The sequence below is a fragment of the Camelus bactrianus genome, chromosome 11 (genome assembly GCF_048773025.1).
Source record: "Camelus bactrianus isolate YW-2024 breed Bactrian camel chromosome 11, ASM4877302v1, whole genome shotgun sequence".
NCBI classification, from domain to species: Eukaryota; Metazoa; Chordata; class Mammalia; order Artiodactyla; family Camelidae; genus Camelus; species Camelus bactrianus.
In genome coordinates this window covers 18,109,147-18,179,633 of record NC_133549.1, presented here as the reverse complement: position 1 = coordinate 18,179,633, position 70,487 = coordinate 18,109,147, and the positions used below count along the sequence as shown (strand labels likewise).

General features: G+C 53.4%; 1 long non-coding RNA gene across 1 annotated transcript; it reads right to left on the bottom strand.

The window, feature by feature from the left end:
* Nucleotides 1-34,321: 34,321 nt before the first annotated feature.
* LOC123616342 (uncharacterized) lies at nucleotides 34,322-55,387 on the bottom strand. The gene is made up of 4 exons (XR_006724316.2): nucleotides 55,039-55,387; nucleotides 45,256-45,375; nucleotides 38,301-38,371; nucleotides 34,322-34,919 (listed from the first exon to the last, which is right to left on the bottom strand). It is a non-coding gene; the product is annotated as an uncharacterized LOC123616342 (long non-coding RNA).
* Between the last annotated feature and the right edge of the window lie 15,100 nt (nucleotides 55,388-70,487).

Sequence of the window (70,487 nt, the reverse complement as noted above, 5' to 3'; positions counted from 1 at the left end):
AAAAAACAAAATCCCCGCTGAGATTTTGCCTGCATTCGGTGTTGATGGACTTGACTGGGTGGCCTGCGCTGCTGTTGGCACCCCGCCGCCCACGCTTGCCTCTTACGGGACGTGAGCCTCGGCCCCTCTGCACCTTGGGTTCTTCACGTATAGTGGGGGAAATAGCAGGCCCTGTCTCGCGGGTTTTGTTGTGAGTGTGATTAATTAGTGTCCTTTCTAAGGAACCTTAGAGCACAATGAGATGGCAAAGACGTTCTCCTCGGCTCCTTTCTAGAAGTTTTACAATGTGAGCTTTTATTTTTAGGTCTGTGAGAACGTTCAGGCTAACTGTGGTGTATCAAGTGACTTTTTTTTTTTTTCCCATATTGACATCCAGTTGTTCCAGCATCATTTGTCGAAAATATGTTCCGTTCCCCACTGAGCTGCCTTGGCACCTTTGTCAAAAATCAATCGAAGATACGTGCAGGGGTCTGTCTCTGGGCTCTGTTTTCTCTTCCACTGAGCTGCACACCTTTCTGCCAATACCACACAGCTATGTAGCTTAATAGTAAGTCTTGAAATCAGATAGCGTAGGTGTGGCAGCCATAGTGAAGTGAGGTCACCGAGGGCCCCAGCGCCGGGCTCTGAAATGCACCCATGCCGAGTGCAGCAGGACACAGGCAGATCCTGGGAGGCACGGGCTTGTCCCACAGCCGCTCTGACTCAAGGACCCCCCCCCCCCGCCCCAACCTTGCAGAACCTCCTTAGAACTCACAGCAGCCTGGGTGTTCCCCCAGCCCTCCTCCCCTCTCCTCCCCCTGGGGTGCTGGTGCCTCACAGGCCAGCCTCCCTGCCCGTCTGCTCCAGGCCCCCTTTCCTCTGTCTGTGTGAGAACACGGGCTCCCCCTAAAAGGAGCCTGCATTTGCTCCTCAGAGGGCTTGGACAAGCAGTAAATCGTCAAATTATTTTCCTTCTTTATACAAGTTATTTTGGTCCCGTGCATTTTCGTTTACATTTTTGAATCATCTTGCCGATTTCTACAATAAAAATTTGCTGGGGTGCTGATGAGGGCTGTGCGGAACAGAAAAGCCGTGAGGAGAGCCAGCGTCGCTCCTCTAGTGAGCCAGTCAGCCCCCAGGTCACACCCCCCCGCCGCCTCACCTGCCTTTGTGTTGAGGGGTGTTCTGTGGTTTTCAGCGCATGGGTCTTCTGCGTATTTTGTTTAGTTCATCCCTAGTGTTTCATAACTGTGTTGCTAGTGTAAGCTAAACGTTTAACTTCATTTCCAACTGTTTGTTGCCCGTATATAGAGATGCAGTTGATTTTCTGTATTGACCCTGCCTCCAGGAACATTTTTGGCTAAATTCACTTGTTCCAGGAGCTCTCAGGTACCTTCCTTAATATTTTCCACTTACGTGACCAAGTCACCTGTGAAAATTCTTCTTTTCCAACCTGCATTCTTTATTAAAAAAATTCAGTAACTGTACCTTCCAGGTGTAGAATTTCCATCTTTGCACTTTCTTTCCGCGGCTGAGATTTCCTGTCCAATCTCTACTTGCTGAACCCAACACCTGGGCCATTTTCAGCCCGTTTCTACTGACTGCCTTTATTCCTGAGTACTGATTGCACTTCCCTTTTTATTTGCCTGTCTAGTAACTTGGGTTTAAACACTAGACACCGTAGATGGTGTGGTACAGCAACCGGGGGCTCCCCTGAGCTCTCAGGGTTTATTTTTCTTGTTCTGACATGCAGTTAACTTGCCTGGCCTCAGATTACAAACTTTGCTTTTTCTTTGTTTTGTTTTGTTTTGTTTTATGCGGCTGCTGGAATCTCTGCTTTGTTCTGATCGGTTCCAGCTGCTGTGAGGTAGGCTGCTTGTGTAAACTGGGCTTGTCACTATCTGTGTTTCATTGTGATGTTTTAAAACTGGTTCATCACAGCTCTCTGTGTACCTGGACAGTTGACCTGTGCCCAGATACTTCAGCAGCCCATCAGAGACGCAGGCTGAGGTCATGCGCAGGCTTGGGAGCTGGCCCTCCCTGAGGTCTCTGTGGGCCTCGGGGTCCCCGGGACTCCACAGCGCTGCTCGTCTGAGGCTCCAGCCCAGGAGGGGCCAGCTCCCTGCCCACTGAGCTGTGGTTTGGGGGAAGGGGCTCGGTTAGGAAAGCAGCAAACACACAGACCTCCCCTGTGCGGCTCTCAGGAAGCCATCCCTCCCTGGTCTCCGAGGCTCTTCCCCGTCTCCTGTGCCCCCACATGTACAGAGCTTGCCGTCAGCGATCTGGTTCATACTTACCTTCCGTGCTCACTCCGGCAGCGCTCTCGCTGCAGGATCTCCCCTGGAACCGCCCAGCTCCTTTCCTGGCGCCGACCTCTGTCTCCTGCACCTGGAGGCGGCCGAGCTGCGGGTCACGGCTGCTGCCCTGGCCGGGGGTGTGGGACAGCCCCCCGGGGCCCCTAATGCCACAGACGGACAGTTCTTCCTCCTTTCAGCTGCTTTGTAAATTTTTAATAGCATGAACACCTCCATTGGCTGTTCTCTGCTGTTTCGTGCTTTCTAAATGTCTTTAAGTAGCTGTTTAAGATATTTTACCGAGGTTTTATAATTTTATCTGTGGGAGAATTTGTGTGACCACCTCAATTTGCTGCAATTTTGGCCTCCCTCTGTGATTTTTAAACAACTCCCTTTAAAGTAAATGTACCTTTCCCCGTCCTGTTTTATGACTGAGTACCTTGGCCACATTTCCGAAAGAATTTTCAAAGTTACGGTGAGAGTGGATGTATTGGTTTTTTCTTATTTTTACTAGAATGCTGTTAGTTTTTCGTCATGAATTATGATTCTGTATGTGATAGAAGTGTCTGAATATGCCTAGTTTTCAAAAGTTTTTTTGTCTTTTTTGTAAATCAGAAATGGGGTTCCAATCGTATTAGATGCATTCTAAGCATTGATTTTTATTTTTATAGGGGTATTTGACTTCTATTATTGTTCTTTTTATTATATTTAAAAATGTGAAACCAATCTGCTTTGTGACTTGCTCTCTGCATTCTTGTTATAGTTTGCGTTTCTTTGATTGCTCTGAGATGGGATGTTTTTGTACATTTATGAGCTGTTCAAAGCCCCTCTTTTGTGATCTGACTTTGCATGTATTTCTGTTTCATAGAAACCTTTTAACATGGATTTGTGATGACTTGCTGTGTATCAGGGCTGTTAAACCACGGTCACGTGGCCGCCCGTGTTCTCCCTAGGGTTGGTTACTTTCTCGTTTTGTTTATGATGCTGGTGGATACAGAGTTCTTTATGTTTAATTAGTTAAATACAGCATTTTTCCTTTTGTCTGGTATTACATTTTAGAATATCCTTTCCTGCACACACTAAAGAAAGGCACCTGCATTTTCTTTCAACACAGCTACGTCTTACTTTACATTTAAGCTTTATGTCCATCAAAGATGCATTTTGATGCATGTTGGGAAATAAGGATCTAAACATTATTTCCATATGGTTTCCCATTGTCTTATTTATTAAGTCGTATTTTTCCCACTTCTTTGAAATTTTACTGTTATATTTTAAGTAGTTATGTGTACTTGGATCTGTTTCTTAACTCTTAAAAAATTCTAGTGCTCTGCCCGTGCGTGAGTCATGTGTGTGTGCACCTGACGTCCTGCTGTTCTGATGAGCGCATCTGATGCATGTACAGTGTTTTATAGGGCGAGCGCCTTTATTACTTTCTTTTTATTTTTCCTCTAATATGCATGTTCCTTCAAAATAACTTTAGAAACATTTTATCAAATCTGACTATTTGTGATTTCTATTGAAGTTGCATTAAATCTGTAGAGTTAATTGGGGAAAATACGCATCCTTCAAATTCTGAAATGTCTCCTCTGGAAGCGTGGGACAGCTCCACTTGTTCAAGTCATGCTTATAACTTTCATAATGTGCACAGTTTTCTTAACATGGGTCTTGCACCGTTCAGGGTGTTTCTGTTCCCAGGAACAGTGTACTTTTGATGCTCTCTTAAATGCGACCCATTAACCTAAACCGGCAAAATAGCCACTTATTATCATCAGCAAAATGGGTTTATTTGGGAGCATCAAAGAATTGTGATTTGGGACATTGCAACTTTGGTGAATCTCATGCAAGTCTGGTAAAGCAAAGCAGAGGAAGCTCTTTTACAGAGGAGAAGGGGCAGCTGGGAGAGGCTGTTGTAAACAAAAAGGCTGTTGGAGGAAACTGGGAGTTGGAAGTACAGCGGCTTTTCACTGGCAGAGTTGTGACAGTCTCTCATTGGCTGAGCTGTTGCCAGGCAAGGAGAAAATCTTTCTTCCTCTTCTAAGGGTGGTAAAGCATTGTCATTTCTTGTCGGAGATGCACAGTATGTCTCTTCCTGTTGGGACCTGTATTGATGCCCCGCCGTACATGCATGACGGCGCCCCCTTCTGGCCTGTTGACTCCATTTTAATGAGGTTTCCCTTTATCAATTTTCACAGATCCTTTCGTATTTTTACATCATTCTTGGTTGTTACTGGACTATAATGAAGTCTACTAAAATTGGAGTCTACTAAAATTACAAACACTAAAACACTTTGTTCTAATACATTTTTATTTGATTCCCAAAGATAAAGTCACATCACCTATAAAAATTACAATGTAAATTGTTACATCATATTTTAAAAATTTGCCTTGATTTCAGAAATCATAATGATAATGAGAATTTGCTTTAATAGGAAGAGCTAATAGTTTGAGATAAATCTTTTCATCTCATTTTAAAATACATGTTAGAAATATTCTTCTATCATTATTTTACAAATAATTTATAAAAATCAGAGATGAATTTTGAATTTGCCAAATGACTTTTACACATTTAATATAATAATCATATAGCTTGTTTTTCTTGGACTTACTTTAGTAAATTATATTAGTAAATTTACTAGTTTTTTCTAGAATTAAACATTTTGGTCATTTGCTCTTAGTTTAGATGTACTGATAGAGTATATTGACTAATTCTCATTTGGAATTTTCAGATATTTAGTCCCAGCTAAAACATTAAATAGCTTTATGTTTGTGCTTCTAAAATGTTTTTGGTGTCAGGGTAATGTACAATGAACTGGGAGGTTTTCCAAACGTCTATGTGCTGAAATAATTTAAATAGCATAAGAATGATCTCTTTTTGAGTTTTGAAATAACCTGCTCATAAAAATGCCCGGGCCTAGGATATTTTATGAAGTTATTTCTTGGGCACTTTTAAACATTTCATCTTTAAATCAATTTCTAACTACAAGCCATATAAAAATATACTTCTGCTCAGTAAATTTCAAAAAAAAAATAGAAAAAGCAGAAGTCTCTCTTGATTTTCTCCATCTTGCCTCTCCCGCTCCCTCAGCAGACGCAGAGTGGACGTCAGCTGAGCACGGGACCTGCTGGGTTGTCTTCTGTCTGTTTCACAGCACGGGTCAGCTCCTACAGAAACACAGGTTGTCTTCCTTGCTTTGTTTTTGCGCAGATTGAATACTTCTGAGTGTACGTCGTGAAACTTGCCTTTTTCTGTGGATCATAAATCTTGGGAATCTTGCCACGTGAATACGCGTGTCTCTGTCTAGTTCTTTGTTTTCCTGTGAATACACGTGATGGGAGCCACCTTTGACGCTAGTTAAAGTTAGCCTGTGATGCTGCTTCTCTCATGGTCCCTGGCATATTTATATTTTCTGGTATTTCCTTAAGCATTTGGGAATTGTTTGGAGAATTTGCTTTCCTAAGTGCTTTACTTTCACCCAGGTTTCCTTTCTCCTTTTTTTCCCTCCCTTCACCCACGATTCATTCATTCATTCAGCAAATGTTTACTGACCACTTGCTGTGTGTCAGGTGCTTTTCGAGGGTCTGAGCACGTGTCTCTGAACCAAGCAGACCAAAAACCCCTGACCTCATGCTGCTGACACTCAAGCCTGTTTTAAAGATATTGGTCTGGATTTGCTGACATTACAAACATTGACAGAATTAGTGCATGTTTGCAGGGTGTTTTCTTGTGATTATCCACCTTTGTGAAAGTTACTCCTGTTTGTGATGCTCTCTGTGTTCCTTCTCAGTGTTTTTTATTTTTGTTTCTTTTTTCCCTCTTGATTAGAATGCATGTGTTTTTTTTAATTGAAGGATAGTTGATTTGCAATGTTGTGTTAGCTTCTGGTGTGCAGTATAGTGATTCAGGTTGCACACATATATATTCTTTCTCGTAACCTTTTTCATTGTAGGTTATTACAAGCCGTTGAGTATAGTTCCCAGGGCTGTACAGTGGGACCTTGTTGGTTCTCTGCATGTGTTTTTCTAACTCATTTATCTTTCTTTTTTGCCATAATGAAAAAGCTATGGACAAAACTTACAGCTTCTACTATGTTAACGGGATTTATTCCATTTCTCCTGTTAACTGTATTGATTTCTCTTTTCTCTTTAATTTTATTTCACTGCCCTTTTCCTAATCTCAGAGTAGACGCCTCATTTACTTACCGTGCTTCTTTACTGTTTAATGTTCTAGGCTTTGCATGCTCCTGTGAGAATGCTTTGGCATTTATCCCTTGCTGGTCTGTTGATCTTCAGTGGCCAACATGTCTGTTGACTTCCTGCTATGACACGTGCTCCCCTGCTCTCTGCTGCACTCAGTGACATTCCGAGAACTTGTGGAAACCCCTGTGAGCTTTCGTCATGTTCTCCCACTGACAAGGCAGCAACAGCATGGCCCCCGGAGGTGGCCTGTCACGGCGCGTGGCGGGGTGTGGACCACGGCAGCCCGTTGCCTTCAGCGGGGAGCCAGGAGGAGAGAGGTGGTGAAACACCCTCCCCCCGTGAAGGAGGAGGAAAGACTGAAATCACCCGAATTCCCACTTCAGTTAAACTGCTTCGCCTGGTTAGCTTTTCTGTGGGTCCTAAACTTTAGACATTTTGCACGTTACGTGAAGGTGTGCATTTCATGTGAGTCTCCCATGGAAACTGTTGATGTCTCCTGAGACGGATAAAAGCTGTGATCTGTCATGGGCTTATGCACGTCTGGGATGTACCGAGGGTCGTGTTGCCGCCTCCGATCCTCAGAACAGCTCGACGGGGAGCTCCGTCATTTAGCTGTGAAAACGAGCACGAAGGTGGCGAACTCGCCTGGACTCAGCCTCACGTGACTCCAGGGGCTGGGATGCTTACACCGCCATTGGCCCACTCTGCCCCGGGAGCACGTTTCGCTCATTTTAATATTCTGTTTCCGTTGCTCTTTTCATACCTTTGATCAGCCGCCTGGGAGAAACCCTCCAGCGGGCCGTCCAGCTCGCCGCTGGGATGCTGTCCTGTTGGTTTCTGCTCTCTCCCTCCATTGCCCTTTCAAATTCAGCAGTCACGCTTTCCAGCTGGAAGCAATATTCCTGATTGAAGACTGACTGTCATCTGAAATTGTACTCAGAAAAGTAAAAATAGGGAATATAAAATTTTCCCCTGGAGAGCGCAGCGCGCCCTTCACAGGAGGACCTCTGCGAGGACACAGACGCTGCCTTTCTCAGTTACTAGGTCGTTGTGCGGGCGTGTCCCTGTGCATTGCTCCTCTGTGTCAGCCCGGCTGTGCAGAGTGCTGCCGTCCGCGGTTGCCTGTTTTTGGGTTTGAGATGGGCTCTTGCACAGATGCTGAGGGATCCTGTTTCAGATCTTTCAGAATGAGGGAGCAGTTGGCTTTGGCCTCATTTTATTTGCCAAGTCAGTTTGTTGTTGTGGGGAGGGCGGTGGATGGACAGGAGGCTCTTTGAGGTGTGATGTCTTCTGCTGGTTCGTTGCTTCTCCGTGGGGGTCTGGGAGCCTCAGCGGCGTCCCCGCCCCACAGGAGCACCAGCAGTCACCACTCTCTTGGGACCTGCCAAGGGCTGTTGTCCCCACGCACGCAGCTTCCCCTGACCGCCGAGACAGAGTCCTCACTAAACTGGGCGTTTTCCCCGAGGTGCTCTGTGCTAATATTCAGGAAAATATGATTTATGTGTGTGGCCACCCCTGAGATGGGCCCCACTCTGCCGGGTTTGTATGGCAGGGGTTGCAAAGGCCCTGAAGGACACTGGGGATGCTTGGGGATGGTGCCAGCTCACCCCACCCCTCAAGTGCTCTGAGGGAGATCAGAAGGTTCCAGACATCACCCGAGCAGCCTCCCCCTGACTCAGTTTGAAGTCCCTCTGCACGAGGGCTCGGGCAGCAGTGCCCCCGAGACTGAGCACACTTTCCACGATTAAGTGTCTCCTCAAAGTAATGAAAGTCTCTCTCCCTGTGCACTGCGCCCCCGGCCTTGGATCTCCCGCTCTCAGGGGCCCGGCTCCCTTCACTCCAACCTCCAGGGAGCTGCATCTGAGGAGATTGTCCAGGTGCACATCTCTTCCACTGCTTCTGCTGTTGTCCCCGACCCCCTCGTTCTCCTGGTCACTCTTCTCAGATGTGTCCATGGGTGAAAGGGTCTAGATCCAACCGGACGCTGGCTCGGGGGAGGCCCCGGTCCCCAGCGCCCTCTGCCGCGAGGTGACCGTGGGCTTCTCCACATCACCCTGTTGGGTGACCAGGCTTGACCACGTTGTCCCTTTAAGCCTCTGCTAACCCCACACTTGGGTCCTGCTGCTGTGCACCGGGTCTGCTAAACCTTGACTTGCGCTGCGCCGAGGGGTCCGGCATCCGCATGACCTGAGCGTCCGTGGTGCACGCGGTCCGGACCCGCTGTGTCCTGAGTCTCACTCTGCACGCACGCGGTCCGACGGGCCAGGGCTTATCTGGTTAGAGATTGGAAAGCCAGCTGCGGCCCACCTGGGGGCGCCCCACACCCCCATGCTGGGCACCCACGTCTTGGACTGACGGCTAGAAAGAGAGTTGGGGGGAGCAGTTCCATTTCAAACTGTCTCCCTTTCTGACTGCGTTTTTCTCTCCAAGCACCGTCTGCCCCTAAGACCAGCTCATACACACAAAGCAGATTAGGAAGTGCGGAACCTTGAGAACGGACGACCCGGTCCTCAGAATCGACTTCAAGGGGTGTCTGAAAACCAGACCTGGGCTGTGGAGGAGAAGACGGCCCAGCGCTCCTCTGCAGGTCTGGCTCCCCGGCCCGGATGAGCTCCGAGGGGGACGAGGGGCTTCACCTCACCTGTGGGTTGAGCCCCAGGTCCCTGCTGAGTCCAGGCCCGCTCTCTGAACTGCCTGCCTCTCTGGCACTGACTCAGGTTAGGGTTAGGGGTGACCACAGCGCTCACTGCGGCCAGTTCCTCCTGGGCCTGCATATAGCCAGGGCTGCTGTGACCATCACAGGGAAGGGTGGTGAAGAATTAAGTGCTTCATCCTAAGACCAGGAGCAAGGGAAGGATGCCTGCTCTCAGCACTTGTCTCCAACATCAGCTGTTCCTCCTACCCAGGGCACCGTGGTGAGATAAAAAAGTAATAAAGATTAGAAAGACAGAAGCAGATCTCTCTTTATCTGCTGATGACACGATTATCCACGTAGGAAATCCTAAGAAACCTTCAAAATTAACTAGAATTAGCCGACACAAGTTTCAAAATTACTATACTTGTTTGTTTAGGGGATGAAAGACACAATTTAAAAAAATGTAGCAGAGAGCTGGAAAAGATAAAAAGTGACAGCATATTTGAAAAAAAAAACTGGTGGGAGAGTCTAGAAATAAAAAAGTAGAATAACTGAAATCTAAAACGCAGAGGACTGGCTCAGCAGCGGCCGAGGCACAGTGAAGACATCGAAGTCAGCCGAAAGATACCAGAAAAATCTCTGTAAGGAATCATGGTGAGCCACAAAGATCAAACACAAAGACTAGAAGGCAAGAGAAATGGAGGGTGTGTAACAGGCTGGCCTAACGTTAAATTTCAGACCCAGAAGGAGAGAGGGGCCGTAATAGGGCAGAAACAACATTTGAAGAGACAGTCGCTGAGAGTTTTCCCAAACTGGAGACTGACGTCAGCCTGTAAACCTCAAACAGCGTACGTAAGGGAAGTGCCTCTAAACCTCCCATCAGCCGGGAGACGTCAGGCCCCAGCTGCCCAGTCAGGCTCTGGGAGGAGCTGAGCTCGCCACCCCTCGGCTCTCAGATCCATCCCCCCACCGTTCTCTGCCCTGCTCCGTTCTGTATCTTAAGAAAGCCCGGACCAGGGACAGCCTTCCTGAAGACACACAACAAAGTGGAAACCCTTGCTTTTCCGGGAGCAGAGGCTACGGTAATTGAGTCAGGGTTGCCCTGGCACAAGGACCGGCGGATAGACAAATGGCACAGAATAAGGAGTTTAGAAGTAAAGATGATTTATGTCATCACTTGATGTACAAGGTTGTACTGCAAAGTCGGCATCACTGCAAAATGAGGCGCGGGTGGAGTTTTCAAAAACGGGCTGCGGTGAGTAGGGTAGCTAAAACCACAGCGGGATGCTGCCGCCCACTGGCTCAACCTTAAAAGAGAGAAAAGGCTCAGTGTTGAAAGGCGAGGAGGCAGTGGGAACCCTGATACACTCATGGAGGTGAGTGTACGTTTGTCCGACACTTTGGGAAATTGTTCAGCGTTATCTCGGCTCCAAGACCCAGCGACTCCGCCGTTAGGTACACAGCCCAGGAGCGTTCTCGCACACGTGCCCCGAAGTGGTCTTTAAGAACGCTCGGCGCTTCAGTCGCTTGCGGTAGCTGGAAACTGGAAACAACTCAGATGCAGGACGGATGAGTGAGTGAAGCAGCTGCAGCTCCCACGTCAGCGTGGGTGGGTCTCACGGAGCGCGCGTGCTGTGTGAGGGCAGGCAGACTGCGGGCTGGATGGTTCCGTTCCCAGAAAGGGAAAAGTCAGTGCCGAGTGAAACTGCAGTGTGCGGCGACGAACGCCAGGGGCGCTCACGTGGAAAGGCAAGGCCTGGGTGACCGTGAAAGCCAAGACGGGGGTGGGGGTGGGGGGATGGGGTGGGGGGGTCGACACAGGGAAGGGAGGGAGGAGACGAGACGGAGACGGGAGCTCAGGGAGGTCGGGTCCCCGCAGTGCTCTCTGTATGACTTGGTGCCTACACAGCCATCACCTTACAATAATTCACTCAGTTGACATTGATGTTTATTGTACATTTAACCATAAAATGGTTAAAAATAAAACAGGCACAGCGAATGGCCAGGCAGGTAATTTCACAAGGACTCCCTGCAGAGAAGGACCCCACAAGGGTCCCTGAGAGGAAGTCGGGGGCACAGAACGGGCCAAAGCTAGCTCGTTGTCTTGGGAACAGCAACTCCTTTTGAGTATAAAAAAAGGAAGGTGCAAAGAACAGACCGTTCTAACTTCCCGGACGCCCCCACAGCACTTTGTTAAGATGTTCCTTAAGTCCGAGGCTGGGAAAGACCCCAGTCACCCCGCTTCCAGCTCTGAGCGATGATGAACTGGCCCCGGCGCCGGGAGTCTCACCGCGTCTCTGCGTCCTCCAGTCTGCCTGCTACCGCCTCTCATTTACCACCTCTTTCTGTCGCTCCGGCTAGCTCCCCCCACTGGGTTGTTAGTGAAAAAGGGATACAAAAATGTTCTTCAGGAATTGAATTATGCTAAACAGATGATGTTGGAGTCTGACAAGAGAAATGGGGCCCTCCTGGACGTGGAGGAGGGAGCGTTCTCTGCAAATCTTTTCCTCCTTGCAAACACAGTTTGGGAACTCTTGGAGGGGCACATTACCATTCCTGGAACAAGTGTAATTTCCCTGGCTGATTTTGTCTCAAAGAGGAAACATTTTTCTAGTAAGGAAGCGAATGCACAGGGCGGTAGTAAGTTGGGCCTGGTGACAAGCAGTGTGAACAAAATGTATAAATGTTTAATTTTGGCTCAGATAAGCCTGATGCAAATTTCCTGTTTCCTCAGGCAGTGCAAATACTGATCGCTTGTATGATTACTTTGAATAAGGGTCAACTTTTGGTTTAAGAAAACATAAATATTAAATATTTATGCAATGGTGTTCTTGCAGCAGGAGGCAGAGTTCCACGCTGCAGGGTTCGCTGCTGAATCATGGCCCCCGTCCCTATCCTGCAAACTGCGCCTTTCAGATTTCTCTTCTGGCTGTTGGTGGGGTTGGGAGCAGGACAAGTTCATTTATTATCTAGGGAAAAACAAAGCCAAATGTGGATTTTCCCTGAATTAATCGAGGCTGCAATAGGAGAATTTAGAAAGGGAAGCTTTGAGCAATAGTGCAAATTGCTTCAATTAGTTTGTATGAATTGATGCCATGGACCATCCGTGCTGGTGCTGTGAGAGCAGACGGGGGCTGTGTTCTCTGCTGTGGGTTTGCTCATGAAAACACCACACGTCTGGTAGAGAAAAAAAGCTGTCAACTCTGCACCACGAGATTCTTATACAGAGGCACCCCCAACCCCTTCCTCCAGGCTGGGAACTCGGAGGGCGGTTTGGCAGCTCTGCTGGATTGGCGGCAATTTCGTCTCTGTCTTGTGACAAATGTGGGGAGAACAGCCATTGCCGTGAGGTTAGGATGTGCACAAAGGCGTCGTGTATGTGTACACACACACGTGTATACGTGTAAACACACGTAAGCAGACACACGTGCATATGTTTATGTACTTAGATATACTCATGCAGGTGTATGAGGCCTGGGTTGTACACCGTCTACGGTGCGACCGGGCCCATCCCGAGCAGCAGTCCCTCCCAAAGAGCCATGTCCGCCCCCAGGACCCTTCTGACCTCAGGCTTCCGCTGCTCTGGCTGCTTCCCCATAGCTTCCCAGTCCTGGAGCACGTGCTCTGAGCCCCGGCGAGGTGTCAGCCCCACCACTGGGCTCCATGTGGTCCCATCCAAACAGCCCGTGGACTTTGTGGAAGCGGCGGGTCTGCTCCATCAGCTGTGGCATTATCTGCGTCTCCCAAGGCTGGGCTGCATTTCCGAGGTGCTGAGTTTCCTGATTTCCCATCCCTCTCCTTGGCTCCAAAGCTGGAGGTAGAACCCAAAGTGCTCCCTTCCTGCGGGTGTGAACACCCGAATCCTGACTCAGCTGAATCTTCTGTAAATGAAACACTCACCGGGTTCTCGCAGAGGGCCCAGAGTCTAGGTAGATACCGCCATTTCTGCTGGCTGTGGCCTCCTTCTCATTGGCCAAGGTTGGCTGGAGTTTGGAAATATCACAGAGCTGGATTTATAAGAAGTCCTTTGGCAGTGGATAAAGATAGTGCTGTATGTAAACGCGGTTTGGAATGAGGGGAAGGGCAGCAGAACTGCTGTGAATAAAACAGATTTGCTTGTAAAACCTCCAGAAACATGCTCCACACCTTATCAGAAATAGTGTCAGAAGCTGTCTGAGACGGACGATCTTTCACGATTTGCAGCTTTTAATTCTGCACCGTGGATCCTTGCTCTGTGAACTCCTAGTCACACCCCTCTCCCGAGTCCTGCAGGCCCTCCCGCACCTGGTGCTGGCGCCGCGAGTGAGGGTCAGGGACCGCCCTTCAGGGACAGCTGACCTCAGCGTGCCCGCGATGCGGGAGAGATGGGGTCGCTGTGGACGGTGCCCTGAGCCGCAGCGCCTGCCCTTCTCCCTTCAGTTTAGTTACTCGGGTTTGTTTTGATAATCTTAATATTTTTAACTTTTAACTTTTAACTTTGAAATAATTTTAAATTTAAAAAAGGATTACAACAGCAGTACGAAGAACTCCCATCTACTCTTTCCCCAGAGTCACTAATTTTCAATATTTTGCCATATTTACTTTGCTCATCTCTCTTCTCTCTCTCCTGATTTTTATTAAGAATCTGTAAGCCAATACTGATATCATGGTATTAACAGACTTTCTATTATAATAGTATGGATAATATGATCATGGATTTTAACCCATTTAATTGTTTAAAGTGGATTAAAATTCTTTAATACCATTATTGATTTGGAAGGTAAAGTTTTGTCATATTTCCTCAGTGAGAGCCCCTTCAAACTGGTCCCTTGTGCTTTGACATGTTGCTAATACTTTTAGACCGTTCCTTATTTTTTTGCACAAAAATCGGTTGCAGGCTGAGCTTATATTTTCCCTGATCCATCTTAGGAATTAGTCACTTAGCTAAGTTACTTTTCCTAGAGTGGAAACAGTATTTAGAAGGCGAGGTCTGTGTGCTGGGTGGGCCCATTACTGACGGAGTGTCACCGATTCAAGGTCTCTTGGCAAACAAAGCAAGGAAACAGACTGTCTGTCCGCCTGTGTTTCTACGTGTATCTGCTCTGTATCGCTAACCCAGCTCCTGCTTGGATCTCCAGCTGCCATCCAGCGCAACGGGATTCTCCCCAGCCTGCCTACATTTCGGATTTGTATCTCCTTTTGCCAACAGGAGAGACTTAACACCTGCATCACCATGGTATTTACTTAGTTGCTCAGTCCTCCGAATACAGACAGCATTCCTAGAATTGCTCATTTATTCCACTGTGGAAAACAAGCCTCCCCGAGCCTGCTGCTTTCAGGCCATAACCTTGAGCCATGAATTACCAGAAAATGAAGTGAGATGTGAGACGACCGTTTCCCACCTTCAACGCAGAGAGCACAGGGGCGTGAGCACACTTGGCTATACAATTACACAGCGTGCTGCTTACAGGTTTCCTGGCTGAAGCGCAGAAAGGGGAATGGGAAGCCCGGCCCAGCCGGTTTTCTGGGAGGAGGAGACAGACTGCAGCCTTGAGGGGCGAAGGCCACTGGGATTCTCTGCGCAGACCAGCAGCACGAGGGAGCTGCCCGGGAAGAGAGTTCCGGAGACCTGCAGGCCTCTCACTCACCTGCGACTGCACCTGTGGGGTGGGTCTTGCCGGGCTGGGGGAGATGCCCTGTGCTCACACAGGTGTAGGAAGTTTCGTGTTCCCACCACCAAGTTTGCAGAGACCCGGGAGCACCTGAGACGGGGTCGGGTCTTCCGAAGGGTGTCGCCTTAGAGGTTAGGATAAGTTAGCTTGGGGTGAGGGGCTGCTCTGGCCTTTCTGCAAAAAAGCTTAAAATATATCTCAGAATGATCAATCTGACTTGAGGTAATGTTACTGTGTGCCCAGCCAGAGTTCAGTGCGCCTTTAGCAGTAACACAGCATCCAGTGACATTAAATTCACAGTGCCTGGCAATTGGCCAGAATGCCAGTTCTGCAAAGAAGCATGAGAATAAAACCCAGTACATTAATAGAAACACACCCGGAAACGGCAGGTCATGAAAGCAGCAGGTAAGGACATTAAAAGCCTGCACACACACACACACACACACACACACACACACACGCTCGTGAACTTGAAGATACAATGATAGAAACCAAGCAAAATAAAGCACAGAGAGAAGACAGAAGAAAGGAACAGGGCATCAGGACTGTGAGAGAATTTCACGTGGTCGAAAATATGTGTTATTCGAATCCTCTATGCAGAGAACAGAGAGAAAGGAGTGCAGAAAATTATTGGAAGAAGTAATAGTTGAAAAAAATGGAAATTTGGTGAAAACCATGGACGTCCAGATTCAAGAAGCTGAACAAAGAGAGCGCACCGCGTCACACAGTGGACACGCTGAAAAGAAGAAGTCCTAAAAACAGTCTACGTAAGAGAAACGTAGACACACATCTGCGTGAGACACACAAAGACCAGAGTGACGTACCTTCCCATCAGAGCAGTGGAAGCTGGAAGGAAACTCAGGGACATCATGGAAGAACTGAAAGGAAGGGGCTCGCAGCTGAGAATTTGACACCGATGGAAACATCTTTCAGAATTGAAGGTGGGCTTCTCAGTAAGATGGACTCACAGGAAACAACTATGATCCACGACGTGTCACCAAGAACGTCCAACCCGGATGTGCTGGGAAGTGAGCCGAGGTGACCACACTGCGGAGGGGAGTGAGTGGAGACGGGGGACCACCCACGCCTGCCCCGTCTCTGAGGCCCACCCGGTGCCCCCCGCAGCGACGCAGCGCGCGCGTGGCCGCACGATCTCCAGGGATGAACCAGCGAGGGGGCCTGAGGGGCTGCGGGCGCCGCCACGAGCAGGGGCTGCCGCCGGGAAGAGTGGAGGAGGCCCCTGCCCGCCTTCCCACGTCTCTCATGGAGCCCAGACAGCCCTGTGCGCCATGGCTCCACGGAGCCCGGCTGCGGTGACGTTCGTGAACTGAGCCACCTCCCGAGAAGGGGAGATGGCGGTTCAAGCCCAGCCGTGGAAGCCGCCTGCCGAGAGGGAGGGGACAGGAGTTTTCAGGTAACATAACAGATTCTGGAATCGTGACTTCTGAACACCCAGTTTCCAAAATAGAGTCCAAAGTTACATGACATATGAAAAACCCCAGAAATGGAATACATTCTCAAGAGACAAGAAAAGACGCGTAATTTAACCAGAATCTGGCATGAACAAGCTGTCAGAACTGCGTTTGAAGAGGTTCTAAGCGCCCCAAGTAGAGCACAAGGCAGCACGTCGGTATCGCCGTCCCTGCTCTCTCCCCAACGTTCTTCCGCTGTATTATTTCTGTTTCTAGCATTTCCTTCTGATTGTTTCCTAGAGTCTATGCCTCCCTGCTTACCTGCCCGTCTGACCTTGTATGCTGCTCACTTTTTCCTTCAGAGCTCTTAGCATACAGAGAACAGCTATTTAAAATTTCTGGCCTGATCATTCCAGAGTCTCTGCTGTATCCAAGTCAGTTTCTGAGGCTTAGTTGGTCTCTTCAGCCTGCAGTTTGCTGTGTTTTTTCCTTTTTGCATGCTGTCACTGTTTTTGGAAAGCCAGGCATGACGTACGGGGTGCGGGGAGCGGAGGGAGACACGCCTGCAGAGCGAGGTTTTACGCTGGGCTGTAGGAGTCAGGCTGTGTTTAGTGTTTGCTGTCGCTGCGGTGTCAGCACTTAAATGTCCTCTGGTGTCCTGTTCTCGTCTCCCTGCTGTCTCTGGGTTTCCCTAGAGATTCCTGGGGCACATTGTGACACAGGGCCCTGCTGACATGGTGGTGAGGTGCGAGGGAGGCCGTGCTCTGCGTCCAGGGTCAGGGCCCCCTGTGTCAGGAGCCCAGGTGTGCGCTGTCCTTCCCCAGGTGGGGTCCCAGTAGGTTAGGGCCCGGTCGACCGGCTTCCCTAGAGGGCAGGCGGCGTGGGGGAGGGCAGAACACTCGGGCATATTTCAAAATTGGTAGCTTTCTCTTCCGCCCAGGAAAGCGGTGGGGGCTTTTCCCCTGATGTTCACAGTGAGGCCTGGAAGAGACCTGGAGGTCAAACTCATAAGGCCCTTCAAACCTGCACCCTCTTTAATCACCTACAATTAACGCAAATCTGTGCAGAGAACCAGAGTCTCTGGTTGATGGAAACTGTCGTGCGCTGAGCGCGAGGGCCGGACGGAGCCGACAGAGCCAAGAGTGAGTGAGTGTGGAGACGTCAGCGGACGTTACCCAAGAGAAGAGCAGGGAAGATGGGGTGTCTTCTGGCTTCTTATAGAATAAAGCCTGAGCGGTGTGTTAGATTATATCAAACAATCCAGTGTGCGTGCCGTCAGATTGCCAGGAGAGAAAGAAAGAATGAGGCAGAAAACTATTTGATGGTGCGATGCCCAGAGTAGTCTACGTCTGCCGTGAAGCAGGAAGACACTAAGTGAACCCAGGAAGAAGAACACACAGAAGCCCCTGCTCAGGCATGTGGTTATCAAAGCGTTGGAACAAAAGATAAAGAGCAAATCCTGAGAGGAACGAGAGAAAAACTGCGTAATACTTACAAGGGAGTCCCGGAGCGGCGAGTGGCTGGCCCCGCTTCCGAAACATTAGGACAGAAGAAAATGAAACGTCTACAAAGTGCCGAAAGCGAAATGCAAACTCCTTGCAGAATTCTATACCTGTGAAAACGTTCTTCAAAGTTAAGGAAGAATGCAGGCATTTTCACATAAGGGAAGGCTGAGATAATTTGCTGCCGGGAGACCTTTGCTGTAAGAAATGCTGACGTAAGTTACTCGGTCTGAAGGGAAGTACCACTAGATAGAAGATTGGATCCTGCAAAAAGAATGAAGAACATTAGAAATGGCAGGCACCCCGGGTGTGTTTCAGGGCACACAGAACCGCCCCACACAGAGCGAACTACGCTGTGTGCAGACTTAGGAAGGTTAACCTGATCCTGGGGATCCCGGGACAGGATGCAGACGGCGGCTAATGTGTCCGACTGTATTACTGGTGAGTGGGGGTGGTGGGGAGAACAGAAGCGCATCGCGGTAGCTTGGGTGTTTTAACTGCATCCTCTACGTCTCAGGATGGAAAGAACGGAAGGAATGTGCTGGAGGCTGGTGGGTCAGTTTGCTTCTCACACGGGGACAGTGGAGCGAGCCTAGACTAGTTCACGTGGACACTAGGGCTGATTGAGCAAGCAGACACCTCGTGTTAACGGAAGCAGGCTCCTCCCTGTGAGCAGAGCAGTCAGACAAGCGGAGGAGAGGCTGGAACGAAGCCGGCGGTGACGCACGAGGTCGGAGACAGCCCAGGACTGATGCTTACTCACTGTTCCTACAGATGAACGCAGAACGAATCGAAGGACGCGGACCCTTCAAGAAGATGAGCGGTTGCGCGCTCGTGACAGCTCCCCAGCCGGCTCTCGCAGCCCTGCCGCGTAGTGTAGACTAGTTTCCATGGTGTAGATGTCGCCGCCACGGCTGATTCCAGGCCAGCACGGTGGCGCCAAGTGCTGTGTGGGGAAGAGACCTGCACGGTAGGATACGGCTCCGGCCGCGACTGAAGATAAGCCCTGTTCTGGGCCACAAAATTCTCAATAAATTTAAGAGGAAAATTATTTGAAAATTCTGAAAAACTAAAGAAAACGTTTTCTGAACACAAGCAAATTATACAAGAAATTAATAACAAATATATCTGGAAAAATCCCAAAATATTTAGAAATTAAACAACATTCCGTGTGTGTGTGTGTGTGTGTGTGTACATGTGCACACGTATCAAAAAAGAAACCACAAGAGAAGTAAGAAAAGACAATAAGAAGGAATACATTCCAACTCAATTTAGGAGGCTGGTGTTACCCTGGTACCCAAATCAGAGTAATATGTGTTCCTGAGGAATACTGATTTGTAGTTTAATTTTCTTCAGGGAGGTATGGCTTATAAGAAAGTAAAACTGTGAACCATCATTCCTCATGAACACGTACGCTGAAATCCTCAACAAAACGATAGCAAGTTGAATCCATCACTGTATCAAAGGATATGTCAGCCTGATCAAGAACATTTTTTTCTATAACGTTAATCCTGAAAATTAATCAAGGTAACTCACTCTAAAACAGAGTAAAAATGAAAACCACGTGACCACCTTTATAGATGCAGGAATCGTGTTTGACAACATTTAACACCCATTCATGATGAAAGCTCTTAGAAACGTAGAAATGGGACCTTCTTTGACCTGATTAACAGCATCGAGAGAAACCTACAGCCGCCGCGGCACTCAGTGAAAGGCCGACTCTGCGCCCTCCCCCCATCGCTAGTGCCGTAAGAGAAGGTGGAGAAATAAAGTGCCAAAGTCATTTACGTTGGAAACCGAGGAGGGGTGCATGATTTAAGAAATTCTTAATGCACCCACCAAAAAGCTACTAAAATTAATGAGTAAATTTTAAAAGGTCATAGGATACTAGACCCATATACAAAACGCCCTGTATTTTATTTAAAAAATATATAAATTTAACTTTAGAGACACTTCTTGCTGGAGAATCCAAAAAATGAAGTAAAGTGAATAAAAAAGGTGTACATTATAAACACCTAATACCCACCCACATATCTCAAAATATGAAATACTTAAGAATGGATTGAACAACATACGTGCATGATTTGTGGGCTGAGAACTACAGAATCCTCCTGAGAGAAATGAAAGAAGACCTAAGAAAGCGGCGAGCGATTCCGTGTTCAGGGCCCGGAGAGCTCAGTGTTGTGAAGCTGTCAGTTCCTCCCAGACTCATCCGGAGAGTCACACAAGCCGAGCTGAAACCCCGGAAGGCGTCTTTCCTGAAACGTACATAGGAATGCGGAGGGCCTGTGGGAAAAATGGGAGACAGTAACCGTCAGAGGTACCCTACAGCCCTGATGCCAAGTTTACCACGTGGCGTGACAGAGCTGGGGTGGTAGCGCTGGCAGCTGGGCAGACACGAACACCAAAGGAAAGGATGCGACTGTGGTGTCACACACACACACGTACAGGTCAGCTGACAGCAGCAGATTCGCCAAGGAGATTACAAGGGGCACGCCTGGCCTTTCCAGCAAATGGTGCTGGAATATCTGTGTATCTGCTCACTAATATTTGTGTGTGATGTAAAAGAAATGTATATGATAGATTTTATATACTTTATTTATTTATATAAAACAGACTTCCATGTAAACACTGAAAGTATAAAACTTCTTAAGAAAGCATTGGAGGTAATTTTTGTGACCTTGGGACTCACAGCCTTTCTTAGGATCCAGAAAGGACAAACCATAGAAGAAAAAAACAGACAAATTTGCCATCAAGAAAATTGAAAAAATTGCTTTTCAAAAATCATGTAAAGAAAATAAAATGGCAAGTCACAGACAGAAGAAAGTATTTGCAAAACATGTCTGAAAAATGTGTATCAACAATGTATAAGGATGGTTAGACCTAGAGATTATGGTGCCAAGTGAAGTCAGTCAGTCAGAAAGACAAGAAAGGTATCATATGATGTCACTTACATGTAGAATATTAACAAATGATACAAATGAACTTATTTACAAAACAGAAATAGACTCACAGACATAGAAAACAAATTTATGGTTACCAGGGCGGGAAGAGAAGGGAGGAGGGATAAATTGGGGATTTGGGATTAACAGATACACAGTGTTATATATAAAATATACAAACAATGACGACTTACTATAGAGCACAGGGAACTGAATTCAGTATCTTGCAATAACCTACAATGGAAAAGAACTAAAAAAGAATAAATACGTATGTATAATTGAATCAGTGTGCTGTACACCCGAAACTAACACAACATTGTAAATCAACTATAGTTCAAAAAAATTGAAGAAAATAGACAATGGTAAACAGAAAAAAAGGTAATGTTAGATTTAATAATAATAATCTTCATTACTCAAATATTCAGATACACTTAAAATATTTAAAAAAAGAAAGAACTCTTACAACTTAATAAAACGAAGGCAAAAACCCCAATAAATGATGGGCAAAAATTTGAAATATACTTTATCAAAGAAGATTTGCAGATGGACAAAAAGCACAGGGAGAAGTGCTAGGGAAAGGAAACGTAGACCCCCGCGGAGGTGCCTTCACGCCTCTTCAGAGAGCCTCCGGTCACACAGACTGGCCGGGGCAGGCGCCGGCAGGCGTGCGGGGTGACCGAAACGTCCCTGCGCTGCTGTAGGGTGTGCTGTGTACGCACTTTGGAAAGGAGTCTGGCGTCTGTCTGTCTGTCTGTCTATCTGTGTAAGTAAACACATGCCCAGCAAACCACCCAGCAAATCCCACTTCTCAGCGTTCACACAAGGTAAGTGGAAACCTGTGTCTACACAATGGGTTGTGCACTCTGTGCATGGAAGCACTTTTCATAGCAGCCCCAACCTGGAAAGGATCCAAGTGTCCGTCTGTTGGAGAGGGGACCGACCACGGACTGTCCACACGGTGGGACTACTCCTCAGATAAAAGGAGCAGGTAGTCTACACGGAGGAACTCGGTAACGGTGCGCTGAGTGCGAGAGAAAACCGACACGACGCCGCACGCGGAGCTACTGCAGTTCCACAGCGGCCTGGAGAGGGCGGGCCCGCAGCGGGCGCCGGGGCGGGGCGGGGCCCGACTGCAGGGGAAGGAGCCTCCGCGGGCGGCGCGGCGTTGGCGGGTGAGCCTCCGTGCGCGCTGTCAAGGCTTGCTGAAGTGCACGCTTAACACTGGTGAATTCAACAGTATATGAATCATGGCTCAATCAAAGTGATTGAAAATAATAAGGAAAAAAAAAAAAAAAACCAGAACCTTGCAAACGAAAAACTGGGGAGCAGGGCATCCTAGGCTCCCAAGGGGTCAGTAGGACAGCAGGTGGTGGCCAGGAGCCCTTGCCCTGGGTGGGTTGTCCTTATCTCTGGTCCAGGGCCCATTCATCACTCACCTTTCTGGGCTGGAGCTTAAGAAAGTGATGGCATTTCAGCTGCTCTGGGTCCACTCCCGCTCCTGGCTTTGTCTGGTGTGTGCCCCCGAGATCCCTGCACCCCGCCTCTCTTCTCCGTCTTCCTCCTGCTCGGGAGGCCCCTCCCCAAGGTGCCTGGATCACCACCTGGCAGCCCCTCCCCCGGCTGCCCTCGGGCTTCCTGGGTTGAGTTTCCTGATGGATGTGGTGCCTTAACATCCAATCTCTCGCTCCCAGAGGCTTGTCTCCCGGTTTACTGGCCCTTTCCTTGACTGGAAGGTGGGCTTCACGAGCCAGGCCACCTTCTGCCCCGCCAGTCGGTCGTAGATGCTCAGGTTTCTGGTCCCAGGGCAGCGAAATGAAGTCGCGTTTCCCTAGTTTTCCGTTTTTCTTGAGAAGACACGTGGAGGGGTGGTTCTCGTGACTGTCCCACATCCTGCGATCCGGATCGGTGGGCTTGTGAGGCTGGCATTTCAAATGGACAGGATGCTAATTGGAAAAAACTTACTTGTACACTGAATTACGACGTTTATCTAAACCTGGGTTTCTGTTGTGCGGACCCCGCTGTTTCTCTGAAGTGCGGTGCTCTGGGTGGTGTGGACGGTGACTGCAGGGGCGGGAGCGCCAGCTCAGGGTCAGGGGCTTCGAGATGGAGGCTTGTGGGCTCTTACGATGGGGACGAGGGCCCCTCTCTGCTGGAGCGGACTGGGCGGTCCCCACAAGGATGGAAGGGCTGGGCCATCCTTGGGTTTGCGGACACACATAGCCATGTTTCCCATCCCTGCGGTGGGGCCAGTGTCCTGGGATCACGAGGACGTGGACGCAGCTGTGTTGAGGCCCTCAAGACAACATCCAAGGAGGCAGGCCCCTGAGCAGGGAGGTGACGGGAGAGCGGGACTCCACCCCCGCCACTTCATCCCGCCACTGGTCAGGGGCAGAAATCACCCAGCACCCTTGGGTTTTGAGCTCGGTCACAGCCATGTCGAGAAAACATTCCATTCGCATCCTAGGACCCACATGCATCAGACAAAAGACATTTCATCCAGGTGTGAGGTTTACCTTTCAGATGCAATGTGGCCAAACCCTTATCCTATGCAATTAGTGTCCAAAAGTTCCCCTTCATGCGGGTAACCAGGTCCTCTGGGCACCAGGGCCCCACCAAGAGCCTGGTGTGTGGAGCCTTGTGACTTGGAGATGGCTGCTCACATGTGCAGCCTGGAAGGTTGGGACATTGCACATTTGCTACGTTACAGACAATGATGTAAAGGCACAGAGCTGTTGTGAGTTGGGAAATTTGAATAATGGGTCTTCCCCTTGAAACCTTTTTGGCACCGTTGGGGGACATTAGGCTGCTGCCGTACAAAATCTGGAGAGACAGCTCTGGCCTCCGTCCCCACAGGTTCAAACGCAGTGGATGTTTCCACGAACCCCCCTGAAGCCCTTCCCTGTCGCCTGTGGTCCCTGGGTGACACGCCTACTAAGACTATTTCGGAATGGTTCCTGAGTGTAGAAGGGTGCAGTAGGGCCAAGAGGGGCTTGGGGGAGCCCGCAGAGCCCCCAGGGCTGGGAGGGAGACCACTCACAGTGATGGCCACCGACGAGGTGCCCGGGGAGCAGGGGCCCCGAGGGGCTGTGGCCGTGGATGCAGAATGATGGGAAGGGCCTGCAGCCAGTGGCCAGTGGAGGGTCCCCGGGTCCCTGATGCCAGCAAGGTTGATGCTGCTGATACGACCCGGAGCTGATGCCCACGTGGCGGGCAGGTCGCGTCCAGGGAGGAGGACCATCCTGTTCAGTTCTGTGGGAAGCCTGAGGACGTGAATATTCAGTGAAAAGGAGAAAGTTCACTTTGAACGTGGCAAGGTGCATTTATCACGTAGGAGAAGAAGTGTGGAGAACCCGGGTGTATTCAGGTGGAGAGAAACACAGTTGTGTTTCACACACGCTCATCCTGTGGCTGTGAAATGTCCCAAGCGTCATAAGCATTTCTTCTCGAGTTACCCAGCTCTGATTCCTGCACCCTCCTCCCACGCCCTCGGCCCCCCGGGTCCTGCTGATCGAAGGGATGCCTCTTGCCTCTTGCAGCCTCTATTCTGTGCGGTGGCTGAGACACGGGGCCTTCGTACATTAAACTCGCACTTTCTAGTGTGTCCAGGGTGACAGGATTTGGCTGCGGAAGAGACGTTGCCTGCTCTTCGTCGCGCAGCTGGCACAGGGACTGGGCGATGGACACCCAGACCGGGGGCTGGAGCTCCAGGGCCAGCTCTTCCTCAGCAAAACTAGGCTGTTGAGATCAGTGTCGCCTTGACCCCGAGCTGCAGACCCTTCCTTGCATCTGAGATGGGGTTTAACTGAACAGCTCAGCCCAGCAGGGGAGTGATGGGCTTCATGCAACCCAAAGATGCGAGGCAGTGGCTCAGAAGAAAGTGGTACCAGCCGTCAGATGCAACTTCATGCAAACTGAACGCAAGGAGGGGAAACCAACAGCATTTCTCAGCGGAGAGCCCTTTTCCCTGCCCGGTCAGCTTCAGCTGTTTTAGGTACTGCCTGTCGATTAATATTTCCAGGGTCCCTCCCTGTGTCAGGCACTGTAGGGCTGTGTGTGTGTGTGTGTGTGTGTGTGTGTGTGTGCACGCGCACACACGCCCACATATGTTGTTTCCAAGTAACTATGTGGAAAATTCTCTGCTTGTTGAAAAGCTTGCCCTTCCCCCCGGCCAGAGCGGTGTATTAGGAAAACTGTACATCAGTTTGGTGGCTGTGGGACGGACCCGCAGGGCACGGTGGTGGCATCTGTCAGGATGAGCGATTGAGAGGCTGATACGAAAGAACCCGCTCTGTGTGCCCCTTTCTGCTTCTCCCCCTGTAAACGCGGGGCTCCCTCTGAGGGGACGTGGGCGCCGGGGTGGGGGCGGGGCAGCCCAGGTTGCCTCTCCTGTGGCCTGGCCTCCTCCGCCTCCTCCTTGGGAATCCCTCCCTGTCAGCGTGCTCTCGGAACCCCCAGGCATCTGTCTCCTGGAAGGCGCTCACGCAGGCCTCCTGGGGGCAGGTTGAGGGTGTTGGGGTTACCTGCGGGGCTGGGGCCACCACTGCAGAGCCTCCCGCCGTGGGCTGCGGGCTGCAGACCACCTGGAGCGGGCAGGCCCTCGGGAGACGGCGCCTTGGCTGCCTCGGTGACCGCTCTGCTAGCCCAGGCACCTGCCCATCTGGACGTGAGTGTGAGAGCTGGGTGGGCGTGCTGGGCATGTGAGGGGCTGGGAGCAGAGAGAACCGTGCAGCTGAGCGAGGAAAAGCCAGAGAGAGCGTGCGTGGGGTTGCTGGGGACGGAGGGTATGTCCGGTCCAGTCTGTGGCTCGGCCAGGCTCCTCAGAACTGCGGGACCGTCCGGGAGGGAGACGGCCCCCGGTCACTGAGGATGACTGGACTCAGGCCTTCCCCAGCGTCTCAGGGTGACGGTGTTGCCGACACTTGGAGGCTTCAAAATGAAGGTGAAGGAAGCATGAGGGGCGTCGGGGACACTAGTCGGGACCCTCTCCAGGGCTGGACCCGGGACCCATGCCTGTTCTTTGATAACCAACAAAACGTGGCTTTGAAATGATGGACTCGGCACCGTGCCCCCCCCCCCCCGTTTAATTTGTGCCTGTGCCTGTCAGACAAGGCGGGCTCCTTCCGAGTGGCACCCCCAGCGCGGTGAAAGCACGGCCTTCATCCAGCCGTCGTGGAGACCGACAAGGGGGGAACGAAGTGCAAAGTGGGCTCCTGGTTTCCTGGTCTCCCCAGAATGATCTCACGTGGGTTCAAGGGGCTGGACGTTTTCTGCACAAGGCGGGGGCCGGGGTTTGTCAGACGGACATCCTGGAGCTTGTGAGCAGAGGCCCGAGGGCTGGTGTGTGATGCGGGCCCCAAGGCCGTGGTGGAGGAGCGCTCTGGGAGGGAGCTGCTTTCTCAGAGGAAGGGGGAGAAAATGAGCAGGGGTGTCAACACCCCAGTCAGGACCGACCTGGCGGGTGATTCAGTCCGCACCTCTTCAGTCTGCTCTGCGAAAAGCGCGTTCTTCACCCGCGGAGAACAGCCCTGTCCCTCTGCAGGTGGAGGGGGCGTGTCCCCTGAAACCACCCGCGGTGGCATTGGCGTGCGGCCTCAGGTCACCTAGAGCACTGGGGCGCGGGACCCTCGACTTCAACTCTGGGCTCCTGCAGTGACTTTTGGATCCTGCAGCCTGGATGATAGAGATCTTTTTTCTTAATAGATTTTTTCCTTCCAGTTTTATTGAGATATAATTGACACACAGTGCTGTATAATTTTAAGATGTACAACATAATGATTTGATACATACATCATAAAATGTTTATTGCAGTAGGTTTAGTGAACTTCCATCATCTCATACAGACGCAACATTAAAGACATAGGAAAAATACATTTTCCCTTGTGATGAGGACTCAGGACTTGCTCTCTTAACAGCTTTCATTTGTAGCCCGCAGCAGCGTGAGCTCTCTTTTCCATGATGTGCAGTGTGATGGTGATGTGTATTTTCTAACTAGAAGTTCGTCCCTTTCCACCACCTCTGTCTGCTACCCCCTCCCAGGTACCTGGCTCTGGAAGCCACAACTCTGATCTCCTTTTCTATGAGTTGGTTTGTTTCTGACACATGATTGACCTGAAATAAAATAACTGTGTTAATTCCTGATAAACAACATAGTGATTTGATTCAGTATTTTTATGCATTTCAAAGTGGTCACCATGTTAAGCCCGGTTACCACCTGTCGCCACACAAAGGTGTTACATGATTATTGACTGTGTTCCCCGCCCTGCACATCTCATACCTGTGACTCATCTCTTTCGTTACCACAAGTTTGTCCCTCTTGATCTCCTTCAGGTGTGTCGCTCCTCCCCGCCCCCTGCCCTGTGGCAACCGCCTGCTTGTCCTCTGTGCCTGGGACTCTGCTTTGTTATGTTTGTGCTTGTGTTTTGTTTTTTAGATTCCACATGTAAGTAAAATCATACAGTACTTGTCTTTTTCTGACTTATTTCACTTAGCGCCCACCCACTAGTTCCCCCCATGTTATTGCAAATGGAATTATTTCCTCCTTTTTATGGCTGAGTAGTATTCCACTGTGTACATATGTATACGCACCACATCTTTATCCAGCCATCTGTTGATGGGCACTCAGGCTGCTTCCATATCTTGCCTGTTGTAAATGGTGCTGCTGTCAACACAGGGGTGTATACATCTTTTCAAATTAGAGTTTTTGTTTTCTTTGGATAAATACCCAGGAGTGGAATTTCTAGATTGTATGGTAGGTCTAGTTTTAACTTTTTGAGAAGTCTCCATTCTGTTTTCCAGAGCAGCTGCACAGATTCACACGGTGCATGAGGGTTCCCTTTTCTCCCCACCCTCTCCAACAGTTGTTACTTGTAGCCTCTTCAATAACAGCCGTTCCGCTGGCTGTGAGGAGCTGTCTCACTGCGGCTCTGGTTTGCATCTCCCCAATGGGCAGTGATGTTGATCATCTTTCCACCTGCTCGTCGGCCATTGGGATGTCTTCTTTGGAAAAATGTCTATTCAGATCCTCTGCCCATTTTTGGTCAGGTTGTTTTACTGATGTTGAGTTGTACGAGTTCTTTGTATATTTTGGATATAAACCCTTATCTGCTTCCTACCGGCTTGATTTACTACCTTTACCGTACGTTTGCCTTTACCAAGGAGATTCTTCCTTTTGTGCTTTTCCTATTTCTAGTTGTGGCCCTTTCTGTTCTGCTTGGAGGAGTCCCTTTGGCACTTCTTGTAAAGCTGGTTTGGTGATGGTGCGCTCTTTTAGCTTCTGCTTGTCTGTAAAACTTTCGATCTCTCTGTCTAACTTAATGATAGCCTTGTTGGGTAGATTTTTAAGTTTTGCCATTTTAATTACAACGTATCTCTTGGCATGTTCCTTTTGGGGTGATCCTGTTTGGGACTCTCTGTGCTTCCTGGACCTGGATGTCTGTTTCCCTTCCCAGGTCGGAGAAGTTTTCGGCTATTATGTCTTCAAACATGTTCTCTCCCCCTTCTTTTTCTGGAAGCCCTATAATACAAATGTTAGCGCTCTGGGTGTTGCCCCAGGTCTCTTCAGTTAGCCCCATTTTTTAAAACTCTTTTTTCTTTTTCTGTCCTGCTGGAGCGATTTCCCTGCTCCGTCTTGTAGTCTGCTGGTCCATTCCTCTGCCGTCCCGTCTGTTGATTCCTTCTCGTGTGCTTTTTGCTTCAGTCATTGTGTCTGCAGCTCTGTTTGGTTCTTCTTTGTATTTTCTAACTCTTTGTTGCAAACTTGTAAATGCCTCCCTCTGTTCTCCCTTCTTCTCCCGAGTTCTGTGAGCATCTTGTGATCGTGATCGTGACCTTGAGCTGTGTATCAGGTAGATGGCTCATCTGCACTTCACTTAGTTCTCTTTTGGGGGTTTTATCTTGTTCCTTCATTTGGAATGTATTTCTGTCACCTCATTTTGCCTAATCTTCGTTTTTATTTCTGTGTACTTGGTGTGTTGGTTATATTTCCCAGTCCTGGAGAAGGGGGTCTTGTGTAGGAAACCTCGTATGGGGCCCAGCAGCACGCTCCCCTCTGGTCATCGGAGCTGTCCACTCTAGGGGTGCCCTCTGTGTGGTCTGAGTGGGTCCTTCTGTTGGGGTGGGCGGACAGCGGGGGGTGGTCAGGTAGCGCGGCTGGCCCCCAGTCCAGCTGGCTGCCAGGCCCTGCGTAGGGGCTGCTGGCCGCCGCAGGTGGGGCCCTGTCCTGTCCCATCCTGCCGGGCTGCTGGAGAGTGGGGAGCTCGGCAGACACCTTCCCATGGCGTGCCGTTCCGCCAGAGAGAGCCTGCGTCGGAGCGTGATCGTGCCTCCAGTGAGAAAGAACTGATTATCAGCCCGGGGCTTCTGCTGTTAAAACTGGTGTTACTAAAATAGAACTGTATTGATGGTTAGAGGCACTTAAAGAAAGTTCTGGGGGAGAAAGCCAACAAGTGAACAACCCAGAGCAGCCTCAGTGGGGCTGGGTGCATGGGACTGTTCCTTCTGGATGGCAGGCAGTGAACAGCATGGCCTCCCCGAGGCTGCAGGGAGGGACGTAATGTAAGTTTCAAGACGGCAGAAACCACGTCTCTCCGGTTCACACTTTGGTCTTCGCTTGGCACAGAGCAGGTCCTCAAGGACGTGACGTGAGGAGGGAGCTGGAAGGTAAAAAGCAGGGGCTTCCTGACCCGGCTCCGCTGGGCCCAGGGCCCTCCCTTTTCTTACAGACACACGTTTTCTCTCGTTTGTTGCTTTTCCTAGGAATGCAAGTTAAAGCAGGCGGCGCCATCGCGGTGATTAAAGCATCTGTAGCCTCAGAGTGATTGCACTTGAGGCAAAAAGCTCGATTCGTTATGAGGAGCTACAAGCCCTCTCCCACTTTGACGGCGTGAAAAGTTTGATTAGGATTCAGATGTTGTTCCTCACCGACAGTCTTTAATTTAAGAACATGTTGATTTGCAACTCTGATGTCTGCTTATGTCAGAGATACACACACACACACAGAAAGGATGCTTTGAAAAATTCCAAAACAACATTATTATTGAAAATAAAGCTGCACCTCTTTGCACAACATTGAGAAAAATTGTCTAATTTTACAAAGTTAGCAGAGCAGTGCCTGGACTTGCCAGGATCCAAGGGTTGTGGGTCTCTTATAAGCATGTACTATTGATGAGACCATCTGAAGAGCTATGAGAAGAAGAAACCTTCTGTGTAAGCAAGAAATAAAGTCCAGGTGATTCAGTCACTATGGCGCGAGGAAGGAGAACTCACGGGGTTGGGCTGGAGCCTTGATGGAACTGTCTGCATGACTGGTTTCCTTTTGTGATTGGAGAGCTGCCATCTAGAGGGGGGCCCGTCCAGGACCCACGGCTCAGAGAAGGAAGCTTTCCTGGGAGAGTGGATGGCTCTCGAAACAAGCAGACAAATGACTGTTTCCATCTGGGAAATGCTTTACCGAACAGAAAATGAATGACACCCAAGACCGGCAAAGCAGATAAAGTGCCTCTGCCCCGCCAAGCTCCTCCCGTTCGCCGTCTTCCCACCCTCAGACCCACACGCAGCCCACCTTTCCTGCGGCCGGAACAGGGAGCATGGGACTCACCTGGCATAAGGGGTGGGGCTCCTGCTGGCCTTGGAGAGGCTCGGGTGAGCATGAATTCGCCCAGCAGGGTGGAAACGGGTTAAGGAGATGGGGATGTGGGGGACCAGCAGGGCGGGATGGTGTGCGTTCGCCAGGAAAACTGCACGATACCCAGTTCAGTTTGTATTTCAGACAAACAATGACAGTAGCTTAATTAAAAATATCCCAAAGACTGCCTAGGACACACTTCTAATAAAAAAGGTTGTTTATCTCAAATAAAACGTGGCAGTGGTAGACGGGGTTGAGGTTGGGATCAGGGAGGAAAGAGTTGAGGGCTCACGTCCTGGTGCAGAACTTCCTGGAATTCGCGAGCGAGGCCGTCCGGGAGAGGCAGTCGGAGGGTTCACAGGTGCTGGTCGGGGCCCTGCAGGTAACAGTCGGGATGGCCAAGTCCCCGGGCCACGCGGAGGGCGTCTGCACGGCAGGGGTGGCCGTCGGTAGACTAGCTTCCAATAATGAGTGTGAAAAATAGACCCCACCCTCCCTGGAGGCAAATACGCCGCGAACAACGAACAACGCGCTCCAGAAGCACTCTGCGTCTGCAGGGCGACCGGGCCACGCAGCTCTTCCCGCAGAGGCTTCTTTATCACGGCACTCTAACCGTAAGGTGATCGCCGCTAATGCTTGCCCAGCGTTCCCTGTGAACAGCGCTGAGCGTTTCGCACACTTCACGGCATGCCCCTGTCCCAGACGCTCCCCCGCACCTCTGCAGTGGCGACCTGTGAGGAGCACGTGCCGCCCCGGCGGTGCTGGAACCTGCCCTTGGCCCCACCCTGCGGGGCGTGCTGCGTCTTCACCTAGCCCTTCGCAGTTTGAATTTCAGATCAGTAATGAATACTTCTTGAGTATAGTGAGTCCCAGATATTTCGTGGGACATACGTATACTAAAAGGGTCATTTAAAATTGGAATTTAACTGTGTTTTCTTAGTAGCAGTCTGGGAAGCACACAGTTTTGCACAAAGTGAGAGCCACCAGCTTGGCCTGTGTCTGCCGGGCCTCCCCGCGAGGGGCTGCTTCCCCGGGAGGACTGGGGTGACAGTGGGACTTCTGCCCACTAGCCAGTGCTCACTTTGTTTCCCACATGGGGAGGGAGGGACCCCCACCCACGTCCGTCCTGGGGGTGGCACTGAGCCAGCTCGCAGATGGCTTCTCCCTCACGCACTGCCCTCTGGGCTCCCTAGATTTTCGCTCCACGACCCGCCCGGTGTGGTCAAGGCATCTCTGCCTCCCCCTCTTCTGCTGTCAGCTCCTGGGGCAGGACTCCCTGCCATCACCCCGCCCCCCGCCACTTTGCTCAGCTCTGCCCAATCGTATTTCACTGGTCAGACCCTGTCGGGAACAGGGGACGAGGGTGGGACTCAGGCCCCGAGTCTACACTGCGCCTCATCCATGCTGATGCCCAGCGTGGCGCCACGGCCAGTGGGAGGCTTTGGCGCGCCCAGCCGTTGGGGGTCAATGACGCACACGTGGAGGGGGCTCCGTGTGCGGGGTCCTTGGGTGGGCAGCTGGTTCCCAGGAGGGACTTGCTGGGTGGGATCTGTGCTGGGGCCGGCGCGGGGAGCAGGGGTGCAGACTCAGCCCCCGGACGTTGGGTGTTGGGAGGGTTAACTGAAGCCCTGGAGAACCCGATGCTGAGAGAAGGCAGTCCGGGGGCAGAAGCCCGTGACAGACGCCAGCAAGCCCAGACACACACTCCAGGCTTCCACAGGGGCTGCTGTGCGCGGAAACCATGGCAGTTAGACTCGATGGGTGACTTCCCGCCGCTGAGCTGGAGTTTACAGGTTTCGTTTCTAGACAACAATCACAGACTGGCATTCAGAGAGGCCAGAACCCGAGGCTGTCCTCACGTGTTCCGTCTGCCTGCAGCTCGTCCCAGCAGCGGGTCCCAGACTGTTCTGTGTCAAGCCTGGGTTCAGGTTTGCTGTTGATGGCTGTCAAAAGAGCTGGTAATTCGAGCATCTTCTCTAAAATTCACGGGAAAGGAGAATCAAACTTGGGATGAAAGGAGGGAGAGTCCCACGGTCCAGCAAAGGGGGTGCAGCCCGTCCCCCAGCAGGAAGAATGTCAGACCAGAGCGGGAGCAAAAGGGGCTTCAGAGTTAAATTTCCTCAGACTGTAATCTATAAAGGGAGAGAGATTTAATTTTCTGAATTTTGTAATGAAAGAGAATTTGAATATTAATAATATGTTAATTAGCACCATTTTTATATTATGAATGCGTGTTTGGGGGGTATTTTGTGTTGTTCCTTTGTCTCATTGTCTAACTGCTTGAGAGCAGTAAGTCGGCAGTGCCGGGAGCGATTTGAGATGGAAAGTTTAACAGGACGTGCATGTTCGTCTTCAAGGGTGGGTGTGAACTTGGAGTTCGTTCACGCAGCACCCTGTTCCGATATTTCAGAGTTCCCTGGAGGCGGAGGTGGAGCCCTCCCCTGGGTCCTCCCCGGCTATTGGGAGCTGGGGGAGAGGTCTTGGCGTGCACTGCTGGTCACCTCCTGTTGCGGACTGCATGTCTGTGTGTCCCCCCCACCCTGCCCCCCAGTTCATATGTTGAAGCCCTAACTCCCAATGTGATGGAATTAAGAGATGGGGCCTTTGGGAGGTCATTGGGTCTGGATGATGTCATGAGGGTGGAGCCTCACGGTAGGATTAGTGCCCTTATAAGAGGAGAAAGAGACCCCAGAGTTTGCTCTTTTTGTCACCTGAAGACACAGCGAGAGGTGGTGTCTGTAAGCCAGGAAGGGCGCCCCGCCGAGAACAAGCTCTGGGACCTCGATCGTGAGCGTCTCGGCTGTCAGAACCGCAGGACGCACACGCCTGTTGCTTAAGTCCCCAGACCGCGGCATTTGTTATGGTGCCTGAGCTGACACCTGCTCCCAGACGCAGCCACACCCAGTTGACCATCCGCCAGGGAGGAAGGTCTGGGCTTCTGAGGGGGCCCCTTGGCGTCTCACGCTTTTATGAGTGACTTTCTGTATCACTTCCTGGGGAGGAGCAGTTGGTGCCACATTTGTCTCCTCCTTTTTCACTTGCTCCTCCCTTAGAAGGAGGCCTGGTTTCTGATGGGCAGGTGGGAGGGCCCACCGTGTCCCCGGCCGTGCAGGCCCCCATCTCCCACGGTCATCTCCAGCATTCACTGCGTTGGGGGCGATGCTGTGAGCGTCTTTGACGGTCCTGGCCTGGGAACCTCTTCTGTGCTTTCCCTGCCTCTCGATAGGAGCCCACTGTGTCACCCGCTCTCCCTCCCCTCGGGGGGTGCCGCCTGCTCAAGGGCAGGTGCCCGCGGGGTCTGAACCCTTCACTTCTCTGTACACGGGGCGGTGGTCCCCTCAGTTGTCCCTAGACAACTGCTGTCTTTTCTGGGGTCTGGGCACATGACCCCCCAGCCAGAGGGGCTGTTTTGTGGGGGCTGCTGGGAGAGGGGTGCGTGAGGCAAGGCTGCAGAGCCATAATGAGGAGTTACAAAAAGAGGGCAGACGACACCTAAGCTCTGGAGATACAGCCTCTAATGCGCAGATGGAGCAGGTGTCCAAAATCTGCCAAATAAAACACGTTTAGATGCTTTGGTGGTTTATAGAATGGGAGGGTGCACAGAGGAGATCAGCTGAGAAAAAGCTATGAATTTTTGAATAAGAATATTTGTTACGTGTATTCAAATTAAGAAATAATATGTATTCATAGCAGAAAACGTGAAAAATGAAAAAAAGAATCACAAGCACTGAAGTCAGTAGATAAGCACATAGAACTGCCTGTGGTCGCGCTGCCCGGGTGTGTGTGCTGTTAACGCTTTGGGGTAAGAGCTTTCAGTCTACTTTTGTGATTATAATTTCATTATTATCTTTTTTATATAAAAAGAGTGTGATGACATGTGTCCTTCTGTAGATTGGACAAAAGACACACCAGGAGAATACTAACCAGAAGGAGGCCACAGGGGCTACTTTATCATGTTCCTGAGTTAAATTGCATTTCTAACACCAGCAACCAACACGTATAAAGTCTATCTGAAAAATATCAAGGAATAAATCTGAAAGAGATGGGTAAGGAAAAGTAATAAAAATTTATTTTCGAGGATATTAAAGAAGACCTAAGTAAATAGAGAGATACACCACGGGTGTGGATAGGAAGACCCAATATCGTAACAGTAAGAATGCCCCCAAAAGTCATTTACAGATTCAGCGCATTGTGAACTTTTCTTGTGTCGGCCCGCGCTCTCATATAATAGGATTTTGATGGTTTATGCAATTCTGTTGTGTTTATGCAATTCCAAAGTTCACCTAAGAAATCCCTCATTGCCTGATAGTCAGATATGTTTTATACTTTTTCATTACTATGAAATGCACTGTGTTGAAAGCTGTTGGATCCAAGTTCTCAAGTGTGTTTCTAATTATGCGCGTGGCCTACATTCCTAGGAGTAAAATCTCTAGGCAAAAGAGCATAGCCATTTTTAATTTTTTTTTTCAATTTGCCACAAGAAATGTTTTACTCTGTTTCAGCTCCTCCCGCCGAGTCTGCCGGTGTCCTCCCGCCCTTCCCGGTCCTGGGTGTGTCTCATCTTGCACTCATCTTTGTTAACAGGGTCGCTCAGCGTACCCACTCACTCAGGGGCGGTCTTGGCTCTGTGGAGCCGCGGAACGTTCCAGCACGACGTCAGGCACGTACTTGGTGCCTGAGAAATACTGTTGAATGGAAGAGTGAAAGGCAAGCTTGAGACCGAGAAGAGGCTGTCACACGTGGTCGGCTGTGTGCTGAGCAGGGGGAGGGGGACTCAGGGGCGCGCCGTTATCTCCACCGCGTGTAAGGAGGTCCCCGCGCACCTGTTCCTGATGGCCAGGCAGCAGGGCGTCGGGAAAGATCATGGGACAGGATCCCCCGTGACCCCGCCGGGAGCTTCTGCAATGCTCGGTGTTCCCAGCCTAGCAGGGAGGGAGGGAAGTCACTGGTCTCTCGGGCCCACCGTGCCTCTAAAAGTCCCTGTCTCATCTCCCATCCTTATTTCATCTTCAGATCACAGTCTAGGGAAAATTACGAAGTCAGGGAAGAGCGATTAATAAAACATTTTAAGACTCAGAGCCGCTGTAACTCCTGGGCCGGTGCAAATGGGCAGACCACACGTGGGATCTGGCTCTCGGGTGTTAAAGGGAGAGGTCTGAGGCCTGGACAGCGGCTGCCTCCTCGGGGGCCCCTCCCTCTGCTCTGATGACCCATGGGACCTTGGAGAGAAAGCACCGGTTTCCACCCAGAGCGCTTCTGCGCTGTTGTGGAGTCAGTCGCTGGTGTTAATGCTACGTCGTGCTTCACGATGGCCAGCGAGGGCCTGGGGCTGGCTTTACGATCACACCCACTACTGTATATTTTGTTTACTGAAGGCTGAACAGCCCCACTTCGTAGTTTACATTTTCCCTCGCTTCCTTGGCGTAAATTGCAGACACATTTATGTGCGAATAAACCCCGTGCATCTCAGTTTTAATACATTTTAAAAATGTGTATCTTTTAAAAGATGAACGCCTGTTTCCTCTTGATAACTCATCAATATCTTACTTTTCGGGAAGACCTGGAGGCCCTGAGGGGGCTGTACCCACAGAACTGAAATCTCAGAGGCCCCCCCCCCCCCGCCTGGCAGGTCAGATGGGAGGCAGTCTGCCTTCAGACCCCCAGGTGGAGAGCCCTGATCAACAGGATTGGGGCACCCTTTCTCAGACATAGTTCTAATGACAGTGCAGGTGAATTCACGAAGCCCGGGGCGGATGTTCAGGGACATTCTACAAATGTGGCAAGGGTGATCTGTAGCTGTTGCTTTAATTAACTATGTAAATAGGGCTCCTGCCTTTTAACCAAGAAATAAACGTATTATAGGTCATTTTAATACCAAGACCTCATCTGTGGTGGATTCTCCAGCCCAGCCTAGCCCAGCCCTGAGGAGTCCAAACCCAGAGCCACCACCCCCTACTTGGGCTCCTCCAGGTCTGTGACTTGTGGCCACGACCGACATGGGCTGTCACACACCATGTGGTCTTGTTCTGCTCATCAAGCAGAATTTGGGATCAAGTGGTTAACCAGACTCCGATGGGACCCGGTGGGGGTGCCCAACTCAGACCCACGGGAAGTGCCAGGGGGTCGATCTGCGAGCCGTCGCCCCGGGGGTGCGTGTGGCTCTTACTTGTAGTCAGTGAAGGGAGCGTGCGCTTAACCTCGCAGTTTGGAACCTTGCTGACAAAAGTGTGGTGAAGCCCCTGAAGTTCCAGAGATGATGTGCTGTTTCTCTAAGAAGATGCCAAAAGCTGAAAAACTGAATGGGTCTGGAAATGGTCTGTTCAGGTTCCCAGTTTTCAAAGAATGCGATCTAACCTTTCGATCAAACTTCTACAGCTAAAATGGGATGAGAAACCTTCCAGGTAGAGGCCAGGTGAGCAGACCCTATAAAAATGTCCTATTTGAACCAAGAGAAACTTCCAGTCCAGAGCGAATGCTGCCTCTGCTTTTGTTACTTAAAGCAGGAAAGACGGGGTGTCTGAAAACGTCAGAAAGTGCTAGGTAAAGGGGAGGGGGTTACTGATGACTGTGGTATCAGCAGGGATCAATATGGTCATTGCAACTCAATAAAGAAGAAATCGGAAGCTTCTCCTGCTCTGAGAAACCCCAAGCACACTCTTCTTGGTTCTCTTCAGATACTGCAGAAGCCTTTCACCACCCTGCCCCAGCGGCCGCTGGCAGCGGAGACGCCCCCACCGCGGCAGGCTTGAGGGTCTGGCTTGAGGGTCTGGCTGGGACTTCGGCCTGGAATGCACATCGCAGCAGAGAACATCATTATTCAGGGAACGTGGTCCCAGGAGCCACACGCTGAAGCACTGTGTCCATTTAATCATTTTCCAATCTGTTTTCCTTATGAAATTCATTACTTTTCATGGAAACAAATATCTGTCAAAATATTGTATCAGGATGGTGTGTGAAGTTTCTTATATCCACAGCACTAATGACTTCACATCCTTCTTTCCCTTTGAAGGATCGCTGATGAGCCTCTCTGAGGACGCGGGCTTGATCCTGGGGCTGCTTCCTTGTCGGGAGACGGTAAACACCCTTAATTGGTTCGGGATGCCCTGCGACTGGGCTCCTGCCCCGCTCCTGTAACCAGGGGGCCGGGGCAGGGGAACCAGAACAAGCTCAAACGCACTTTTCAGGGAAGATAAAGTCTTCAGATGAGAAGCAAAGCGTCAGGTTTCCTCTCTAAAAAGTGCCAGCTCTTCTGTAGACGGTTGTACTAACGTGTTCATCAGGAGCACTGGCTGCACTGAGTGGCCGAGGAAGAGAGCGTGGGCATCTGCTTCTGCTGTTTGGTACCTGCCTCGTGTTTCATCAGCCGGAAAGCCCCAGAGAAAGACCGGCGAGAACACGGTTGGAAGCCGACCTCCGTGCCTCCCAGCCGGCTTGTTTTACGCATGACGCATGCCCCGGCGTGGGGGACGGGGGCGGGGGCGGGTGCGGGTGGGTCTGCGGTCCGGGGCCAGGGTTCTGCCGTCTCCTGGCTCTTCTTGCCCACCTGGCTCCATCTGCACCCCAGCCCTCCCAGCACACTCCCTGCTGTGGAGCAGAAGTAACAGGAGAGCAGGTGCCCGAAGGACTAGCAGCCAAGCGTGCTGCCTGGTCCTCACGAGAACGCCTGCCCCCGACTGCTGGGTGACAGCGCCCCGCCATTCAGGAAGACGCGCGCAGGAAGCCCCCGCCCTCCGTGCAGAGCCCTCACCTGGGGAAGCCTCCGCATCTCCGCGCTCAGAGCACGGTGTTCTGTGGGCCAGTCCAGACACCTGCCCTCTGCCACGAAGCCTGAATTCCTGGTTCCTCCTGATGTGGCCCCCTCGCCTCCCGCCTCATACCCCATTAAACCCACCCTTTCCCCAGTTACTCCCCTCCCCTCTCACACCCCTAGACCCCAGATCGCTTTCAGGAAGACGGCGGAGGCTTGTTTCCTGAGTCCGCTGCTCCTGTGAGAGCAACTGTGGACTTGCTTTAACCAACTGTTACTTGGACTAAGCCACACGTTTACAGTCAGCCTGTTTCCTCACCTTCTCATAAACGTGTTTCAATTGAAAAGCACCATTTCAGGCTCGAGGTGAGGCCACGCATCCAGCTGTACCTAAATGGAAACAGAAACAAAGCGTGAGTGTGCGCTGGGCGGCCACGAGACGTCTCAGTCCATTCTGGGGTCCGCAGGCAAAGCGTGGGAGTGATGCTGCCGGTGAAGACAGGCGCATTTCACGGTCGAACCCGGAGCCACGGGGACTGGCGGCAGAGGAGGGAGCAGGAGCTGGCTTCTCCGGAGGCGTCTAGACCGAGAGGGCGAGCTGTGGCCCAGCGCGCCGTGGTTCCAGAGCACCCCGCCAAGAGCGAGGCCGAGCACGGGAGCCGACACGGAGACACCGCCCCCGCCACCTGCGAGTGCCTTCCCTGCGGCGTCTGGAGGGGACCTGGTTCTAGTTTTCAGGTTGAGTGCACTTTTGGTAGGGGTGAAATGCTTACAGTAATTATTAACCCATTTGTTCATAAATATTGTTTGGTGCAGGCACGATGCTAGGCGTGGAGAAGAACGAGGAGTAAACAGACCTTGCAGAGAACAGGGATGCCCAGCAGGCTGGGGTGGAGGCGGCAGCGGTCAGAGTGCCCCCTCTCCGCCGTGCTGAGGGCTGTGTCCTTCGTGCCCTGGGACTGTGCCGTCAAGGGAAGTCGCGGAATGAGCATGTGCAGAAACGGCGGTGTCTGCGCAGGGCCTCACGGCCAAGTTAGGAATTGTGGTCTTCGCTGTAAAAACAATGGAAAGTCATTTTAAAGTTCCACAGGATGGGAAGGACTTTAGGGAGGGAGGCCACGTGATCAGTTTTAACAAGATCGCTCTGTTGGGTTGGGAGGTGCTGGAGTGGACGACGCTGATCAGACGGAGAGGCCAGCAGGCACGGGGGCAGACGTGGTGGCAGCTTGGACAAGAACAGGGATGGACATCTGGAGGTGGGCTCTCCAGGGCTGGGTGCAGGATGACGTTCGGGTGGATGGATACAGGAGAGCTGGGAGTTTGGGGTGAATCTGAGAGTTCCGTGAGTCCCGCTAATTGGATGATGGTTCCAGTTCCTAAGGAAAGGAGTGCCGGCAGGACTGGGGTTGGAGGACAAGGTCGTGAGTGAGTACTGTTGGGTATGTGGGGCGTGGACGTCTGTGGTACATGGGGAGATGCCAGGAGGCTGCTCACTGTACACTGGTGTGGAGCACAGACACGAAGTCAGGACTGAGACGTAAACTTAGGGTTCGGCTGGACGTGGGTGAGAATTCCTCGTCTGTGGTCATCAGAGCATTCGGCATCAAAGAAGGAGCATGATGGAGAGAAAGAGCCTTGGGAGTCTTGATGGTTGGTGGCTTTGTAGAGGGGAGTCCGCAGGTGGGGGCAGAGCCGCCAGGAGCACGTGGGGCGATGGGCTGTGTCGCCTGACCCCTGGAGGAGCCTCCACCGGGGAAGATCTGCTCTGCCGACAAAGGACACTGAAGAAAACTCATCAGATGCACGTCACTGGGGGGTTTAGCTTTGGCTAAAAATGGCTGCTTTGCTGGAGCGATGCAGGTGCAAGGGGGATGGGGACCACTTAGGAGTGAATGGCGGGTGAAGAGACGGAGACAGGGCAGTCAGGATGAACCTCCTGGCGTCTGGCTAAAACTGAGATGAGTGCGACCTAGTTTCTATCATTGCTTCCGAGTCAGGAGACTGTGGGTGGAGGAGAGACCCTTCATCTCATCTGCCTGGGGCAGGTGCTCACACCCTCTCAGGGGAGCAGTTCTCTGCATACGTGTGGTCTTGCCGTCCAGGCTCACATCATGTCCACTGTGGGAGCAGAAGCAGGAGCAGAGGGGCAGGAGTCTCCGGGGAAATAGAGGAGAGAGAGGAGGATGTGCGCGCCCTGGATGTGATGATCTTACCACCCGAGGCCGTGTTGCCTGTTCCTGAAACTCCAGTCAGCCTTCCAAAGGCCCTGTGTCCTCTTTCTCACCGTCAGCCAATAAGGACAGACCAAGGGCGGTAGGAAACCCGCTGTGTAACAAAGAAAAGCACTGTGGTATGTGTTACTCTGCTGGCTCCTCGGAGCAGTCCTGCCTGCAGAGCAGATGGTCCGGTGCTGCTTCTGGAGACGAAGCCAGCGGGTCTCAGAGGGGGAGTGACGTGTCCTCCAAATTTAGAGGGTGGTGGGGTTGGAACTTGTGACCGAGTGCCCTGCCCATTAAAGAACCCGCCTCAAACCAGCTGAATACTGAGGAGCCTGCACCTCAGAGCCTTCCCCAGGCCCCGTCTGTCCTGCTGTGGCTGCCACCTCCAGGGAGCTTCTTGAAGACGCGGCTTTGGAGACCTGCTCTGTGGGGCATCATCAGAGCCGTCCCTGTGGGGCTCCACACCACCCCCCGGAGGCCTGACGGGGTTACGCACCCATCCCACGTGTGCTGGTGCTGCAGGTGCCGGAACCAGGAAGATGCTCCCGGACTTCTCCAAGCTGAGCAGATGGTCGCCCTGACCTGACTTCTGCCCTCAGCCCAGCCCAGACCCTCTGCCCAGGCGCTTCTGCAGAGAGCTACTCTGTGTCTAAAGGAGGCCCCTGTCCAAGTACCCAGGAGACTACCAGGTCCTGATTGGGGTCCGGGGGAGCACAGCTGGACAGAGGCAGCTCGCACAGGAAAGGTTCTGGATGCCTGGCAGCCCAGCCTCCTGGCTGTTCAGGCTCTGCTTTGTGGGCTCACCACCCCTGTATGTTCCCCAATGTGGTGCACAGCCTGCGAGGGGCGGCGGGGCCACTGAGGACATGGCCCCAGAGCTCGGAGGAGCCCATGCCAGGGCCGTGAGGACAGGCAAGAACTGGCAGTGAGGCAGGAACCCCTACGTGCTGGGCCAGTGGCCGCAGTAAAGGGATGGGCAAGGAGGCTTGCCATGGGTCAGAGGTGTGGAGTTGAGCCGTAGGGCCAGGCGTGTGCAGCGCAGTCATGGAACAGCATCTCACAGGAGGCAGGAGCTGGTGATCCGGCCAGGCAGTGGGCTCTGGGGATGGGGATTACGAGGGGTTAGTGTGGCTGAAACAAGCCGTGTGTGAAAAGAGGTACAGAGCCTGAGTCTGGGAGACAGAAGCAGCCAGGTGACAGCCTTCCCGGGATGGGGACCACACTCGGTCCCAGTCCATCCTGCCAGTGGTGGTGTGACTCTGAACAAGGGTCAGTGGCTCTTATGGGTCTCGGGCTCCCTGGGTCCCCCTGTACGATGGCAAGATCACGGCCACGTCACGTGGTGGGGAGCTGGGAGCAAACATGGCATTAGCAACACGCGTGATGCGCGTGAACCCGTTTGGCCGTGGGGCGGGGAGGGTGTTGCTACGGACACGCATCACTTCCTTTCTTCTTTCTCTGGGCCGCAGATGTAAAGGGCAAGGGGAGGATGGGTGCTGCCCACGTGACCTGGGAAGGACAGTGCTGGTGCCCCACGAGGTCGCCTGTGACTTTTCTCTCCAGGATGACACAGAGACCTCTGCTCCCTTAGCAGTTGTGTCTCAGCCTCACCACCTCTCTTAATGTGCCTGCTTTAATGCACCTTTCCGCGGAAGTTCTGCCTTGCCCGATACACAGCCAGAGGAGTTCCAACATCAGTGTGCTCTGCTCTGAGGCCCACACCTGCCCGCACTTGGCCCTGCGTCTCAGGCACCGTTGAGGGGACTTGCACGATCAGTGAGGGCTATTATGGTTTCATTTGCTCCGAGTTCCAAGACTCCAAGCTGAATAGCACATCACGTAGCTGGTGCCACCGCGTAATAGGTGGTGACAGCCCTTGGACACATTTTGCAAGTTTACTTGGTGTGACAAGAATGAATATAAAATGATTTGCAATAGATATACCCATAAAAACACAATTTTTATTTCCATCAGGAAAGCTCTCACCCATGGCGCCAGCTGTCACTCAGCACGTGGGGACAGTCCGGGCAGGCTCCCCTACTCCGCCTGCGGCGTCCGCCTCCCCGGGACAAACCTGGCACAGAGAGCCGGGGGCCAGGAGGGTCCCCACTGCTTCCCCGGCTCCCCGCTCTCTGCTTATTTTTCTTCAACCATCAAGCAAAGGTGTTTTGGCTCCTCTGTCTGTGATGGAGAAATCCTCTTCTGAAGGTGAGGGCTGCAGCCAGCCCATGGCAGCGGCAGGAAACCAAGTGCTTTTATAAACAAGCGAACGCTGATTTGACCCAGCCAGCCTCCTTCCTGTAGCTGTCGGCCGGTGTTGGGCTGCGCGTTGTGTTGGTCGCGTCTCCCTGCCCTGTGCTTGGACGTCACGTGGCCAGTGGCCCCTCTGAGACGGGACACCTCCTCCCGCAGCTAAGGCGCTCATGTGTCCTTGTCTCCTGTTGCCCCTTTGGTCACCGGACAGCCGTCTGCCTGCTCTCCCCGACACTCCCTGTCCCTGTCTCCCTCTGCTTCTCTGTCTCTCCACCTCTCTCCATATATGTATTTTTTTCTTACTGGGCACGCGGAATGGCGCAGAGGCCTGGAGTTAGGGTGGCCCCAGGTAGCTCGAAGGGTAACTGGATGGAAGGTCTGCAGGTAGGGGTATAACTTTTTAATTTGTTCAGGGGGAGACAACTGGTGTACAACTTGTCTGGTTAGCTATTGGTGCAGAAAACAACCCAACGCAGTTATAATGGTGTGACATGACCCGCCTTTTATTAGGCTTACAATTCTGTGGTTCTCGAGTTTGGAGAGAGTGCGGCTGGCATCTCCCTGGAGGAGGTGCAGGGCTGGCGCTGGCCGGGTCCGCTCATCTGGGCTCACCGGTCTGTGGCTTTGATTCCTCTGCACGTGGTGTGGCTGGGGTTGGCATGTCCAAGGTGGCGACTGGCCCTGGGCTGGCTGGCTGGCTGGCACCCTCACTGTCTCTGCACGAGCCTCCCCTGGGCTGATCAGGGCACCCTCCAAGGGTAGGCAGGCACTTAGCATGCAGCTGGCCTCCCAAGACACAGGAAGCAGCAGCCCCCCTTTCTGGAGGCCTGGGCTTGTCCCTCCATTGCGTTCTGCTGGTCGCAGCACTGGGAGCCCCTCCGCAGCTTCAGGGGAGGAGGGAGGTCCTGTGCGTGATGGACTGAGTGTCAAGGAAAATGCACGTGTTTCATCTGCTGCGTCAGCTCCTGCTGGGGAGCCACGTGAGTCCCTGGGGCTCCTGGAAGCTGGTGGGGGTGAGACTGAACAGGGAGGAGGCGGGAGAAGTGGAGGTGATCGGCGGGTTAGAGGCTCCATGAAGCTGCGGAGGGACCGAGCGAACGAGCCCGCGCTGACGCTGGGACTTCGTTAAATAGCCGCCCAGAACCCCCCCCCCAACACATCACGTTGTTTGCACGATTTCGTTTTTTTCTTAATTCAAGGGTTAAAACAGTCGTGCTGTGGAGGAGTTCTGCGCTGTGAAACCACCGTGGTGGGCTGGCTCCTGGCTCCCGCCGGGAGGGCCCCCTGTGGTGACCGCGCTGTCCAGGCTGTGGCCGCTGCAGGGCGCACCCAGGTCTTCCCGTCCAGCCTCAACCGCCTCTCGCCGCCCAACACCCTCGGCCCCGCCCCAGGGCTGGTCCCTGTAAGTGCGTTTTCCTTCTATAGCATCAGTGTTTCCAAGGCCATTTTGGAAGCTCTCTGGGTGTAAACAAACATGCTAGTAATTCGGATTTGGGAATCGTTGGTCGAGGAAAGGAGCTTGGACAACGGCTGCGGTGTGTGGGGCTGGGCTCTGCGGTCAGAACCTGTCCCCGCTCCTGCCTTGGGCCTGACACGCGAGGCTCTGAGTGACGCCACAGGGATGGCTCCTGCTGCACGTCGGGGTCTGCACAGGTTGTGGGGGCGTTTCTGCCTCTCCCCGCCCTCCCTGGGAGGCACGCGGAGCGCGTCGGGGTGACAGTCAGTGCGTCGTGCTTGCAGGCACAAAATGGGGCCGCTTTCAAAGCAGGCGCGCTGGGGGACGGCGGCTGCGATCCTGCCCAGAGCGCACCACGACCGGCTGCCTGACGTCCAGAGAACACGCGCCTGCCGCGGAGGCGGCCGGGGGCCGCAGACCCCCACGGCCAGTCTGCGGCCACGGTCCGTGGAGACCAGAATCCAGCGGGTTTTCAGACACTTTCCCTCACATTTACGCTTCTTTTTTTTGTTTATGTGTATCTTTATTGAAGCCTAGTCAGTTTCCGGTGCTGTGTCGGCTTCTGGTGCGCAGCACAGCGCTTCATCCTACACGGACGTGTGTATATTCGTTTTCATGTTCTTTTCCACCGTAAGCTACTACCAGGTACTGAATAGAGTTCCCTGCTCACCCGTCTTAGCTGCGGGGCCTGGCACAGGCCTGTGCTCGGTGAGACCGGGAGCTCTTCTCCGGGAGGGTGGGTCCTGCTACCACGCGGGCGGGGCCGGCGAGAGTCAGAGGCAGGAGGAGCGCGTCCGCACCCTGGGTGCAGGCGGCCGGCCTCCGGGCCCCGTGGAAGGCGGAGGTGGCGGGCTGGGGAGGGGTGTCTGGGCAGATGCCCAGGCCCTGCGGCGCGGCACAGGCAGCAGAGGGCCGGGCCAGGAGTGGGGATGGGGGCACGTGGGGAGGCTGGAGGAGGGACCTCCCGGGCCGTCTCCCCTCACTCCTGTGCCTCAGTTCTTGCTCCCAGCCTGTGAAACACCTCCCTTCAAAGCATAGCATGAACAGAAAGCACAGATATGTAGAAAATCCCTCTTCATAAAGAGGGGGTCTCGCGTTGAAAAGAAATCATTTGGCCCTTCGTTTTTACCGCGGTGAGCAGTTCTGCGGCGTCCTGGGCAGGGGTTCAGCCTGGCTTTGGCTCCACTGGCCCACCCAGCGCTGGAGGTTTGCCCGCATCCCCTGAGCCCTGCCCACCCCCCGCACCGCAGAAGCGGCGGCAAAGCGCCACGTGTGCGGGGCTCCCGGCGGACTCCTGGGAGTCAGAGCCGCGCCCCCACCCCTCTTGTGGGTTGCCTCCTCCTCACCTGCAGACCAGCCGTGGCTTCTTCGCATCCCCTGGATGAACATCTGAGCAAGAGGGAGAAACTGTCACCCCGAGTCGTCTTCTTTCTGGATCTGACTGGCCCGTCCCCAGCTCTGGCCTTCTGAAATGTGAAGCACTGTTAAACACTCCCCTCCCTCTGCGGCTTCTGTCCAAGGGCGTTTCCTGCCCTCCCCTGGACGCTTTCTCAGAGCCGGTCTCCCTACCCACCCTTTCTCCCGGGCCTCCCCACCCCCACCCCCAGACCTCCAGGACCGCTTCCTAACAACAGGTGATGCTACACAAATTAGCGTTGTCATATGCACACTTCATGTATATTCAGCTCCACGTCTTCAGCAAAAATGTACGTATGTTCACACAAGAGACAGAACCAGTGCCCATCCAGGCAGTGGGCGTGCGGCTCAGAGTGCGCGGGGGGCAGGCACGTAGCCTGGTCTTCTCTCGGAGGGTTTGCCTCCCACGTGCTCTCAAGGGCCACACCTCTGGCTGCTCACGGTGTGGTCGACAGCCTCAGATATGGGGCCCCCTGATTCCTGCCTCCTGGGGTGCGCTTCCTTGTGCAATCCCCTCTTGCTGAGTTTGGGCTGGATCTAGTGACCTGCTTATAATGCACAGAAAACAGCCAGTGTGTGGGCATCGCATGGCTCAGGTCCCTTACCTCCTGCTTCTGGGGGCTTAGGGAATGGTGGCACTGGTGGAAAATTGGAAGATGGCAAAGAGGAGACCCCGAGACTCTCCCCGACTCTGCCCAGCTCCTGCTGGACATTCCACTTGCCACGTTCTCAGATGCCACCAGGACCCCCTGCCCCGGGGTCTGGTTCCCACTTGAAGGCCTTGGATTCTGGGCTCTGCCGTGGCCGTTCAGCCCCTGGGATGTGAGGGGCTCCCGCCAGCTACTTGCTGCTTTGCCTCACCATGTTCGTTCCTCCAGCCCATGTGCTGGAGTCCCCTCGACTGAATTCTCTGTGTTCAGGAGGCCCAGGGCTTTACCAGCTCCGCAGACGCCCCGCCTGCCCCTGACCCCTACGGGCCACCCTCCCTGCAGGCCGAGGGAGGAGAAGGGGATATTTGTTGCACACAGCACTTGATAAAGAAAACCTCACGATGGCTCCTTTCTTCCCCGCGAGCACGGGTTTCTTGAAGACAGCAAGCCAGACGTGGAGGGGGTGATCGACCCTTCAGCTGATAACTTTAAACTTTCATGTTATAACAGACTCCTCACAGTCAGGACTCGTCCCCAGCCTGGCCCTGCGGGACCCCAAGCTCAGGGCTGTGCCCTGGGCCCAGGCCGCCTGCTCGCTGGCCTCCAGGACAACACGGAGACCGGGCGGCTTCCCTGACCCCTCGCTGGGTCGGGGAGGGGACTGACACTGCACAGGGACTTGCCATGGGGAACCAGGGCTCCCTGCAGCTCAGGTTTAGCTACCCCAAGTGCTGCCCTTCTCCACTTTGGTGGAAGAGAATTTCCATGTTCTACGAGAAAAGCCAAGCCAATCCTCTCCCCAGGAGGAGGGCTTCTCGGCTGTGAAATGCCCACGCAGACTGGCGGCGCGGTGGTGTAGACCGCTTGTTAGCGCGGCTTGTGGAAGTTCCTAGCTCTCCTAAAATTTAATTTAAACTAGTAAACCCGCTGCCTCCCTGTGACAGATATATGAGTATTACATAATTAGAGAACAAATGGCTTTTCCGAGGAGGTCGTGAAAGCCGGTGATTTAGCACACACGCCGCTGAGATGAGCAACACTTTCCTTTCCTTGTTAAAATCTGGCAATTTGCACAAATCATCGTCCAGCGCAGGCGGCCGCCCTCCCCTCTGATGCCAGTTATCAGAGCAGCCAGCAAAGGCTCCGGCTTCATCTGTTTGACAGATAAGGGATTCTGTTGGACAGGTTTCCACTGTGATGGACAGAAGCAATATCTTGAGCTACAGGAGGGCACAGTCATTTAAGTCTTTATAAAGCGACGCTTGGGAAGCAAAGGGCTTTATGCCTCAAAAGATGCACGATGAATGTTTACCCGGCACCTGTAGCCCGGACGGCAATTCTCATTGAGTCAAGTGGTGTTTTAAATCTTTTCAAGACATTTTTCCTTCTCTTTCTCTCTTCTTATCTACATTGCCCCCCACCTTTTGTCAGATAAGTACACATCCCACCGTCGACCACATCCCAGTGGGCTCCCATCCTGTGAGTCGGAGATGGCTCTTTGGGTACTGAGCCCAGACAGTTCTGCCGCATCTCTTCCTGTGATGAGCAGAGCAGCGTAGTGGAGGCTCTCTCTGGATCTTCCCAAGGAAAAGGTTTTCCAAACCTGACCTGAGGGTCAAACCTTACCTACGACCACCTCCGCCATCTGCCCCAGAGGGTCCCAGTGGCTCCTTCTACATCCAGCTTCTGCAGTTCTTCTCCGTGAAAGGGCGGGTAAATGTGACCCGGTCTGCCACGACTGGGTGTGGATTTCTGTCTTAGTTTTTGTTAGAGTGAGTCACCTGCCTTTGCTTTTCTTTCCCAGACGTACCTCAGCTATTTTTGAGCATTTGTTTTTCATCTGAATTACAAATCTCTTAGTTGAATTCTTTAAAAAAAAATGTTGCAAAAATCTCAGGAATAATCTACTGGCATACAGACCAGCACTCTGTTCTGTGCTGGTTTTTACTGTCTGATTCTGGGTTTCCTTTATTTGTGTCATGCCCTCTGTCCGAGCTGCAGTCACCCACATATCTCTGGATGCACCTTCTACAACATCCAGGGGAGAACTCCTCTCTCTGATAAGCTTAGATGATGTGACACAGCGGAAGGAAGCTTTTCACACCCGCACTCTGCTCCTGTCTGTGTCTTGAGCTCCTCGGGGCAGGGACCCAGTGCCCTGGGTCTTAGCAGCATCCTCACCTTACATCACGTCCACAGAAGAACAGTGCTCTCAGGGCTGTGCTGGAGCAGGCTTGCGCCGGCTCGTGGGCGTCGCGTCCGTCCCCCTCTCCCCAGCTCTTTGTTCAGGGATGCTGTGTTGGTAGTCTGCGGTAGACCGAGCTGAGAATATTTGTACAACAAAAATCGGCAGATGCAGCAGATGCACCATTGTTTTCTCCAGGGGACGTTATACCGACGCCCCTGCCCTGGCATCCTTCTTGTGTATTTGCTTTGTGAATGAAGACACACAGCTTTTGTCTCAAGGTGCGGAAGCAGAGTGTTCTGTCCAGGGCTACTTGAAGGAATGGCTCCTCCGCAGGCTGAAGAGGGCAGCGTGTGTGATGGTGCAGGTGGAGACAGCAGGTCCGAGCTGCAGCCACGCCTGGCCTCAGACCCCAGAACTCGCTTCGCCGTACACGTAGCCAGGCCGGGAGGGGAAGGAGACGGCCAGGTACACCTGCGAGTCTACGCTGTTCTAAAGTCACTCTGAGGACACCTGAGGACGGTCCTTCATGCTGAGCAAGGACTGGTTTCCCACATAGGCCTTGAGCAGAGCTGGGAAGTGCAGGATTCTAGCTTCTCATGCTCTTGGATTGACTGCCAATGGTTCACCCCCATTCTTTTCTACAAACAAGTGTTGGCTTGAGTGAGTGAGTCCAAAATAAAATATAAACTACTGCCCATATCAGGATCTTCAAGAAGCTCTATCATTCATGATTCGACAAAGTGTAGATCAGAGACCTGTTAAGGCCATATTAAGATAAAGACGGAGGTGATTCTTGGGGCCCAGCAAAGCTAATGAATTGCTCTTCTGTTTCTGCAGTTTAATTCTGCTGTTAATTTCATCCTAAGAAAAGGTGCCTTACTCCTGAGCTGCCGCCCAATCCTGCACGCGGCTGCTCAGGGAAGAGAGTTAATGAGCCTCAGCAACCCCCCCGGCTCACCTGGGGTTGTCTTCATCACAGAAAGGCCGCAGGCCAGTGCGCTGAAAGAGAAACTACGCTCTGTCAATGCCTCACATCGCGTTTCAGAGAGAGACTTACTTTTTTTGGAGCTATTAGAAAACAATGACTCTTAGTAAAGACTTTTTTTTTTTTCCCAAGGGAAATCTGAGTATTTTCTTGGCATCACTAAAGGGCTAGAAACAGAACTGCAGGCCAGGGAGCGACTCCACTCGGCCGTCGTGGTAAAGGGAAGTCACAGGGTAAGAGGCGAGGTTGCCAGCCTTGTCCCCGGGACTAATACGCTAGGAGTCTGAAAGGACACAGAATTCCAGCAGTGGGAGCCAAACACAGAAGAAAGTGCTTCTCAGCTCGACCTGAAGGAGTACACAGGACATGGGGTAGGTTTAATGAGACTGAAGCCCCTGGCCTGATTCCCGCAGTCCTAGGAGCCAACTCCAGAATGGTCAATACATTTCATCCAGCCTCACGCGGTGCCCAGCCGTGTCTGGGAGGTGGGGGGGCGTCAATTGACGGACTGATCGGCCATCTGGCTGTTCCCCTGATTGCTTTATCAAGAAACTCCTGTGCTTTCCGGCCGCTGCCACTGTGTTCCTGCTTTGACACTGTTTGACGTGATGAGCTTTGACACTGGATTCCAGGCAGATATTTCAGACCAATGTCCCTCATTCTTCAAGACTGCAAAGCCGTCAGCTCTGGTGCTGGGGGTGTCACCTGCTTGGGCACGCCTAGACCCCAGCCCTGCTGGGACTGCCATGATGAGTGGTGAGCCAGGACGCTTCTGTGGGGACCCGGCGGAGTGGGCTCCCACGGCCAAGTGAACGTCCAGCTGCTTTTTTGTTTTTTAGGCCGTGGGGCGTGCTCCCTGAGCACTCGCTCTGGAATGGCTGTGGGGCTTTCAGCCCCTCGGTCTCCTGGTCTCTTGGTATCCGTGAGACCCTCTCACCCGCCCTGTGCTTAGATAAGGCTTCAAAAGGACCAGAGCCCCAGTTTGCCGGCTCCCAAGGTCCTGACAGCCCCGCGTATCTGTGTGAAGCCCAGCCTGACAGACGGCTGAGGCAGCACGGGGGTCCCGTGGAAGCCGCTCTCTCATCCACAGATGAGTCAAATGGGAGGCTGGGTGAGAGAAGAGCTTTGCAGGTGTGTGTGCTGAGTATTTAGTTGCTTGGTACACGTTTGGACATTTGCCCCGGGGCAAGGACTGCCTCCGCACTTTACAGATACTAACTCCTCGAATCCTTGTGACAGAACCATCTCATCGTGTTGGTGGTGGTGTTACCCCATTTCACAGATGCAGAAGGTGGGGCTCCCCATGTGCGCTCTGCTGTCTGAGATGGAGTCGCCAGGACCTGAGAGAGGGCTGCTCCTGGGGAGGGGCTGTGGGGCTGAGACCGGGGGGAGGGGCCAGTTCACTGCACACATTTGTCTTGGTCTGGGTCCCCCAGAAAGAAGTGAGGATTCATGTGAAAGCGGGACATAAACCAGGAGAGGGGACGTGGGCGGGGGGAGTCAGGCCCAGCCAGGGCACGGCGCCCAGCCAGCTCCTGCGGACGGGGACAGGAAGGCTGGCCGGTGCTGCAGCGGGTGCTGGGGTGAGCGGGGCCCCTCCACCCTCCACCCTCCACCCCAGGACGGCCAGCGGGCGGGGCTCTGAAAGAGGGCACGCGTGGCCACTGGGGTGCGAGTGGGAACAGCGACCGGCGAGGGGGTGGGGCACTGAGGGCATCCTGGACTGGGGTTTGCGCCATTTGAGTTTCTGCCTGGACGTGTTTTGCTTGTTCAAAAGATTGCCCACCACCTTTTGAATAAAGGATTTATTGACAATTACCTGTCCCTTGCTGGGAACAGGTCTGGTGGATATAGAGCCCCTGAGGGCCATGGAGCGATGGCCAAAACGGGGCAGAGGGGTGGGGGTCCCGAGGACACCCCATCAGCTATGCTGCTCACCCACCCGCACGTGAGACCCAGCCTGGGGGGGTCTCAGGTGTCAGTGGTCTGCCGTTTCCTCGAAGATGTGGCTTGAGTTTCTATGCTAACATTCAATTTCACTGGTGTTTCTGGTCTCTGAAATTTGGTTCTGCTGATCCTAAGGTTTGATATTTTATAAAAATTATTTTTCTTATCAAATTACATATTAATACATATGGCTCATTGTTTGAGTGTTAACATCCCTAAGAATCCTCTCCCCTACCTTTTTTTTTTCCTGATTCCCACCCCTTCTTCCATAGGAAAGCACTGTTAACCCTTTAAAATTTTGGTAGAGGATGGTTTACTAATATACAAAGTACATTTCAGAGGAAAGAATTGGAGACAAAAGACAGAAGACCCGGTGTTAGTCTCAACTTAATTATAAGACTTTGAGTAAATTGTGTTAGTGCCCCCACCAAAAGAAAACAGAGGAGGGGATGCCCCCACCCCCACACTCCTGGCGGGGAGGCAGAGAAGCCCACAGAGGAGTCAGAAGCAGAAGCAGGAATTACCGGGGAGAGCTGAGTTCTGGGGAAGAAGGAATGGAAAGGGGGAAATGGGACAGAGCTCTAGGAAGGCCTCGGGAACCCAGGCTCCCGTGGGCACCCGTGTCCCCCTGCCCAGCAGACTGTCCTCTCTGCCCGAGGAGACAGTGTCGTGACTCTGGGGTTAAGGGCAGAGGGTGGGCAAGGTGGTGGCAGCGTCCACCGGACACGCAGGCCAAGAGCACCCTCGGGGCAGCGAAGCCGCGGCGTCCCTGCCTTCCTGGGTCTCCCAGCACACCGAGGCCCCTGCGCCTTCCTGCTGGAGTCCGGCGCTCCAGGCACTCGGGGCGCGTGTGGAGGGCCGGTCCCAGCACCCGGCAGCTCTGATGGTGTGAAAGGAGAGTCTCAGAGCCTCAAAGGGGAGAGACCCTCCGTGGTTTAAAGAAGTCCCAGGGAGCAAGGGAGCCAGTGGTGCCAGCTGGAGAGGCGGTTTCCTGCTGAGCGCCCTCCAGCCCCAAAGGGCGCCACTCGCTGTGTGTCGGGGCACTTGGGCCCCCCGCCTCGTTGAGGGGGCGCTGAGCCTCCGGGTGCCTGTCTTGAATCCTCCCGGGACTGCCCCCAGTGCCGTTCTCTTATTTGGTTTCTCACGGCAACAACAAAAGTTGGAGAATGAAAAGCCTTTTTAAAAGGAGAGCGTGCAGAGGGCACTCAGCAGGATGAAGGAGGCGCAGAAAGGGGGTGTTTCTTTTGAAAGCAGATACGCAAGTATCATTACAGAGCGAAGACGTTTAAAAAACAGACCAGATCAAACAAGCATTTGTTTTCCAGAGAACCAGGGAATTCGGTGAGATAAAGGCTGCCTTCTCCTACACAGAGGGCCTCCCACGGCCCTGTGGCTTTTGCCTGCGCACTAGGGGCTCAGTTTACCGACAGAAACTCCAGCTTAAAATCTGCTGAACAAATCAAGCAGCGTTTTCCTGTGTAAATAGCACGATGGTGATGAATCATGCAGGAGCTGGGTCTGGCATTTGCATGCGTGCATCGTGCACACGGATGTATAATAGTGTCTCTCTCCTGATGTTTTCTGATATTTATGAAGACAATTCGTAAAATTAAACCCCACTGGTTCTAGACCAGCACTTGGCTTTCGTCAGACTAAGGACGTGTTGCCAGAGGGGGCACCCCAGGCTTCGGTGGCACCTAAGGGGCAGGATGAGGCCCGCTCGGCAGAGTCGCCCCTTCTTGCCTTCCAGACGTGACTGTGTTCCTCTGCGAGTCTGTTTCTCTCAGGCTGTGAACGCAAACCCTCCATTTCTGGTGGAAACCGATTCTTTGCTCAGCTCCGTATTTGAGGACAATCGTGTCAGATAGAGACACCGACAGACGCAAGCACGGCCCTCTAGCATGCCTGGCTTTTCCTGCTTCCCCCGAGCATCCGGCTTTGAGTGTCCCGCGCTGTCGTCAGTGCCGGGCTGGCTCCCGGCGCAGGGCAGCGGAAGCCTGTGCTCCCCGGGGCCCACCGTGTGGCACCACGAGCACCGCTTGGCGGGGGTCACGCCCCCACCCCAGGTGATTCCCGAGGAGGCTCTTTCCCTTGTGTCTCGTCATTCCTCGCGCTCGCTCCCATGACGGCTGCGTGTTGTTCAGGGGCTCAGATCCTCCTGACGAGACGCATCTTGATGGCTGCAGGAGAGGCAGCGCCCGAAGGAGAACCTGCACACATTTTAGGGGACCTTCCAGACTATAAACACGGGGTCTTTAGGGTCACCACATCTGGGACTTTGTTTTCACGGCAAACGGACCGACCAGGGTCAGGCTGTGTTCCCGCTGGCCCAGGTGATGCCGGAGGGGTGGGCCCCATCCGAGGGTCTCTCCACCGCTGAAGGGTCCTGGTGTCTGAATGTCATCAGGAGATCAATTTATTTAGGTTACGAGTTTCCCAGCTTGTGTCGCTGTTGCCGCAGCACTGGCCTCTGCGCCTCAGTGGCCAGGTTGAGGGCCGGGGGCAGGGTTTGGGAAGAATCGGGAGAGAACACCTTAGCTGCTTCGCCAGGAAAGGGGGAGTCACAGCGGGCTCGTGCCCCACGGGCTGTGAGCCCACCTTGCGGGTGGGATCTTGAGGTTTTACAGAAAAGCCGGGTGGAGAGAAAAGGTGGTAACAATCAGGGCGTTCTACAGGGTGCCACCTTCCTCGGGCCCCAACGGGACCCCTGGCTCGCGGAGGAGCTCCAGAGGGTCTGTCCATTCTTGTGATTATCGGCCCGTCACCTCCTTCCTGGAGCACGGCCTCTGGGTCAGTTCTTCTCCGTGAAGAGAGCGTGGGGAGCGGGGAGCGGAAGGGAAGGGTCTGGGGGCTCAGCACAAATGCAGTGAGGGGAGGAGCAGGTGTGTCTCGGTCAGAATGAGTCAGTTTAGCATCAGGGAAGCCAGTTTGTTGGCTTCTTTCCTGCTCCTTCCTCATGTTTCTAAGCGCAGCATTCCGGACGCTTGCTTGTTTCAACACAGACGTCCTTCGTGGGGCTGCCACGTCTGGCACATGGCAGGTGCCCGTGCTGAGGGCATGAACGGATTTATCACAGCGTGTTCTTTGCTGCCTGAAGGGGCCCAGGCCATTGGGGTGGCCACCCGTCCGATGACTCTGGGGAGAGGTCGGGGCTGGGAAGGCCCTGGGGGCCTCTTGCTCTGATGTGATGAGAGCAGCCCCGGAGGGCGTCCCGCAGGGCAGGGCTGCATCCAGAGGCCATCGCCCCCCAGGAGGCCAGTGCAGGAAGCAGAGATCGCCAGGGACACAGGGCAGCGGAGCGGCAGGGCCGAGAGCTCCCTTGCGGAGGCCGGGGCAGGGTCGGGGAATCTTATGTAAATGAGGGGGTCAGCCAGTTCCGGGGAGAATGAGGAGGTAGGACAGGCCACAGGCACCAGGGAGAACAGGGCTCCCGGGGGCGGGGTTGGGGGCAGGAAGGCTAGAACGAAACTCAAAGCTTTACAATGAGGCAGAGAAACGAGAGCCGGGAGGCGAGCAGAGGGACGGGGAGGCTCTCGGAAAAGCAGGCTCTGAGGCTGGGTCGCTGGAAGGATGCTCATCAGGAGGGCCCTCGGTGGACCCAGGGCCCCATCAGAGTTGTCCCCTTTGGAGCACGAATGGCTTGACCCTCATACCCCTTCTTCAGTCTGTCGTTGGTGTGGCCACCACTAAGGATGTGACCTGGTCGAGGGGACCCTGGGGCTAGGATGCCCGCAGGGAAGACCTCTGACCCCTCTCCAGTCCTGGACAGCAAGGCCCTCCGTCCCCCGCTGCCCCTTCCCTCCCCACAGGAGGACGGGGCGGCTCCCAGTCTGCCCTAAGCGGGCCCTTAGGGCTTTCAGCTTGTCCAGATGCAAAATGCACCCACCCCTCACCCCACCCAGCTCCCTGCACTTTGTTCTCTGTTGTTTGGGAGGGTCCTCACCTGCCTTCCTGCGAGTTCTCATCCATTCCCGCAGACGGTAAGCTCACCCGGACAGCACCTCCCCTGTGTGCCGGGTGTTCTCCGCAGGGCTGAGCGCCTTGCTGGATGCCTGACACACGAGCTCTGGTGGCCAGGGGTGCGTGTGGGTCAGCCAGGCTGTGGAACCGCCAGGGCAGCGCAGGGGGACATGTGGGAAGTGGTCCATGCATGTGTATTTCCGGGCTGCTGCATCTAAACCTGGAGCACGAACGCTGTTCCGACATCAACATTGTAGAGTAAACAGATTCTGGAAAATCTGTTTCCAGATTCCTAATGTGGGCTTTCTGGCATGTTGTGTTTACCCCAAAGGGAGAAGTCTTCGAGAGGTCAAAGCCAAAACATTTGTGCCAAATCAGGGCTGAAAGGAAATAGGGCGGGAGCGGCCGGCTCTGTTCTTTCTTTCTCCTCAGAACCTTTTCTAGGCACAAGCCTGTCACCAAGGAGGCCGCTGGCCTGAGTCCCAGGGACGGATCCCCTGCCCAGAGGCCCCCTTCCCGCTGCCGACTCTGCAGGATTCGTGGGTCACCCCTCCAGTGGGACAGAGGCTCCCATGAACTATGTGTTGATTTCTAAGTGACCGCGTCTCTCACCAAGCAGCACCCTTGTCACTGGAAGCTCTCCAGGCCTAGTTTTGTATTCTTGGAGCAATTTTCAAGTGCTCGCAGGATTTTGGCTTGGGGTTTTCTCTCCCTGGGGGCTTCTTCGTGATAACCTCTCGTATTAATCCAGTTTTGAAGCAATATTAACAAAACCCACAGCCTGGGGGAAAGTGGACTTTTGAGCTCAGTTAGCCTGGAGGGTTTCAGAGCCCAAGGTCTGTCGGTGACCTCCACCCCTTCCTGGCCGAGGTTAGCCAGGCTCTGGTGTCGGGTTCCTGCCTCAAAGCCTCCGTCCTCACCCTCGCTCTCAAACGTGTGTTTCTCATCTGCCCTCCAGGCGGCAGGTCACCACCCTGCGTGCTCTCCTCTGCGTCTTTGGGGAGATGCCCGCACTTCCAGGACCCCTTCCTTCTGGTGGTCCAGCTGAGGGCTGAGTGTTGAGAGGAGAAGCCGTTGCTTTGTCCCAGCTGCAAGCAGACGTGTGCGCAGCTGGCAGAGGGCAGAGGCAGACCGGGGCCCCGAGAGTTTCCGGAAGGTCTGTGGATGGCTCACTTTGGTCTGTCAGGAGCTGCGCCTAGGGACTTGAGGCTGGGGTGAGGGAGTCTGGCAGGGGCTGCCCAATGGCAGTGTAAGCGTTTCTGGACTTGGACACCTGCTGTGACCTGCTTCTTTTCCTGATCGGGTCACACCAGTGAGAGTGTCCATATGGGCAGGGAGAGGGGTCCTGGTCCCTGGATGGCAGATGGCACCGTGACAGGAGGAGGAGGTCAAGCAGGGCCTGGGGTGCACTGGGGAGAGGGGAATGCGGGTGTCTCCCAGAAGCTGGTGGTGGGACAGAGCATCCTCCTGGCCCCAGGGACCGTAGCCCTGGGGCAGAGTCAGAGTCACAGGACCCCCGCGCCCCCAGTGGCTTCGAACAGGAATGAGATGGAGGGGAAGTCGCACCGTCAGCCGTGGACACAGGAGGTCGGACCCCTCCCCCTCCAACCTCCTGTCCAAGGAAGTATTGTGACCTGCCACAGAGATTGCAAAGTAGCAGGCTTTTTTTTTTTGGTTTTCTTTTGGTTCTGTTCTGTTTTGTTTACAGCAGTGTGAAAAAGAACCACACTTTTTCTCAAGATTGAGAAAATAGAAAGAGAAACCACCACGGATGCTCAGAATGCCCGTGCCATCCCCGCCCCCACCCGCCCTGTCTCCCCTCCCGCCTGCGTGAGCTGCCTTATTAATTTTGACACTTTCACAGCCCTCTTATCTGCCTCCAGTTGCTTGCTATTTAGGTCACGGTTGCTTATGGTTTCCATCTTGGTAACTGTGAATGTTTAAAAACAATGTCAAAACAAAAGACTCTGTTACTTTTTTTCCCTGTCAGTTTTGATGCTACAGATATGGGGGTAGCAGCTCATTGAGTTGTTAATTACAGCTCTGTAGGCACTCGGAGCGGTCAGCGTCCGTCACCCCAGTGCGTCCTGTGATCATTATTACTCAGCTCACACCGAGGCACAGAGAGGCTGACAGCCTCCTGACGGTGGCAGAGCTGAGACTGACCTGGTTCTGGGGCTCCGAGCCCAGCTCCTTCCACAGCAGACACATGAGACGGGGGCTCTGCCGACGTAGGATGAACCCATTTTACAGATGAGGAAACCGAGGCCAGTGAGAACAAGTTGCCTGGGTGACACAGCTGGTAAATAAAAATCACAAGGCTGCCCAGTGGGTCCCCCCCGACATGCCTTGGCAGTTGAAGTCCCCGCTCAGAATGTGTGGTGAGTGCTGGGAAGTCAGTGGGTTTTCCTTGGCTGGGCAGGGCCGTCTGCACAAGTCAAGCTCCTTCTGCTCCCCCTTCCCTCCGGCCGGGCCGTTCTTCTACAAGCGGTGATGATGGTGTGGGCGCCACACCTGGGCTGTCTCCCTGCAGCCCCTGGACAGGAGCCCCTGGGCCTCGCTTGGCTCCCCTGCACCCCGAGCTGGGAGCGGGACTAAGCCGAGTGACTGTAGAGCATGGCTGTCCACGCTGGGGACGTCCTCTCCTGGGCTGCGCTTTCCCATGGGGTGGCTCTGTGGGAACCATGTGACCACCGCTGTTTTTTGGGAAGAATTTTCCAGAATACTCTCTGGCCTTCAGAGCGATGCATGTTGAAGTGATTTTCTGGAAGCTCCTTCCGGCAGACCGGGTGGTGCCAGCACCGCAGAAGGCTCGCGGCAGGGTGATAAATGATCAAAGTGGGGCAGTTACTGATTGGCACTGTGCGTCCTGGGTCCCCGGGGCTCCTGACTGATGCTCCCCGTGCAGGAACCCGCCCCTCCTGAGCGCACATCCCCATCAGTTCAGAGGCTGCTCTCGCCTGATTGTGGGCGGCAGGCTCCTGGAGACCCCAGGGGTTTCTGCAGCTCTCCCCTGCGGGCCCAGCCATGGGCCTGGCATCGCGGCCACGCTCCAGTCAGCGTCCCGGCGGCCGACGAGCGCCTGAGGGACGGACCGAGTGCGCACCCATCCCCACTTCCGGGAGCAAGGTCATGGCTCCCCGTAGGTGAGCCTGGGGGTGCCGCCCCTGGCTGGAGGCTCATCAGAAAGGTCTCAGAGGCGCTGTGGACGTGTGACTCGCTCCCCCGTGAAAGATCCTCCTGCCTGGTCCTGGGAGCAGGCTCCCGCTTCGTTGTAAACACAGCTGAACTGAAAAATGTGCTTCCTTCCGAGTGAAGAGGGAGCAGTTGATAAATATCAGAAGAGTCGCAGGTGGCTTTTAGAAATTGCGATGGAGACGCCAGCCTGTTTTGAAGCACCGTGCTCAACGGCTGTCTCTCCTGAAGGAGACGTAGGGCAGGTGACAGACCCCTGCCTCCGTCCTGGCTCACCTGGCTGGGCCCCACCCTCCCCATCTTGGACCCTCCGTCCCCGCCCCTCCTTCTTGCTTTGTTCACGCTGAGGATTTCTGGAGTTCCCTCTTGAGCCCTGTTTGGACTCAGGCCTCCCTCAGAGGAGACACTTGGCTGCAGCTCGGCGGAGGCTGTGTGCGGTTCCCGGATGCTTCGCAGGCAGACAGCCGTCCCTGGGCCTCCTGACATCAAGGCACCTGCCCGGACACTTCTGGGCTCTCTAGACAAGATGCCTGACTTTCGTGTCAGACCCCCGGGAAAGGGTTAACTTCCCAAGTTTTAAGCTCTTAAGTCCAGGCAGCAGTTTTACTTTTCAAGCAGCACATATACAAACTGGGTACATTAGCGTAACCCCGAGTGCCTGTGTCCCCAGTCGGCCAAGCACACGCTAGTGAAGGACTCGCTTTGGCAGGAGTGCCGCGCGGCCCGAGCCGCTGTCCGTGGCGCCCGCGGCCACCACAGCACATTCGGGTCTTCTTCACGTCCTGCCCAGAGCTTTTATTTTCACAAGTAAAATTCTCTCAAACACGTCTGGGGTACAGACCAAAGTAAACGAATCACGTTTAGAAGTACAAGAATGGAGTGTGTTTCGAGGGTTGGGGTCCAGAAAGGACTGTGATTTTCACAGCCATGCGATGCGGACACACAGACCCAGGGTGAGGGGACAGCGGTCCTGAGAGTGATGCCCCGGGCGTGAAGCTCCCCCGTGGTCGGGATCCGGGCCCTCTGCTGTCGGGCCAGGCCAGTGGCTCCAAAATCAGTGTCTTTGGTGAGTTTTTGTTGGTCCAAGGCCTTTGCCCGAGCAGGAACAGAAAGGGCCCTCTGAAGATGGAAAGGCCCGAGGGCCTTGGGCCGACCTGGTTATTCCTGCAGGCCAAGCCCTGGGCTGGTCCCGAGAGGGGCGCCGGCAAGGATGAGCTGGGTGGTGGGCACAGCACTGCTTCCTCAGGCACCTGAGAGTCTGCCTTGGCCCAGCTCAACTGACCTTGGCTTCCACTGGCGAACGCCGTGTGGAACCTTCGGCTGGCCCTGGACCGGCCGTGTTAATGATTATTCAGTTCATTCATTCACGTGTTCCTAGTCTCACTCATTCATTCGCTCTGTGTGTTGTGTTTCTAGCACGTTGCGTGCACTGTACCAATTACTTCAGATCGATTAGCGACACCTTAATTAACCCATCAGGTAGCTAGTCCGTCAATCACCCAGTCTCATCACCAGGGTCTCCCCCTTTCCTCCACTTTCTCCTTCTCTTTCCTTCCTTCTTTCCCATTTTTCTGCCGTCTTTCCTTTCTTTTTGATGGAGACTCTCTCCTTGTCCAAACTTTAGTCAGTTCTTCTGAGCCCCCTTCTTTTTTAAAAACAAGTATTTTTAAAATTTTTTTATTTTTTAAAATCTACCATGTTGGATTAGTGTCTGGCGTACAGCACGGTGACTCAGTTATCCATACGTATGTTCATACTCTGTTTCACATTCTTTTACTTGACACGGCCTCGGCCTTGGCCCGGTCCTTGCGGGCCCCGCTTTAGCAGGACTCCTGCAGCCTCATTTTGGTGGGAACCCCCTGCCCTGGAAGGGTGATCCAGTTCCTCACCCTGCCCTGCGTGTCTCACCCCTTGGCCTGCCTTGAGCGAGAGTCCGTCTGTCCGTTGAGCAGGAAGCCCCCAACCCCCGAGGTCTCCTCTTGGGGACCTTCCATCCCCCACCGGCTCCTGGGGTACGTGGGGTTCAGCCCGAGGCTACGTCTCTCCCCGCTGCCGTCGCCCCTGGAGGAAACCTGTGCTCACGGCTGGACGCCCGTCTGAGCCTGGCTCTCACACCGTCTCCCTTCCTCCCACACAGGCTGTGGGCCACTTACAGACTCAGTCCCCATCTTCACCGACTGATGGGGAGACAGCTCTGCAGGCGAACCCAACACGCTCAGATGTGAACGATTCGTCTCGTCTGCTGTGGGGACAGGAGTAGGGGATGGGGGAGCAGAGGGGGCAGGCGGCCTAGACACAAGGTCTACACCCCTTCACCTGATCACACTGACTCGCAGCATGTGTGCATTCGATCAGGAGCCCTCCTCTGCAGGGAAGGCAGCTGCCAAGGCTGAGGGGGTGGGGGCACCCCTGGCCGTGGGATTGGGGGTGGCTGGCCCGCTGGGGCACTGCCACGGGTCCCCGGGACTCTCAGCCCTGTGACTGCCCTGCTCCCTTTTCTCGGCCTCCTGCCACCCAGGCCTGCAGGAGGAGGCCTCCCCCTCTCTCGAGGCCAAGCTGCTCAGGCGGGCTGAGCTCTGGCCATCAGGCCGGGTGCCCCCGGCCGGACTCCCCACCCAGCGCTGCAGGGATTCCGCACCCAGAGTTTCTGGGAACAGCTGAGGGTGCTCTGTCATCCCAGGGGGCCTCTTCCGGGGTCTTTTTTCGCCATCAGGGGCCCTTCAGGACGTGCGACAGGCCTGAATCACAGAAGACGGATCCCCGCCTCCAACCCCGGGGCGAGGAGACTTCCATGAGGGCAGGCGGTTGGTGCCGTGTGCACACCCTCAGCCGGCAGGAGGTGGGAGGGAGAGCTCAGCTCTCACAGCAGGGCCCGCGGGGGACACACAGCATCTCTGACCAGGCCGGCCTGCCCCTGGCGTCACAGGTGGAGCAGGGAGGCCGGGGCCACGGCCGGCCGTGCAGTGGGGCTGGGGGCAGTCGGGGTGGGCCGCCCACCCCTCTCATGTATTTTCCTTGGAGCCCCTGTGCCTAGCAGGGGCAGGCAAGGGCCACTCCCTGCGGCCCCCTTCCTTGAATGAGTGGACTTGGTGGAACTGGAGGCTGACCCAGGGCATCTGCGCCAACGCAGGTGACAGTCAGGTGTGTGTGGGTCCAGGGATGCAGGGGGCATCAGCTCAGAGGTCGGACCAGGTAGCTCAGGCCCGCCTTGGGCGTGGGCAGGTGACTGAAACCATGGGGAGGTAAGGGCAGGAACTCCTCCTGGGACATCTGAGGACTAAGCCAGAGTCTGCACGAAGGGAGGTGCTGGAAATGGTGCTATTCCCCATTGAAGTCACTCTCCGTTGCGGCGTCATGAGAGCATAAGGGAGCCTGGGCAGGATGGGGATGAGATGGGGTTGGATGGAGATGGAAAGGGATGGGGTGGGATTAGATGGGTGGGGGTGGGGGGGAGGGCAGCCGCGCACCCCCCACCTCGCCCAGCCCCGAGCCTCTGCTCTCCTCCTGCGGTCTCTGTATCTCGTTGTTTTCCTGAGGTTAATCACAGGCTCCCTCCACAAGGGGATGGCGATCGGAGCGGCAGCGATGCCTTCTAATGAGACAACCAGGCTGCTTGTAGCAGGCAAGGCAGTGCTGAAGAGCACCAGGAGCTGGTGCCTTCCCCTTCTGGAAAAGACAGTTCATGCGCCCTAGGAAACGACTTCTCAGAGAGCCCCTGAGTCGCCATCAGGGTCAGACCTCCTAGAAAATGAGCCGTCCGCACTTGGGTTCGCTTCAGGAACAGTGCCTGTCCTCCCAGAGCAGCCACAGCCTGGCCCTGCACCGGCCTTTCTGTTTAACTTTCTAGCTAACCCGTCTGCCCAGGGCCCGGCGGCCCCATCCCCTGACTCCGAGTCCAGGCTGGTAACAGGAGCAGCATCTAAAAAAGTTGTTTTGAGTTCTGTGTTTGTAAGTAAGACAGCTGTCAGCACTGCCGTAGGTTTACAGAGTGGGCAAGCAGACAGCACGTGGGGGGCGGTGAGCCAACACCCACACGTGGTTCGCCTCTTACTGGCGTCCTGCGCTCGTGGGGCACGTCTGTTGCACCCGACAGCGGATACTGGCTAAGCCCCTGGCCTGCGTCAGGCTCCCTCCTCGTGCTGGGCAGGCCTGTGGGTTCTAACGAACGTACAGTGTCAGGTACCCACGTTACCGTGTGATGCAGAATGGTACTGCTGCCCTAAAAGTCCCGTGTCGATGGCACCTTTGAGAGCTGGGCGCGTGGTGAGCGGCCAGCTGTGCCCACCACGCTGACCGAGCTCTGCACACGCTCTCGGGGAGCCCAGCCACCCGCCAGCCAAGAGAAGGGAAGGGGGCGGGGTTACACAGGGCCCCTCCGGGCCCGGATCTAATCTGCTGTGAAGATGAGGCTCGCCCCCTCCTGCCGCTCTGTACACAGTCTTCATCAAGTGTCCCCGTGGGCGTCAAGGGCCACGCACACGGCTGGGTCACACCTGCCCATCGTCAGGTCTTCTGAACTGGTCCTCGGCCGCTGCCGCCGGTCACCAGTCCCCAGGCAGGGCTCCGGGATGCTGCCCACAGCTCGTGCCTTGGACCCTCAGAATCTGTGTTCTTTTCTCTGCCTCCCTCCAAGCCCTCAGGCCTGGGCTGCTTTTACTCCTAAAGCCACATCTTGCTGGACCAGACCTGTGGTCCCCGGAGCCTCCACAGTTAGGAAGTGTGGGTGGGGGTGGTAGAGGCAGGCTGGGGAAGCGCCCCTGCAGGCTCTGCGGCCCCCACTCCGGGTGCCTCCCAGCCTCCTGGGGGCAGAGGCAAGTCCTGCCTGCCCAGCCGCTCTGGGAGTCGCTCTGGGAGCCTCTCTGACGTGGTGTCGCTGCAACACCTGGGGGTGACAGTGATGCCTACACCCGCTCTGGGCACCAAAGCATTAACGGGTGACCAGGGGCCCACAAGAACCCTTCAGCCTCCCTAACTGAATGGCCTCCTGCCCCATCAGTGTCACGTGGGGCCTCCTGAGCCCACCACTGTGCCCTGTGCTCTGGGGACACGTCCCCTGGGTCACTGTGACCACCACCATTCTAGACAGGCTGAGGCTGGTGGTCAGAGTCTTGGGCAGTCATCCCACTGAATGGACCCCTTTCTGCTCCTTGCACTGTGGGCAGCCTTGCCAAGGGCCCGTCATTGTAGCTGAAGGACATTTATTTCTAGTAACTGCCCTTCTTCTCGGCAGCACCGATGAGGCTCCTTTCCCCTCCAAGACCTGAGTCCGTGTGTGTCCGTGTGCCCACGTGGTTCTGTCTTTGGCTTGGCTCCCCTTTCCCGTAACTCACTGTGGGTGACGGGTTTGACCCCATGGAACCAAGCCCCCGCTGGGGCGTGCGGCCGGCCCTCCAGAGGGCGGCGGGGCCGGGAATCGTCCTTGCCACCGCGGTCTCAGCTGGGAGCACAGTCACCACCATCAGCTTGGAACAGGCTTGAGGAGCAGTTGGACGTTCCAGAAGCATCCAAGTTTGTGTGCACCTGGGGCTGAAGGAACCGGAAATGGGGACAGGTCGTACTGAAGATCGCAAAGACATAAATAAAGATAAGATGCTTGAAAAAAACTAAACTACGTGAACCACGGCTGGCTGAGTGGGAGGGCCGATGTGCGCTGTCCTCGAGCTGTGACCCAGAGCTGACGTCTACTGATCAGGTGTCCTCCCCCGTCGGAACCGGATGAAGTGTCTGGGCGAATGGACCAAGGAGCAGAACGCCGACGTGCACACGGGGGCCAACACAGGTTAGCCTTGGAAGCAGGATGCCCAGGGAAAGAAGCCAGGCGCAGGAGAGCGGGCGCTGTATGATTCCACTGACGTGAAACGACCGGGAAACGCGTCTACAGAACCACACGCAGTGCCACTCGGTGGCGGGGGTGGGGACCGGCTGTAAATGTGCCAGGGCTCTTACTGGGGCACGGGGATGCGCTAACGCCGGATAGTGGTGGCCGTGGCACCACTTGGTCAATCTACTAAAAGTTACCGAAGTATGCACTTAAAATGTTTGAATTTTATGTATGTAATTTATACTTCAATAAAGCTTTTTCAAAAAGGGTCAGTGCATGTGTGAAATCCCATGGTATCTACAAGGGTGAGATTCCCTGCCTGTAATACATCAAAAAAAAAACCGTACTCTAGAACTAAGGACAATGTAGACAAGTGCAGTCTGATGCTTGGGGACGCTGTACTAGAAGCATCTTCTTCACATCTGCCTTCCCACCTAAAGGAAGATGCTCCAGGAACTGAAATGGGACCGAAAAAGGATGGATCTCAGGAAATTCCCCTGAGCATTAGTGTGATCAGAGCAAAGGAGGAGGCGGGGGAGGGGGGGAGGGAGGAGGAGAGGGGGGGAGGGGGGAGGGTGGGGAGGGGGGAGGGAGGGAAAGGTGAGGAGAACGGATGGGGAGGGAAGAGCGGAGACAGTGTGCTTCCAGGAGTCGGGCCGAGGTTTTTGTCTTTGTTTTTTCTTTTTGGTGAATCACATACATCATCCCACCAACAGAAATCCTGGTAACAACAAACCAAGGCAAGACTCTAAGAATGCCTTAAAAAGGCATTTCCAATAGGATGTGCTGGCAGAGCAACACTCCGCTGCTGCTCCTGCGAGGTGGAGCGTGAGGGAGGACAGGACACGTCTGTGCTTTGAAGAATGAGCGCCATGGCGAGACCCAGCCTGGGAGGGAGCCCCTGAGGGCGGCGCTGAGCCAGGCCGGCTGGAGTTTAAGGCCAAAGGGCTGCTGAGCTGGAGGCGGGGGCATCCCTGGTTCTGCTCCTCTGAAGTGCCAGCTCAGCTCCAAAAGAACATGTGTGTGTATTTCAACCAATCTAAAGCAGGCATTTCCAACTGAATTAAAATAACCCCATGTAGACACACGTAAAAGCTCGCTCCTGTCCGTGTGCTGGGACAGAGGGGTCGCACTTGACCCGGTGACTGAGGAGGACCTCCGAGGCAGACCTGCTTGGGTTTAAATCCGGGGCAGGGACAGCACCCTGGTCAGTTGCGGGAACTCTCTCTGGCTCCGTCTCTCCTTCCTGAAAGGGGGAACTTCCTGTAAGTCAGGGACAGGATGGGGGCGGAGCCCCTGGCGCACAGCCCCTTCAGCCTTGACTGCTGCGGCTGGAGTCCCTCCTGGTGGCAGCGCCCAGAGCCCCCAGGTGGTGGACCCTGCTGCTCCTTCTCTGGTCCTGAAATTTGGGAGCTTTGCTCAGGGCAGCGACACCCCCTCCTGACCATCGGTGCCAGCAAAGGCGTTTCTGCTTCCTCTTGAGGATGATCCTAAATGTGTGTTTATTTTGTGTTTGTTGAAATTAGGAGTTAGCAGAAACGCGGAGTAGAAGCTGACATTAAGTACAACCCAGGAGAGATCTCTTCTTTGTTATTTTATCAGATTTCACTTGCTTTCATTACTTTATCCTCGGCTGGCATTGGACGTTGTATCCTCGTGGTCGTGGCCACGCTTGGAAGTTCAAAGTGTTTCCAGTGACTTTGCGGGAGGCTCAAGGAGGAACGGAACCTCGGGCGGGAGCGGCAGGTTTGTTGGCGTCTTCCTAATGTGTGGAAAGAAAATCCGTCTTCAAGGGGCCAGCAATTACTTAAGCACAAGGTACAAATGGAGGGCATTACTACCTGCTGTTTTGTGAGCATCGGTGCATGGATTGCCAGCTGCTGTCCTCTCCCGCTGAGCTGGCTCCAGCGAGGGGGTCGCCCGCCGCTGGCTGCAGCACTACCACCGCGCAGGAAGGCCTTTGAATTTTTCTCCGACTAAATAACTGTCTGAAGCTACGCATGAGGCTTTAAATAGACACTTGAAAACTTCGTTCTCTGGGTGACTAACTTCACAATGGGTGTTTTTTCTTTTCTCCTGTTGATCATATTCTTTAAAAAAAAAATCGAGACTTACTTTTAAATGATAGTCTCTTGAAACACAATAGTTTCTGCCCCACAGTCCGGCTACACTGATTCGTAGCTGCTAGGAAAAGCCGAACACCCCACCCAGACACCGCTGCCTGGGGGCAAGATGTGATGGAGGAATTTTTTGAGAGGCAACCGTATTTGTATTTAGAATTTTAAATGCCCGTCACGTGCCTTTCCCAGCCTGTGCTGGTTCCTCGCTTAAAAGAGACACGGATAAATTAGGGGTTGGGGATTAACAGACACACACTACTGTATATAAAATAGCTAAACAACAAGGACCTGCTGTACAGCACAGGGAGCTGTATTCAGTATCCTGCAATAACCTATAATGGAAAAGAATCTGAAAGGAAAAATACGTATAAGTATATATATATGTATGTATGTGTATACCTGTTGCCGAAAGATCGGCCCCGCCCCTGATGAGGCAAACTGAAACTCAGAGACCGGGTCTCAGAGCTCAGAAGGAAAAAGGCAGCTTCGCTGCTTTGCGGGCAGAGGGGACTGACGGCAGGCTGGTGCCTTCAAGACTGTGAGCCCCCCTTGGGGATGGGGCGGGTGGCTGTGTAGCCACAGCTCAAACAGTAAAGCATCCACAACCAGCAACAGGGTTATTTGCTGCTCCTAAGACTCAGAGTGGGTCACGGGGTCTCCAGGTGGCCGATTCTGTAGCGGCCAGTGGTTGTCACTCTATCCCTCTATCTTACAAGCGCCCAAGGCAGGGTCTTGGTAATTCAGGCAGTTTTGTAAGGTTGCAGTCCCGGGACCTTCTCCCTGGAGAGCGACTCAGAGACCAAGCATGATTATGACGTTCGATTATTGGAATAAAGTAGAAACAGTAAAATTAATAGCTTTATTTTAACAGTGGGCCTGGAGCTGTGAGTAGCAACCGTCAGTCGGGTTATTTGAGCACCATTTTAAGGGCAAGCGTGAGAATTAGCGCTCTGTTAGCCTAAGCGCGCCGGTGTATTAATTCTCCTTCATAACTGCATCACTTTGCTGCACACCTGAAACGAGCATTGTAAATCAACTGCACTTCAATAAAACATTTTTAAAATTAAAAGAGGAGGTGAAGAGTGAGCACTAGGGCTGCTCCAGACCTGCCTGTCTGTGTTCCAGGACCTGAATCACTTCTCTTTGGTGGGTGGAGGGGTTCAGGCAACCCCACCACCCCGTATGCTGCTGGCACATTTGGAGCTGAAGGCAGCTGAACAACAGCAGACGTGGGGCGGGCTCTCTGCCCCCCACCCCACTGCCCGACCTCAGACCACAGCTGCCTTTGTGGGGGCGCCCCAGCTCGCTGCTCCGGGAATGGGAGACCACATGTGTCACCGGACAGGAGATGGCGCTGAGGAAGGCACCTAACACACCCAGCCGACCGGCCGTGACCTGCCCTTGCTTCCCCCATATGTTTGCCTCCCGGCAGTTTGCCATCTGCCCCAAAGCCTCTTCCCTTATCTTGCCACTTCGCTACAATTTATTGTTCTTCTATGAAGGTGCTGCGTAAGCCCCAGTCCCGACCGCCCTCTGAGGCAGCCTTCGCCGCTCGCCCCCTGGGCTGCGTGTGCCGATCTGTGTTGTCAGTCTAGCTGCAGGGACTCAGGCAGAGAATCTAGGAGAGTGGAGGAAACCGTATTTCCTCCTCCCCTACAAGGTCTTGCTGGCTGATGACCGATAGGTTAGGAAAAAGGCTACAAAGAATTCACTTACAAAATAAGTCAGTTTCTCCGGAATCCAGCAAACTCTCTGGGAGAGCAAGTTTGGCGCAAAAGGAACCCAGCGGAGGTGGGCGGGCTCCACCGGTCAGCCGGCACCGTCGCCCCGAGCACCCTCCCCCCAACCCTTCCTCCATACGATGAGGCCCTTTCTCTCACCTGAACAGCCACCGTGGCTGCCTTCCCTTCCCAATGGCCACCCGGCGGCGGCTGGAACCCAGTCGCGATCCCTGGCCTTTGCTCGCTCCCACCTGAGGCTGTCGGCCAGACCCCATGCTTCCTGAGAATTCTGCCCTAAGATACGCTCTCCGTGGGGCGCTTTGCCTGACTCCGGAGGGACCCCCTCAGACACTGAGATGGGCCCCTGGGCTGTCTTGGGTCTATTGACAGATGACTCAAAGGACCCAGTCTGGACCCCGAGCCGGACGCTGACCTTGGGAGCCTTGCAGAGCCTTGGGACACTTCCTGCCTCTGGTCCCATCAGATTAAATAAATACTCCCCCTTGTGGGAGCGTTTAATTGTCTTTTATGATTTGAGCCGTATTTACGGAGCATCTGTGGAGGCCAGGACGCTCGCAGACGTGGGGGTGGGGCAGTGACAGGACAACACAACACTCAGCTGAGGGCGCCTGCTCCCGCACCCTGAAACGGGCTGACCGTCAGGGTCGGCGGTGCTGCGAGGGGGCGTCCTTGTCTTGTTCTGGGCTTAGTGGGAAGGCTTTGGGCTTTTCACCGTTGGCTGTCGTGCTGGCTGTGCGTTTGCCGTAAATGCCTTTCATTATGTTGTGATATGTTTGCTTTATACCCACTTTGGTAAGAATTTTTATCGTGAATGGATGCTGGATTTTATCAAATAATTTTCCCGCTTCTGTTGAGATGATCATGTGATTTTTGTCCTTCGGTGGATGTGATGTATCATGTTGGCTGATTTGCGTGTGTTCAACCATCCTAGTGGCTCTGGAGTGAATCCAGCCCGCTTGTGGTGTATGATCTTTTTTATGTGTTGCTGGATTCAGTTTGCTAATATTTTGTTGAGAATTTTTGCATCTATGTTCATCAAAGATACTGATCTGTAATTTTCTTTTTTTTTTTTTTGTATTTGCCTCATTAAATTCTTTTTTTTATTGAAGTATAGTCAGTTTACAGTGCTGTGTCAGCTTCTGGTGCACAGCACTGTGCTTCAGGCATACGTGAACATACACATATATTCGTTTTCATATTCCTTTTCACCGTGAGCTACTACAAGATGTTGCATATAGTTCTCTGTGCTGTACAGTATGAACTTGTTTATCTGCTTTGTATATGCCAGTCACTATCTGCAAATCTCGAACTCCCAGTTTATCTGTAATTTTCTTTTTTGATGTCGTCTTTGACTGGTTTTGGTGTCAGGGGGATGGTGGCTTCATAGAATGAGTCTGGGAGAGTTCCCCCCTCTTCAATCTTTTGGAAGAGTTTGAAAAGGATCAGAAGTTCCTGGTGTGTTTGGCTCAGGCCGGGAGTGCAGGGTGCCCCAGGTGCTGGCCATTTTATCACCCAATTTAAAAGTAGTCCTTAAGTCATGCTCCTGCATTAAGGCCATTTAGTTTATGCTCTAAACCTGATTTTATTCAAACATACATCTTTAGAACCGTGTCCTGATCCCCAAGGGAGAAATTGAGCGCTCAAGAAATAGGATCAGCATATTTACCTTAAAAACGCGTCTCCAAGTACTTCCTGCCGTCGTGATCCACAGGAATGGGGTTCGTCTGCCTGCGTAGGTCATACGCTCCTCTTTAGAAATAAAGTGAATTATAGCTGGCGCGCCAGTTCACCGAAGCAACAGACAGCAAAGCCGAACGTGGTCGATTGTTTCTAAATAAATCCTCGGCTGTGGAGAAGCCATCCATCTCGACCGTCCCTGAAACTCGCTGATAAACTATAAATCCATTAGGCGAGTCTCTCCTCGGCCATTTAGAACCAAGAAGTAAAAATATTTATATGGGAAGCGCGATGTTCGGGGAGGAGCCGCCCCGAGAACGTGATTCATGTGTGGCGTGTCCTCAGAGGACGGCGTCTTCACACTCTGTTTTAATTTCCTTGTGATCTTTGTAATATTTATTGTGCAAACAGAAGCCTGTGCATATTTATGGGAAAGAGCAGAACTTTTCATAGGAGCAGGGGCATAAATCCAGGCACCCTGAAGGGTGGGGACAGGCGAAGACCAGTTAGGCAGGGATCTGAGACATAATTTTCAATTAAAGTGGAGTTGAGCGGAGGAGGATTACACTCATTCCTCACTTTTATACCGGCTCCTGGGCAGGTAGGGAGGTCAGGCTCCGAGTCACCGTCTCATCGCGCTGTGTTCTAAAGAACTCGCGGCAAGTCCACTTGGGGAGTTTAACAGAAGAGAGCCTTTCCAGGCCCCCTTGTTTCCAGTGACTGTTTACTGCGGAGGGCGGCGTTGTCTGGAAGCGGCCATGAAGGTTTTCTCAGGGGGGTTATGGCCGCGTTTCGCCGTGAGAACAAGTAAGAGCCTGCGGACGGCGCCTGAGCGAGCGTCCCCCGCTGAAATGGCACGAGAAATGAGGATGATCTG